The sequence below is a fragment of the Helianthus annuus genome, chromosome 2 (genome assembly GCF_002127325.2).
Source record: "Helianthus annuus cultivar XRQ/B chromosome 2, HanXRQr2.0-SUNRISE, whole genome shotgun sequence".
Classification (NCBI taxonomy): Eukaryota; Viridiplantae; Streptophyta; class Magnoliopsida; order Asterales; family Asteraceae; genus Helianthus; species Helianthus annuus.
In genome coordinates, this window is record NC_035434.2 from 25,989,955 (window position 1) to 26,062,043 (window position 72,089).

The following is a 72,089-nucleotide window of genomic DNA, read 5'->3' on the forward strand; positions in this document are numbered from 1 at the left end:
AAGCATCAGGAATCAACAATAAGAATCTAGTTTCCATACTATCAGGAATCAAGTGTCTAGATTAGGCATCAAGAGTCAAGTATCTAGATTTAAGTATCAAGAGTCAAGTATCTAGCTTAAGTATCAAGTCTCATAGTTTAAGTGTCAAGAATCAAGCATCTAGAATAAAGAGTCAAACATCATAGTATTAACAAGATTCACACCAAAAGTATCAAAACATCAACTCCTTAAAACCACAGAGGCTAAAATTGACAACTTATTAGAAGTTCAAGGACTGTTCTTGCCAAGTGATTAAAGTTTACGGACGCTGGGCGTTACAGTCTCCCCTCCTTTAGGAGATTTCGTCCCCGAAATCTTAGAAGAAGACTGTTTGAAGAGATGCGAGTACTTGGCCTTCATATCTCTTTTCAATTCCCAAGTGAATTCGGCGCCACGCTTTCCTTCCCATCGAACCTTAACAATGGGAATTTTGCTGCGCCTCAGACGCTTTACAGTTTGATCCATGATTTTGACCGGTTTTCCACAAATTGAACAGCTTCATTTATTTGCAAGTCTTCAAGAGGAACTTGCAGTCCTTCGTTGGCTAGGCATTTCTGTAGGTTAGATACGTGGAACACTGGATGCACATTGTTTAGCTCTAGTGGCAAGTCGAGTTTGTATGCTACCTATTCCAATCCTTTCAAGTATTACGAAAGGGCCCACATAGCGAGGAGCAAGCTTTCCCTTCTTCCCAAACGAACTACTCCCTTCCAGGGAGATACCTTGAGTAGAACTCGGTCACCAACAGCAAATTCCAGAGGCTTCCTCCTATTATCAGAATAGCTCTTTTGTCTGCTCCTTGCCTTGATCAAGTTATCACGGATCTGGAGAATCTTATCCGTTGTCTCCTGAACAATCTCAGGGCCAGTGAACTGTTTTTCCCCAACCTCATGCCAGCTGAGAGGAGATCGGCATTTTCGCCCATATAAAGCTTCGAAAGGAGCCATCTGAATACTGGAATGGTAGCTATTGTTGTACGAGAATTCTATCAATGGTAAATGTACATCCCAGTTACCACCAAAGTCGACGACACAAGAACGTATCATGTCCTCTAGGGTTTGAATAGTGCGCTCGGTCTGTCCACCCGTCTGAGGATGAAAGGTCGTGCTAAGATTCAAGCGCGAACCCATAGCGGACTGAAATGTTTGCCAAAGACGCGAAGTAAAACGACCATCACGGTCTGAGATTACGTCAAGAGGTATACAATGATGGCATATAATCTCATCAGTATAGACTCGAGCGAGTTTCTCCACTATGTAATCCTCATGAATAGGAAGAAAATGAGCGGATTTAGTCAAACGATCTATAATCACCCAGATACTATCGTGACCTTTAGAGGTACGGGGTAGTTTGGAATAAAGTCCATAGCAATGCTATCCCATTTCCAGACAGGGATTTTGGGTTGTTCCAAGAGTCTAGAGGGACGCTGATGTTCAGCCTTTACCTTGGAGCAGGTAAGGCACTTAGACACGTATATAGCAATGTCCCTCTTCATGCCAGGCCACCAATAAGTCGTACGTAGATCCTGGTACATCTTATCGGCGCCTGGATGGATAGAGTAGTGGGATTTGTGAGCTTCAGTCATAATGAGCTCACGGAGATTATTGCGATCTGGCACCCAGATGCGATTTAAATAGTACTGCAGTCCGTTTGGTTTTGTTTCAAGCTGGTCAATCCTAGCGCCGTGGACTTCTTCTTCTAGACTTCCTTCATTTGCTGATGAATACTGGGCGTCGCGAATACATGCGTGGAGATCATTAGAGATACGAATAACCTTGAGATGGGTCTTACGACTAAGGGTGTCGGCTACTACGTTCGCCTTGCCAGGATGATAGCGAATTTCGCAGTCGTAATCGTTAAGCAATTCCACCCGACGTCTCTGTCGGATGTTCAGCTCTTTTTGGTCAAAGATATGCTGAAGGCTCCTATGGTCGGTGAAGACCAAACACTTCGTACCATACAGGTAGTGTCGCCAGATCTTTAACGCAAAAATAACTGCACCAAGCACCAGATCGTGAGTAGTGTAGTTTTTATCATGTACCTTGAGCTGACGAGAAGCATAAGCAATAACCTTGTCCCGTTGCATGAGCACACAGTCCAATCCACGGTTCGAGGCTTCACAATATACCACAAAATCGTCGTTGCCATCAGGTAGAGTTAACACAGGAGCATTACACAAAAGATTCTTAAGGGTTTGAAAGGAGTTCTCTTGCTCGGGACCCCAAACAAAAGGTTTATCCTTTTGGGTTAGCGTAGTAAGAGGAACAACGATTTTTGAAAAATCCGCGATGAACCGGCGGTAATAGCCTGCCAATCCTAGGAAAGAACGAATCACAGACACGGGTTTAGGCATACACCAATTCTTCACTGCCTCGATTTTCGAAGGATCAACATAAATACCCTGTCTACTAACAATATGACCAAGAAATTGCACTTCATCAATCCAAAACTCACACTTAGAAAACTTAGCATACAAACGGTCACCACGTAAAAGCTCAAGCATAAGACGTAGATGGCGAGCATGATCAGTTTTAGACTTAGAATAAATAAGAATGTCATCAATAAAGACTATCACAAAACGATCCAAATAGGGTTTGCAAACACGGTTCATAAGGTCCATAAACACTGCAGGTGCGTTAGTCAGGCCAAAAGGCATAACCACGAACTCATAGTGCCCATATCGAGTATGAAACGCAGTCTTAGGAATATCATCTTCGAGGACGCGTAGTTGACGATATCCAGAACGTAGGTCAATCTTTGAGAAACACGATGCGCCTTGTAGTTGATCAAATAGGTCATCAATACGGGGTAACGGATAACGGTTCTTAATAGTCAACTTATTAAGCACACGATAGTCGATACACATACGAAACGAGCCATCCTTCTTCTTGACAAATAAAACAGGAGCACCCCACGGAGAGGTACTTGGACGAATGAAACCTTTATCGAGTAGTTCTTGTAGTTGGCTAGATAATTTTTGCATCTCAGAAGGTGCAAGACGGTAGGGAGCCCTGGCGACAGGAGTCGCACCAGGTACGAGATCAATACGAAAATCAACGGCTCTGGGAGGAGGAAGACCGGGTAGATCCTTAGGAAAGACGTCAGGGAAATCACACACAACTGGAACATCGTTTATGTTTTTCCCCTGGCCCTTTTGTTCCATCACGTGGGCCAAGAAGGCAGGGTTCTGTTTATGTAAACTTCTGCTCGCTTGTGTGCACGACATCAACTTTAGTCCCTTCGAAGGTCGGTCTCTATAGACATGTAAAAGATCACCAGACGGGAGAGGGAGACGAACAAGTTTCTCGTGACAAAGAATCTCGGCATGATTCTTACGCAACCAATCCATACCGATAATAACGTCAAAGCTATCCAAACGCATGGGTATAAGATCAATAGAAAACATTTGCGACCTCAACAGAGAATCACCCGGGTAACTTGGAACGTGTATAGTTTATCAAAGATTCAAATTCCACGGACACAAAGCTCTTATCAGCACCAGTATCAAATAGAATCGAAGCATAAAGGTTATTAACAAGGAACATACCATTGACAACATCATTGTCATTACGAGCCTGATTCGCGTTAAGGTTGAATGCTTGTCCACGAGCGGCTGGCTGCTGGCCCTGGTTCAACTGAGAACACTGGTTACGGAGGTGTGTAGTATCTCCACACTTGTAGCATGCACGAACAGCATTGACTGGCCTTAGGTTCTGCAAAGGAGCTGGAGGTGCAGGTAGAGCTGCCTGAGCTGGGGCTTGCTGAGCTGGCTGGGCTGCGTTAGCTTGACGACAGTAGGGAGTCGAGTGGCCATAGCGATTACATTTGGTGCACAGACGACATGCAGAAGTAGCAGGATGATGGTAGCTGCAAGTTGCATACTTGGGATGAGGCCCAGTGTATTGCTTCTTAGCTTCAGGAGCAGCTGGAGCAGGTTTAGAAGCAGGGTTTGCAGAAGGAGTAATAGCATTACATCCAGAACCCTAGGATTTCCTTTTCTTATTCTTGCTGCTGCCTGGCTGCTGAGTAACTTGATTCGCAGACTTGGAGGGAGCTGGAGTAGCGAACTGTTTATCACGCACACGGTTGTTGTTCAAACTTGCTGCCAAACGATAGACTTCTTCAATAGTTTCCAGTTGAGCTGCTTCGATGGAATCACGTATAGCAAGAGGTAGACCATTGATGTACTTGGTTATCATTCGCTTAGGAGTCGAAAACAAGTGAGGAACGATAAGACTCAGCTGCTTAAAACGGGTAGTATATGCCAGGTTATCATCACCAACCTGCTTCAGGTGCCAAAACTCTTCTTCAAGCTTCAGTTGTTCATGAGGAGGGTAGAACTCGAGCATCATGAGTTCTCGCACCTCGGCCCATGGAAGAGCATAGGCTTCTTCATTTGAACGGATGTTGACCACCATTCCAATGCTCTGCCTTGGAACATCCTAGTTGCACTCCTAGTCTTTAAGTGATCTGGGCACTCGCTGTTAATGAAGGTAACCTCGATGCTGTCGAACCACTCGAGCATAGCAGTCACCCCATCACTGCCCATGAAAGACTTGGGGTTGCAAGAGATGAAATGTTTGCAGTTGAACCTTACAGGTTTCTGCTTTTCAGCCTTGGAGTCCATAGAGGATGGAGGGGTGTTTGATCCTTGGAGCTTAGAGACGATCTTTGGCATGACTCGAGCAATCTGGTCAGCCATAAACGACATCATCTTTTTCTGAGACTTCTCCCTAGATTTCCTGAGAGAGCCAGATAGCTTTCGAGAAGACATCCTAAAGATCCAATAAGAGGATCGTATGAGTCTAGATTCACGAGATCTCACAATATAGATTACACACACGATAGATTAAAGAATCTAGATTGAATTTCCACACAAAACTCACGACCTTCACGTGGCACGTTGTACGAAGTTTGGTCAATAATGCCAAAAACGCTTATATATAGGAAGTACCAGCGGCGTATCCACCACGCTTCGGACACATCGCCTTGCCTTGTACTCGGTGTCATGCTATGTGTCATAATTGTCACACGTAACAACTTACTCATCATCATCATTATCACATATTGCTCAAATAGTTTCACATAGACTACTCAAATAGATCCACATAGTTCATTCACGGTTTACTTGATTAACTCATAGAATAATCCCATAGATTAGCATAGATTACTCATTAGATTAACATAGATTTACTCAGTAGATTAACACCGTAGAGTATCACCGATCATGCTAGAGTACACGTAGGTTCCTCACAGGTTCACATACATAGCTTTAGAGTCAACATAGTTTGCATAGATTCTCCATAGATTCCACGAGCAAAGTTTCCATAGATCACATAGACTTTCCTCGTTGGTCTGCAAACACTAATCTCGTATGGCACTTGGTACGAAAGTTGGTAACATGCCGGAAGCACTTATATATAGGAAGTACCAGTGGCGTATCCACCATGCTTCGGACATGCCACTTATGTCTCGTACTTCCATGTCATCTTAGTGTTTCATCCCCATAGCAACACATCATACCACAATACTCAATCAAGATTACCTCATAGATTACACATAGAATAAGACTTCATAAATTTAGTTCGATCTTGAGATTAAAATTAACGTTTTGGGTTGCGGACGACGTGCAAATTTGTGTAAAAGTATTTCAAAACAAACGAAGACTCAAGTTTAAAACCACATAGATACAACCACTTTCAAGAATTTGAGATAATCATAAAAACAAGGTAGGCTTCTAAAACATAGGATTGTTCCAGGTATAGGAACGGCGACTAGCCAAAGTGATTCGAACCCCTTTCGAATTGAGGTAACGCGTCTTGACTTACTTAGACAAATACGTCATCGATGTTAGGCCTACGATACTTGTCCTTTTTGGTCATTTCGCGTACTCAATTGATCGGAAGTCACGAGACTTTGATGAGACATAAAAATCATCAAGGAGTGGGACTAGTTATCAAGGTCTAAGTTTCACCTCTAACTTGACAACATCGTGCCCTGAATGGTGTGGACACTTATCCGCAGATAAGGCCTGCTGGAATAGTGTGGACATTTCCCATCAAGGTTTGGATGTCACTCCTATCCCATGGGCAAATCTCGTGCTAAATATAAACACTGTGTAACATTGTCTTCATAGTATAAAGTGTTCATTATAGCAGCCTTAGGAAGGCATGTAAGTTAAATAGGAACTTGTGCTGCTAGGAAGCTGGTACGGTAGATTGCATAAGTCTTAAACAAAAAGTAAAATCAAGTTCTGAAAACTATAGACTAGGGCAAGTATTCCTACTTATCCTAATTCCCTATAGTTATGGCTCTGATACAAATCTGTCACACCCCAACCGATGGCGGAAACATCGAGGTGCGAGCACTAAGCGTTCATATTGCTCATGAGATTCCATAACACTATTTATTTCAATAGAAATTAGATCAAATTCATCATGGCATAGTCTAAAAGCAAACATGACCAACACGAGTATCGAATACAGACCAAAACAGATATTGTTCACATTGTTCAACAGGTTCTCAGTTAACTAGGTGACATTTCTAAGCATCTCCTAGCTGAATTCCATGCACTTCCCAGCATCTTATCAGCCTGCAACATGTATTAAAATATCAATACAAAAGTATTGGCGAGTATACAAGTTTGATATTAGAATAATAAATTAAAACAACTCATATCCATAGTAAATGCAACAAAATAGTTTCAGCCGTGCTAGTGTCACAGTCCACGCAGTGATAGCCCAAGTATCCCGATGCTTTAGTGTTTACCCAAGACTCAAGGCAAACTAGAATCCTCCTAACAATACCCCCTGAGAGTAATGGGAGAGGTGCATCTCCTATAGCGCTACTATTATTAAAGCGGAACTACACACTCCGGATTAAACGTCACATAGCACAAAGAATCAAGAATCAAGAATCACAAGTTTCACATAGGATAGAGTATAAGTTTCCAAAGAATCAAGTTTGAGTTTCATAGAATACGTGTTACCCCCAAAAGTTTAAAGTAAAAAGGGGATCAAGTATACTCACAGGGATTGCTTAACAGTACAACTGCTATTGGATCAAAGGGAGCTCTTTTAGGATTAGCCTGATTAGATTACGATAGGGTAAGAGTCGGGCAGAGTATCGAGATTGAATATAGTGTTAAAAACAGTCATCGGGTCGAAGGGCTGTCCGATCGGATGGCCGGTCGATCGGATGACATGACACGTGTGATGTAAAGTGACAATGGCTGCCTGATCGGATGGCTATCCGATCGGGTTGCCACCCGTGCGGTTGTGATTTGCATGAAAGGGACCAGGATGGCTTGTCCGGTTGGATGGTAATCCGATCGGATTACCACTCGAACCGAGTACTGTTGAACTGGTCATTTCAAATCGGATGGCTTTCCGATTGGATGGATGTCCGATCGGGTGACCATTCGATCAAACTTCCAAGTTTTTGTTTGGTTACCAAGGGTTTTGAGAGCTTCAAGACAAGTGTCTCCTGATAGGGTGGCTATCCGATCGGATTGTTGTCCGAATGGGTTGCTGTTCGGTTGGGTGACCCTTGTTCTTGTTTGTCAAAAAGTTTCTAAGTTTGAAAATTTATGGTGACGTCTCGGTCCAGACTGAGGCAATCAGTTACTCATCATTTTATAGACATTCTGATCGGTTGGGAATCACCCCAGTCCGACCCGTTTGTCCGTTGGTGACGGGTTTATGCCGGAATCCATCTCGTGATCTTCTTAATCAGTGAACAATCCATTCCTAAACCAATTCTAGACCACCAATCGAGTCTACAGTCCGTTCTGGCACGTATATCACCGAAGTAAATCAGAAATTGAGGAAAGAAATGAGGAAACTTAAGTTTTATATGAAAAGTATAGGTTTTAGCTTAGATTTTAGTGTAAGAACGTATGAAATACCTTAGATCTGAGCTAGATCTTGCTTAGAATGACATTACATGGTAGTTTATACAACCGCCATGATGACATCACCCTCAAGAACTCAGATATGAGAGATTTCACGGTGAAAAGTGTGATTTCAAGTGAGAATCACGTAGAGAATGATGTGTAGATCATGGAAGTACAAAGATTTAGCTTGAGACGTACCGAATTTGATGAGAAAATGAAGGAATAGCGTGTGCGCGTGTTCTTGGTCGAGCAGAGCTGTCACATCACTGAAAGGTGATGTGACAGGCCTATTTATAGGTGAAGGAGAAGAGGAGGGAAAGTGTGGTTTGGTTCGGATGGCTGTCCGATCGGATGGCTGTCCGATCGGCTGGTCATCCGATAGGGTGACAATCCTATCGGCTGGCAGTCCGACCGGATGGTCATCCTGGCCAACCCAACTTTTCCGTATTCCAGTTGTTGATTGTTTTGTGAGTTAGATTAGGCGTTGCGTTGCGTTGCGTTGCGTATAGTTTATATACGGTATCTATATTACATTACCAACCAAAAGTTTCCAAGTTTCATAGATTCCACCAGTGACAAGGCTCCAGTCTCTCGTTCAATCAAATTTCACGAGTCTAAGGAGTCAAGCACCAAATTAAGTTTTAAAGGTCAAGAGTCATAGTTTCTTAAGCATCAAGAATCAACAATAAGAATCTAGTTTCCATAGTATCAGGAATCAAGTGTCTAGATTAGGTATCAAGTCTCATAGTTTAAGTGTCAAGAATCAAGCATCTAGAATAAAGAGTCAAACATCATAGTATTAACAACATTCACACCAAAAGTATCAAAACATCAATGTCACACCCCAACCAATGGCGGAAACATCGGGATGAGACGAAGTGTGAAGATTGCTCGAAACATCATAACGCTATTTGTGACAATAATTTAATAATCCAAATTTCATTTCCAAACTTCAAGTAGTCATCAATACAAGTTCCCAAATAACAACAAGTTTAATCAAAATAACAAACCAACATAACCAAAATTTGATACAACATATTAAACCTAACGTCTAAAGTGTGTATCTAGGCATCGTGCTACTCTTTCATTTCATCATCATCAACATGTAACATGTTTAAAATACATTTCAATGCAAAAGCAAAGGCGAGTATACAAGTTTGGTACATACATAGCATAAGATAAAAGTGTGAACAATCCCTCATAGCAAGCATGCGATTCCAAGATAAACATTAAATATGGCATGTGTCTAACATATCAAACCAAGAAAACGCAACTTGCTCATGACATAACCAAAGTTTCAGTAGAGGCGGGTCGTTAATCCTATAGCGCTACATATGTCACGGTTTGGCTCGTACGAAGTTAATGATAAGTTCAACACATAAGAATCACCCAAATTTAAAGTATCAAGCCATCACATATACAAGCATGTTATAGGAATGTTCATGTGTTTAGACAAAAGTTTATGTGTAAGTTTCAATAGGTAAACATGTTGCACCCCAAAAGTGGTAAAAGTAAAAAGGGGAAAAATACGAGTATACTCACAGTGTTTACGTATGGAGATTCCTTGAAATAACGCGCGAGGAAAAGATCGGGAAGACCGAACTCACGAGAGTGATTACCCTAAACGTTAAGAATATCGTATAACGATCTAGTTAATAATTCATATGTAAAATAAAATTCCTAATTTTGTCGTTTGCATTAACTACATCGTTAATTATTTAAAGTTATAAATTAGACTTAATATTTTTAGGTTAACATAATTTATTTTGGAATAATATTATTAAGCCACCAAGGTCCAAAGCTTTATAGAATATATTTAACATGTATTTTAAACAAAAGTAAGTAAATGATCTGATTAAAAAGAGGCCATGATTAGCTTTAGTAACGACTAGCTGAATTAGTTTTACTCAAGAAGTTTAATTTCATTATGTCTAATAGTAAATTGATTTTTAGAAATAATAAGATTTTAAAAACTATTTTCGAGTATATACAAAGTAACTAAATAACATAACTGATGAATAGAAAACTTTACAAAAGAAATAAATTATAATTTCTTTGGTGTTCATGGATTTTGAAAACAAAAGAAGGAAAAAAAAAGATAAGGTAACAATAGAAGTTAAAAAAAATGAAAGGATAAACAGGAGTGGGTGGAATACAGGCTGGCTACAAACACTAAACCAATTAAATTGATTCTGGTTTGTTCTTAAAAAAAGAAAAGAGTGCAACCGAAACCATGAAGCTGGGTCGAACCCGCGTACACACGTCCACCCGTTCCACCACACCAGCTATTTTGTAAAGCTTCCTGTTTCTAATTCATTTTTTTATATTTGTAAAAAAAAATTGATATCTTCTTACTCCTTAGCAGAACCCATCGAACAAGATGGACCAACCCAAAACAAGATTTCCAAGCATTATAGTTTTATGTTTATTTTTATCATTTCTGGATATTTTTATATAAGTTAAATTAAACTAAATAAAGTGTGTATAAAATTGTATTAAATTACGGACACAATAGCAAATACTAATAGTGATAAAACTAATAACAAATAGTTACAACACTAATAGTAGTAAAAAGAACATATAATAAATCAAGGGAAAACAAATATACACTAATAATAACAGTAAAGAGTAGGACAAGTTAGTATTAATATTGAAACAAACAAAAAAAATAGAAAGGAGAAGATTAATAATAGACAAGGAAGCATGTATACCGGAATACGTGGGACGTAACTTCGATCTCCGACGAAGGGAACGCGATGTCCGGCGACTTCGGGTCATGCGGTTTCGGTGCTTCTGGTTTCTCCGGCGAAGTTCTCCGACTCCGGCGGTTACGAAACAGGGTGGTGAGAGGTATGCCAATGGTTGTGAGGGTGTGTCGTGCGTGGTCGGAGAAGGAGGTGGCGGCGGAGAGTCACCAGTCACCGCCGGTTAATCGCTCCGGTCGTCATCGGCCAAGAGCATCACGGGAGAGCAGGGGGTGGGTTGCAAGTGAGTATGTGTGTTCTGTTATGGAAGATGATCCCTGGTTGATGTGTGTTTGTCTGTGTTAAAAATTATAATGAAGGAGGGAATTTGAGAGGATGAAGTTTTCTTTAGGTTGAAGATGAAGGAGACGGAGGTGGGGGCGTGTTTTGCATATGTGTTTTTTAAAAAACCAAGGATAAGGTTATGGTAGTAATATATATCTAGGGTTTTAACTTGATGCGCTTGGGCCCAGATCCTACAAGCCCAATCCCAAATGGCCCGTTACATCTCTAGAGTCCGTTAACGCACCCGAACGTCGTAAAAATGTCGTAATATTTAATTTAAAGTTGAAAATACATAAAATGGTGCCGGTAATTGATATTAGTCGCGTCCGTTTGTCGGTTGCGTTAAAAACGCGTAAAGCGCGTCGCTTGTCATTTTCTTATCCGTTTTTCGTTCCGGTTTCGACTATGGTTCTAAAAATAGAAACTGAACACGACTTTTATAAAAGCATGAAATTACGGAAATACGAGGCGTTACAGTCTCCCCTACATTAGAAAATTTCGTCCCGAAATTTATTCAAGATGGAGACCTTGGGAAAGATTGCATTCTTGAAGTGTGTTTAGGTATAAATGAGGAACAAGTAGTGAATGATCAAAGTTTGTATTCAATAAGATATGGGGAAACACCGAATTTCTCATCGCACGTTTTTACGAAAGTTTGGTAATATGATAGGAACACTTATATATAGGAAGTACCAGCGGCGTATCCACCATGTTCGTATCATGTTAAGTCCGTTTCGCGACTCGGTGTCATGTTACGTTCCGTGCTAGAATACACAGTAGTACACTCTATGGTTCTCACGCGACTATTACTATAATCCCGTGTGCACCCGCGATTATAACAATCGTCGCATGATCCGCATATCTTGTACTAGTTGCGTATGAATCATGGTATGCATAAATTTTGAAAATAAGATTGCGAGTGTATAGAAAGGTAGCATATACGCACATTTGTGTTCCAAATAGTATAAGACCAACGCAAGCGAATCCCTCGGGTTTCGCTCGCGTACAGGTGCGAACGTATAAATTTTGAGTATGAATAAAAACATAGGCATAGTATAAGCTTTAATATGGATACGCATGTGAGCATAACACAAACGTATGAATACGAGTACGATTACAAGTATAAACATAATGTGTACGTAAAATGTGAGTACAAATTCTGAGCCTAAACGAATAAACGGGAGCATAAACATAAATCGTATAAACTAGAGTATATATGTGAGTACGGGTATAACATAAATCTTATAGATGTGAGTATGAATTGTGTGAGTATGAATACATATATAAGTATGAGTATAAACATAAGATGCATGAGCATCGATATGAACGTTGTTTCAAATGTAAAACATGAAGGTTTAAGTATGAACAAAATACATGTGCATGAATATAAGTGTAAACAAAGTTGTATAAGTGTATATGAAAACATAAAATGTATGAATATGAATGTAGTATGAACATGAATACAACATAAATGTATAATTGCGAGTGTATGTATAAACGTAACACGTATGAACTTTGAATCACGAGTATAACTTAAATGTTTAAGTGCAAACATGAGTGAAGGCATAAAATGTATAAATATGGATATAGGAATTAATGATTTTGTTTACAGTATAAATCGAAATACACAAGTTTATGCGGGTAAAAGATTTAAAAGTTCTGAGTATGAAAGAAAAAAAAGAACGAGTGACGTGCGTGAGATTGTTGTGAGATATTGATTAAAACGTGTAAAATGACATACATATATAGTTGTTTGCGCAAAACGTGAAGTTAAAATAGATTGAATTGTCATGGATTGTGAAATCTAGTTTGTGAATGTAAGGAGAATATAAAAGAAAACATCTTTTGATTATGCGAGCGGATACTTTGTAAAAGAATGGAAATGCTATTATGGTTTTAAAAGAATTTACATAGTTGAGAACTTGTCGGTTCTTATGAAGTTTCCTTGCCCACGTGTTTTGAATTTAATTGGCGTATCGAGCGAGGTTTTGAAAAGTTCTTGGGGTTAACAAGCTTGCATCGTTTTGAGTAACTTTTATATTAGAAAGTTTTGAAGTTTATAGATTCTTGAGGAAAAGTTGACCCTTAGAAAAAGGAGTTTGGTATACGAGCTTAGTGATTGTTGAAAAATGTTTTGTTGGTTTTGAAAAGGAGTTTTAGTAAATGCTCAAATAATACTGGTAATATTTTATAGGTGTGTGAGAAAAAGTTGATTTGATTCTCAATTAAAAATGGAAAATATCTAGTTTAATGATATGTAGCTTGTTTTATTAGTTATGTTGAATACAAAATTCGTGGGCAATGGATTTGTTAGACCGACTAAGTTGACGAGTAGTATATTGTGAAATTTTGAATATTGAGAAACAAGTGTCTACGGAAAAGTTAAAAATTTCACGTGTGTAAGCTATATGAAAATATAGATTGTAGGATAAGAAATTCATTCATATAAACAATGCATTTTGAAATAATTAGAGATTTGACTAATGATAAACGATTTAGATGTATAAATGATCGTGTTTACATAACATAGTCTATTACAAGAAAGTATCGGTAACGATCACCTAGGTAAGGGAATCACCCCTAACCCATTGGTGAGGTCGTTGTAAGATGAGAAAAAGAAGCGGAGTTAATCGTCAAGGTAAGGAAATCACTCATATCTCGACGATATGTCTCCACTTGTTGTTACAAAAAGAGAAATGTAAATAAAATTACGAGAAATTATGCATGCTAGTAATGCATAATCGTATGAAAAGTAATAGTATGATGTGTGCGCAAAAATGAAATCTCAAAAATGGTTCAAAACTGACAAGAGAGAGTTTCATCATAAAAGATCGAGAATAATAAAGCGTAAGTTTGATAAAAAGAAACTTGGATGGTTCCAAAATGGGACGTTGACTAACCAAAGTGGTCGAAAGGTCCTTTGAAATTGAAAACATGCTTTGGCCTAATAGGTGAAATACTCTCGCCGAGAAGTCGGTTAACGGTATTCACCCTTCCGGTTACTACATGCCCCAATTCAATCGAGAATTCGAGACTTGGCGAGATTTATAAAAATCAAGGAGTGGGACTAGTCGACGAGGTGCGGGTTTCACCCCTAACTTGACGACTTCGTGCCCTAAGTGTGGTTGGTACTCGTCGGGTCAAATTAAATTTTGAGACGTTGACGAGGGTCCACTAGAATTTAAATTTGAAATTTCCATTAAGATGTGGATTTCACTCCTAGCTTAATGGTGAATTTCATGCAAAAATAGAATCAGGCGGGATGAGAGTCGTTTACCAAATTGTGGGTTTCACGCCTATTTTGGTAAACTCGTCTCGTTTGTGTAATACGAGTGTTTTCGTGTTTAACAAAATCGAGTAAAATGCCTTGGAAAATGCGTATGTTAAAGGAAATAACGAACAAGTATAAGCACATAAAAGGCATGTCGAGAATAACACACAAAGAATAGGTCAATAGATCAACTATCGACAAATAATAAGACAAGTATTGTCACATAAGAATAGCATGTCAAGTATTAACACACAAGCGACATATATGTTTAAAACGTCAAAGCGAATAAATAAAAGCAAATAGAGTAGCATGCAAGTAGTTTCAAGCAAGACGTAAGAATAAATCTCTAAAACTATAGACTAGGTTAAAGCATTCCTACTTTTCCTAATTCCCTATAGTTATGGCTCTGATACCAATCTGTCACACCCCAACCAATGGCGGAAACATCGGGATGAGACGAAGTGTGAAGATTGCTCGAAACATCATAACGCTATTTGTGACAATAATTTAATAATCCAAATTTCATTTCCAAACTTCAAGTAGTCATCAATACAAGTTCCCAAATAACAACAAGTTTAATCAAAATAACAAACCAACATAACCAAAATTTGATACAACATATTAAACCTAACGTCTAAAGTGTGTATCTAGGCATCGTGCTACCTCTTTCATTTCATCATCATCAACATGTAACATGTTTAAAATACATTTCAATGCAAAAGCAAAGGCGAGTATACAAGTTTGGTACATACATAGCATAAGATAAAAGTGTGAACAATCCCTCATAGCAAGCATGCGATTCCAAGATAAACATTAAATATGGCATGTGTCTAACATATCAAACCAAGAAAACGCAACTTGCTCATGACATAACCAAAGTTTCAGTAGAGGCGGGTCGTTAATCCTATAGCGCTACATATGTCACGGTTTGGCTCGTACGAAGTTAATGATAAGTTCAACACATAAGAATCACCCAAATTTAAAGTATCAAGCCATCACATATACAAGCATGTTATAGGAATGTTCATGTGTTTAGACAAAAGTTCATGTGTAAGTTTCAATAGGTAAACATGTTGCACCCCAAAAGTGGTAAAAGTAAAAAGGGGAAAAATACGAGTATACTCACAGTGTTTACGTATGGAGATTCCTTGAAATAACGCGCGAGGAAAAGATAGGGAAGACCGAACTCACGAGAGTGATTACCCTAAACGTTAAGAATATCGTATAACGATCTAGTTAATAATTCATATGTAAAATAAAATTCCTAATTTTGTCGTTTGCATTAACTACATCGTTAATTATTTAAAGTTATAAATTAGACTTAATATTTTTAGGTTAACATAATTTATTTTGGAATAATATTATTAAGCCACCAAGGTCCAAAGCTTTATAGAATATATTTAACATGTATTTTAAACAAAAGTAAGTAAATGATCTGATTAAAAAGAGGCCATGATTAGCTTTAGTAACGACTAGCTGAATTAGTTTTACTCAAGAAGTTTAATTTCATTATGTCTAATAGTAAATTGATTTTTAGAAATAATAAGATTTTAAAAACTATTTTCGAGTATATACAAAGTAACTAAATAACATAACTGATGAATAGAAAACTTTACAAAAGAAATAAATTATAATTTCTTTGGTGTTCATGGATTTTGAAAACAAAAGAAGGAAAAAAAAAGATAAGGTAACAATAGAAGTTAAAAAAAATGAAAGGATAAACAGGAGTGGGTGGAATACAGGCTGGCTACAAACACTAAACCAATTAAATTGATTCTGGTTTGTTCTTAAAAAAAGAAAAGAGTGCAACCGAAACCATGAAGCTGGGTCGAACCCGCGTACACACGTCCACCCGTTCCACCACACCAGCTATTTTGTAAAGCTTCCTGTTTCTAATTCATTTTTTTATATTTGTAAAAAAAAATTGATATCTTCTTACTCCTTAGCAGAACCCATCGAACAAGATGGACCAACCCAAAACAAGATTTCCAAGCATTATAGTTTTATGTTTATTTTTATCATTTCTGGATATTTTTATATAAGTTAAATTAAACTAAATAAAGTGTGTATAAAATTGTATTAAATTACGGACACAATAGCAAATACTAATAGTGATAAAACTAATAACAAATAGTTACAACACTAATAGTAGTAAAAAGAACATATAATAAATCAAGGGAAAACAAATATACACTAATAATAACAGTAAAGAGTAGGACAAGTTAGTATTAATATTGAAACAAACAAAAAAAATAGAAAGGAGAAGATTAATAATAGACAAGGAAGCATGTATACCGGAATACGTGGGACGTAACTTCGATCTCCGACGAAGGGAACGCGATGTCCGGCGACTTCGGGTCATGCGGTTTCGGTGCTTCTGGTTTCTCCGGCGAAGTTCTCCGACTCCGGCGGTTACGAAACAGGGTGGTGAGAGGTATGCCAATGGTTGTGAGGGTGTGTCGTGCGTGGTCGGAGAAGGAGGTGGCGGCGGAGAGTCACCAGTCACCGCCGGTTAATCGCTCCGGTCGTCATCGGCCAAGAGCATCACGGGAGAGCAGGGGGTGGGTTGCAAGTGAGTATGTGTGTTCTGTTATGGAAGATGATCCCTGGTTGATGTGTGTTTGTCTGTGTTAAAAATTATAATGAAGGAGGGAATTTGAGAGGATGAAGTTTTCTTTAGGTTGAAGATGAAGGAGACGGAGGTGGGGGCGTGTTTTGCATATGTGTTTTTTAAAAAACCAAGGATAAGGTTATGGTAGTAATATATATCTAGGGTTTTAACTTGATGCGCTTGGGCCCAGATCCTACAAGCCCAATCCCAAATGGCCCGTTACATCTCTAGAGTCCGTTAATGCACCCGAACGTCGTAAAAATGTCGTAATATTTAATTTAAAGTTGAAAATACATAAAATGGTGCCGGTAATTGATATTAGTCGCGTCCGTTTGTCGGTTGCGTTAAAAACGCGTAAAGCGCGTCGCTTGTCATTTTCTTATCCGTTTTTCGTTCCGGTTTCGACTATGGTTCTAAAAATAGAAACTGAACACGACTTTTATAAAAGCATGAAATTACGGAAATACGAGGCGTTACAATCAACTCCTTAAAACCACAGAGGCTAAAATTGACAACTTATTAGAAGTTCAAGGACTGTTCTTGCCAAGTGACTAAAGTTCAGGGACGCTGGGCGTTACAATATAAATTTTCAAGAAATGAAGCAAATGAGTATTCGCTGTAATGAAAGAATTTATTGTGATGCAATGACCATTAAGAGTAGTAGAGATGTGAAAATCTACTCCCTAGATGTAAAAGTCGAAATTTCAATGAAAGAAATTTAAGGACTTTACCTGGGGTTTCGTGTGATAACCGGTTGTTAGGTGACATTACCATGGAATGTCGAATATAGCATATTCGTCGTTAATGAGAAAAGGGGAATACGGAGTCATGCGTCTTCTCCCTGAAGTGTTTCGTGTCGTTGCAGGATCGCGTGCCAAACCGCCGCTTCCTGATCGATAGTTTTCGTGCTGACAGGATTAGCATCATCGTTGAAATGCTCCATAGTGTCTTCTCGGTGACTTCACCTTGAAAGTCGTATGTGTCGTACTTCAACCTCCGTTGATGTATAGCTTAAGTTTCACGTATACCTGTGCACTAGCGTTTCGTTCCGCGTAGAATGTGATGTACTCCGACATCCGTTGACGTAAAATTTGAGTTTCATGTATTCTCGTGCACTGGCGTTTCGTTATGCGTAGGCTGCCTGCTTTGGAAGTTAAAATATCATAGACAATATGGATAGTAGTGTGTGCCCGAGTTAATAATCGCGGTTCCTACGTGATGACCTTGAATGAATTTCAACATAAATTTTCCGAAGGTCCTAAATGCATGTTTCCTAAACTCTCAAAGTTTAGTGTTCTCTGTGTAATTGTTTTGCATACCGTGTATAAAACACAACTTTACTGTATGTTTAAAAACAAAATTTTGACTCACTGTTTTCGGCAACGGTTGGAGACCATACTCGAGTCTTAGGCGTTCTATATGTATTCAAAGTCTTAATGATCTAAGTCCCAGAGAAATGTGAGGTTAGAGCCTAGGTATCTCTACAGAAACATAATTCGTTGTAACCTATGGCTCTGATACCAATCTATCACACCCCGAAAATATCAGAGCTGCCGTGACTAGACTAGTATCTTCATTGCACAGCGGAAGCAAATAAGCTAAGACTTCTAGAAAATGAACGCCCACTAGGTACTCGACTCTCCAATGGATCTCCTATACCAACCGTTCCATAGTTTGAAAAATGCAACCTGAGAAAGTAACATGCGAAAAAGTCAACATAAAGTTGAGCGAGTTCATAGTTTGTTTTGAAAAGATTTAAAATAAATCTTTTTGATAACCAGTTTTAAAGTTGTCGTGTAAATACAGAAAAATCATTTTTCTTGGCCTGATATATATGCACTGTGAGCTCCAAATAAACTTGTAAACATTTGAAATCATTATATGTATGTATGTACATAAATCCCGGTATGAAAGCAACAAGGAAAAACAGATCCATTAACGGTTTGCAAGGCCATTAATATGTGTGACGTGATGCAGGAAAGCTCAAACCTAGCAGACTTTGCACCGGGCTTCCGGCTGTAAGACATAGTCAACCTATGGGCTAAACCCTGGTCCAACATGGGCGGGGCTCGCTACACCCAAATAGATCTATCACTCATGTCCCTCGGTCCTACAACGAGGATTGATGGCCTTAAGCGTTATACCCACCACTCACATGATCTAGGTGTACCCTTCCTTAGTTAACCATACCAAATAATAACGTTTGTAAACAGTTGTAACATGTACTTCACCCCCGAAGATATAAAACTGGAAACAGTTAAAAGAAAACGGGGAACACGAAACTCACTGAGTTGTCTCGTTTTACGTATGCAGATCAACCCAGTCCCATTATTATAACCAGGACGATCCCATCCCTAGTCATGAAAATCATTCACATTTCGATAATACGCATTTGTTTTGTAAAACCGGCATATTTAGTATGAATCATTCGTAAACCATTTGAGTTCAATGAAAATCACAAATCATTTGTGTTAGTTAAAACATGTTGTAACATGGTTTAGAAATATATAGTTTTTGTTCCTTCAAACACCTCGTATGTTCTTGCAAAACGTGCTTGTCTAAAAATATGCAATCTTTGTTCATCGAAAACTTTGTATGTTTCTACAAAACGTGCATGTTTTTCCACTCCGAAAACATTTATAAAAAAATGTAAAACCGTAAAAAGGTGGGGTTATGAAGTCACCTGAATTGCCTTGTGCAAAGCTAGTTATTACGACTTCGTGATGTCGTTTCCAAGACGTGACTTGCTAGCGTGCATTCTACAATATTCCTAACACGGAATATCTTATAAGTTTCTAAACAAATGCGGTAACTAAACTACGTGTCATCGAGCTCTACCGAATCGTTAACCGAACGATTCAACGGTAGGTTGTTTACTTAAATGAAACGAAGAAGTTGTACTTGTTAGCTCGTTTAACATCGTTAAGGACTAACAATTAATAAGTCTATGAAAGACTTGGTTTTTGAGAAATTTCAAATATATAAATATTTATACAAAAATATAAATATCTCAATAGAATAGTGTTAGTCGTTCCGAGAAGTCGTAGTGCATGTAACAAATATTTGTATGAAAATATCATGTAACAAACTCGTACGCGATATATATGATTTATAGTGTTCCGTTTAGGCGTTTTGAAATAAATATTAAAATTATATTTATTTTATAAAAGGATCGTCAAGTTGTTTGAAATTTGAAATAAATAGATAAACTATATCTATTTTATAAAAGAATTCGTGTTGTACGATATTTAAAATAAATATATAAGCTATATTTATTCTAGTAAAAGAGTCGTCGTGTCGTTGTATTCGAAATAAATATAAAACTGTATTTATTTTAATAAAACGAATTCGTATTGTTTGATGTTCGAAATAAACATGTGAATTATATTTATTTTTATAAAAGAATCCGAACTGTTTTATGTTTGAAGCAAATTATATGTACCTTTATAAAAGAATTCATCGGATTTCCAAAGTTTCAAGTAAACATAAATACTATATTTATTTGTTGTAAATAGTTTTCGAATCGTTGTTCATTAGGTGTTTGAAAATAAATATAAGAGTTATAATATTCGTTTTATAAAATGCTTCGCGTTATTGACGTTTTCGTATGTTATAAAGCGTCGTTGAAATAGCAAGTACTTGCATTTGTTTTCATAAAAGTCGTTTGACATCGTTAGTTATTGTTTTACAATAAAAACACATTTTGTTTTCGGGTTTTCTAGAAAAACGGGCAGAGTTTCCTCTGTTTTTGGACGCCCCTGACAACACAATTGTCGGTATTTTATCAAAATTCAATCAAGATTCAAACAATATATCAGATTTGTCAAATATCTCATAATACGTAAACTATAATCATGTCGGTTCGAGCTCGTTTTCACGTAATTATTTAAATTATAAAAATAACATGATTAATTATCGCGCAAAAACTTTACCAAAAAAAATCTTGTGTTGAAAAGCTGAGTTGACCGAGTCAACTGAGTTGACCGGTTGAGTTGACCGAGTCAGCTCAGTGTGTTGACCAGGATTGACCGAGTCGACTCACCGAGTGGACTCGGTTTGACCGAGTAGAATGAGTTGAGTCGGTTAACCGAGTCCACCCGAACCATGAACCGCGAACTGCCGCTTGTTTATGTTGACCGACCGAAACTGTCGTTGACCATCTTTGACTGATTGACCCGGACCCGAACCGAGTTAACTCGGTTTAACCGAGTTGACTCGAATCAAAACCCGAAAATGAACCACCTGAAGTTACACACCCGAGCCTGTTGAGCCATGCCAAGTCTGAGCCGAGACCAAACCTTGCTTAGAACAACTCGAACCAAACATTACCGGCATCAGAACATGAATCTGAACCAGATCTTGTTAGTGCATGTGATATACGTTAAATTATACATATTTTTATACCCCAAAACACTTCCGTTTTAAGCATTTTTGACCGAAAACACGACGGTTAGGTACCAAAATCGATACTTTTATACTTTCAGGTCTTAAACAGAGTATAATGGAAAAATCTGGTGAAAACGGACAAAATCTGATGCATTTCTGATGAAAATGGCAAAAATCTGATGGACTGCCAGGTGTGGCACGACCGTGCCACTGCTACGATCTCGGAAGCACTGCTAGTGCAACCAGGAGTGCCAACTGTTTCTCGGGACGCACTACCGTGCCACTCGCGACACTACCGTGCCATTGCCAAACCAAGCCTTCTGACCAACATCTCCGAGGAGTGGCACTACCGTGCCGATCGGCTGACTCAGGCAACTTGTCCACTAGTCCACTTGGCTGACTCGGGATCGCTGAAACTGACGTCACCCGACAACATCTGACCGCACGGCCGTGCCAAATCCGCACGGCCGTGCCAATCTGGAAATCATCTATATATAGCAGCATTCGCTACTGGTTCAAATGTTGGGTTTTTCTCCATGTTTCTGGGCGATTTCTGGGTTCCGAAGCAGTCCTGATCAGACCACTTTGAAGCTTAAAGACCGAGTGGAAGCATAACCGATCCAACCCGTCAATTCCTTGCTTGTTTATGGTTCGATTCCTTGTTCTTGAACATGTATTCTGATCATTTTGCAAGTTATGAGCTGATGTTAGTTTATGTTTAATGTAGTTTATGTAATAGTAGTTATAAACTTGTTTCTTGAATAAATCTTTATGTTGTAATCTTATTTTTATGAAACTTAGTACTTTTTCTTGTTGAATCTTCATGATTATATAATGAATGTTTCATTGATGTTGAGTTCCTGATTATGTTTGATTATCTTGGATAATGAATCTGTGGTTAGTGGGATGGTAACTATTTCTTGATTAATCACTTATTTGTAGACTTTGTTTACACCATGAAACCAGACCAGGGTATTGGTTTTATACAAGATATATCTTATTTTGATTAGGAATACTTTCTTGCACGTAAGGGTTCTAACGAATGATATGGTGTTGATTGCATGTTCTTAGATGCGGTTTATGATCCTTGTTTAGTAGTTTTGGTCTGAAATTGCTGACATGGTAGATTTGTGTTTAAGACGTGTAAAGGTGAAATTGTTTGTTATATGATCTACATAATTGCTTCTCCTCGTGGCTGTATTGTGACCATCGGTATTGCTTTCTTTGCTAAGTGAGGTTAGGAATCCAGACCCGGTAAATAACCTATCTTTAAAGGTTCGCATGAATAAATATCAATAGCTCGCTAATGAATGATTTTAGGTGGTTAACGTGTGACCATCGCGTTAAATTTCCGAAGAATCATAATGCTAGAAATCCAGACCCGGTAACTAGCTGTCTCGAAATTGGAAAATTGATTAAGTGCTTTTGTGACATATCTAATAGATAACATGTTTAGGTTGTTTGTGAAACAAGATAATAGTATATTTATGTTTTAGTTGTAATTTAGATAATTTAGTTAAACAACCATTCACTTATCTTTTTATCTGGTAATCTAATGACAAAGATTTAGTACATTATAACGCCCGTGTTCCATGGATCGATATCTGGCTCTTACCAATACTTTGCTGCATATATGACGGGATACACTTGTCCTTTGTTGTGTGTGTTTTAGTGTTAAGGTATAAACCATCTTTATAAATATAAAACGCACTTCGTCGCATGTGAACATACTGTAAATAAATATATGTGTGTTCGAACGCACGTCAAGTTTTTGGCGCCGTTGCCGGGGAACACGGCGCAATTAATGAAACAATCCGAGTCATTATTCTACCGGTGTACAAACTGTCAATAACTGTTAATATCTGTAAATTTTTGTATTTATTTATTTTCTTTTACCTAACTGTTTAACTAACTTTTGTTTTCCTTAATTTACTAACTTATAATTTACTAACTTTTGACTAACTTTTCTTTTCTGTTTTACTAACCACTAGCCAACTAACTTTACTAACTCACTAACTTACTAACTTTTTATTTACTGTTCAACTAAAATTTTATTTATTTATTTACTTAATTCAGTTATGTGTTCGGAATCGAACCGTGTACTGGCAAGTATTTAATTCAGTATTTTAAATTTCAGTAATTTCATTTCTGTACTTCATTCATTTATTTATTTCAGTTCAGTATTTCTAATTCAGTATTTTATTTATTAAAGTTCAGTTATTTTACTTATTTATTTATTTCTGTCCGTTTAAATTTCTGATCATTCATTTAATTATTATACTCATTTGTTTATTTGTTTACTTCATAAAAATAAAATATAACTTTCTGATAAAACCATCATATTTTCTGATAAATTCCAATGAATTTATCCGATTTTCTGATGGATTCTGATAAACCCATTAGATGTTCTAAAAACAATAGTTTTCAATTCTAATGAATTTACCAGATATTCTGGTGATTCTGATGGATTTATCATAAGTGAGTAGTTTCGCTCATATGGACTTGTTTATATAAGCGGAACCTCTTCCACTATATATAGGTGCATGTTTAGCTCATTCGGTAACGGTTCCAGAATTTGTAACGAAGTTCTGCCGAATTGCTCTCAGGTTGTAAACACTGTTATATCAATACAAGAGCTATTATAATTAGTCTGAGCGTCCGTTTCGTTGATTCCGCCTTTGAATCGGATAAAAAACTCTTCTGATTGACTGATTTAGGTTCAACAACGATCCTACAAGTGGTATCAGAGCTCAGGAGGAAGAGTTTAGCTCAACTGGAACTGATTTCTGTCTTCTACACCTTCTTTTTCAATCTGAACAAGTTTCCACGGTTAAAATCGGACAAACTTTTCACAGAATGTGTATTAGTGGATATTAACAAAGCCTTGAAAGTTACAGGACAAAATTCGGACTAAAAATGACCAAAATTGGACTTTGAATAGGTTCCGCTTATTTGAACAAAGTGTGATTTCGCTTATTTGACCATATAGTTTCGCTCCAACGAACATGAATATGCGTGGTTTCGCTCATGTGTCAGTGTAGTTCCGCTTATTCGGACATTGAGTAGTTCCGCTTATTCGGACATTGAGTAGTTCAGCTTATTCGGACATTGAGTAGTTCCGCTTATGTGAACACTAGGAGGTTTCGCTTTTGTGGCACTTTGTTTGAAGTTTCGCTCATTTGGACATGACTTGGTTTCGCTTTTGTGTGCTATTTCGCTCGAAAGTGATTTTTTTTTCGCACCAAGATCATTTCACGACAATCGAGTATCGGTTTATTTCAGAATATTTGATATTGTTTAAACTGATTGAGTTTGTTTGATTTTGAGTTCTCAGGTATTTCAAGGATTTCAAGACATGGCTAATGTTGATCCTGATAGATGGTGGAAAGCAGATTATGCAAGATGGGAAATTGGAAAATTAAACGAACCATTCAAAGAAGCTCAGAGAGCCGAAATATGGAATGATGTTTTGGAATGTTACATGGATCCATGGGATAATCCAGTTGTTGATCCATCAAAGGTGAATTTTGAAGCGGTAATAAATTTGCTTCCAAGGCAAGCTACTTTCAACACACGAAGGTTATCGGATAAAACATATTTGTCGGATTTGGAGAAAAAGATAAGAGAAGTTTGTATAGCAAGTCTGCCAAAGGTAGTTGAATTGAGGAAGAGAACAAAAGAAAATGTGAAAAAGATGGTTGAAGATTGGAAAAAGAAAGCTTTAGAAGAAGTCAAAGCTGAAGCAGATAAAACTGAAAAGAGTTTGGAAGTTAATTCTGAGAAAGATGAAGAAATTTCAGAAGATGTTTCAGAAAGAGTTCCTGTTTTTGATCATTCATACTCATCTGATGAAGAGTGTGATGATGATAGCAAAGAACTTGAGAAACTTGAGTTTTATAAACAGTTATATTCGTTTGAAATGGTTAATGAATCTTTTTCAGAACAAATTGACAAGCTCCAGAATAAACTTGCTAGGAATAAGAAGAATCAAAAGGTAGCAAATGTAGAAGAAAGTACATCAGCAAATGAAATTTCAAGTTCTGAACCAGTGTGCTCAAAATGCGAAAAATCAGAAGCAGACAATGTGAAACTCTCGAAGGATGTGGAGAGTTTGACATTGGAAAACAAAACTTTGAAGATTGAAAAGAAAGCTACTGATGAACAGATTTTGAGTTTGCGCCTGAACTGTGAAAAATTGAGATCTGAAAATAATAAACTTTTAAAGAATGTTGAGAGTTTGTCATTAGAAAATAAAAATTCTAAAAAATCAGAAAATGATTTGAAAAACCAGATAAAAATATTAGAAAATGAAAAATCAATTTTTGAAAAATATAATTTGGAAAAGCAAGCTTCAATAAATTCTCATCTTGAGAATATCATTCGACTTGAAAAAGAAGCCGAATGTTATAGAATTAAAATTGCTGATTTTGAAAACAAGTTGAAAAGTTTTGTGACTTCTGCACAATATGTGTGTCCAAAACCAATCAACGTTGTTCCAATAAGTGACAATGTCACAAATTTTGACAAAGTCAAAATTGAAGATTGTGATGAAATATCTGATGATGAAAAAGAAAAGGAAAAGAAAAGAAAAATATTTTTAGATTTACATGAAAAATTTCAAAATACTCTTTTGCAATCTACTGAAATAGGTGAAAGCTCAAAGCAAAAACCTGTTCAGAAGAATGCAAAACAGAAACAAAAAGATAAAAATTTGAAAAATTTGAAAAATTCTAAAAATGAAAATAAAAGTTCATCAGATAAGTCATCCAATCGTTATAAAAAATCACAAAAATTTAAAAATGAAAACTCACAAAATGTTGGTAATAAGTGGTGCAGGTTTGACCACAGTGCTCAAAAGCCAAATCCAGCATTGAGGAGGAGTGATGATTACCACAAAGCCAGACAATGTTATGATATGAGCGTTTGGTGTGAATGTGGTACATGGTATGATAACAGGGTGTGTTACAACTGTGGTTATCAAGGACACATTGCTGTTAACTGCCAACGATGGAATTATGAGACGAGAAGATGCTTTAACTGTCAAATTAGAGATCACATTGCCAGAGATTGCCCAAGGAGATCGATGGGAAGATCGAGGGTTGAATCTCAAAGAATGGCAAAGAAATCAGTCAACGTCAAGCCCAAAGAACAGAAGGTTCAAGAACCTAAAGTTCAGGAAACAAAAGTGAATCTTTCTCAGGGGCAAAAAGACAGACTGCGAAAGAAGAGGAAGAAGGCCAGAGAGTATCTGGAAAGGATTTTGTCCTCGGGTTCACCGGACAGGTTGAATAAGAGTTCTGATGAACCAACTCACTCGATTGCAAAGTCAAACAAGACGAATTCATCGGATGCAAATCTGAGGACAGAAGAGAAAAAGAAGAAAAAGAAAGTTGTTGGCGATGAATCTGGCTCACTAAAGTCAGACAAGCCACACTCAGGCAATGATTCTGGTGTGTCAAAACCAGAAGAGCCATTTGTTGAGGAAAAATCTGAGAATTCAGGTTTAACAATGGATAATGCAAATTTTCCACCATTGTTGAACAAGAATTCAAAATCACCCAAGGACCGTCAGGCTTGGGTGAAACTATTCAAATAGAAAAACCTGACTTGCCGGAGCTTCCACGTTGGTAAGTGTGAAGCAGGTATCGGCATCATTTGTTGAGAAATTTACAGGATGGTAACTATGGTTAATCAAGGACATTAAGTTGTACTTGATTTTCTACCAGTGATTGTGGTATTTGACCTAACATTGTTAAATCTTTCAAAATGATTAAAAGTAAACAAGATGATGATGTGAACCCCTAATCTACGAGTGGTTGGTAAGCAAACCATGTTTCTGGAAAAACCATTTTGACTAAAACAAACTTAAGTGTTTTGAAATCATAATGGGAAAATAGTTTGTTGTAAGGGGAAGTATAGATTGTATACGCCGAAACCCTCACGGCTGAACAAACATGATTACTTTCACCACATTGAAAAACGGTTTTCAAATTGTAAAAATCAATTTGTTGTAAATCATGAGGGTAATTACTACTTTTAGTGTAATTCAGTTCACAAGATGCTGAAAATGGATGGCTAGACAAAGCTATTAGTATCGTGTTGTCAAATTTTTAATGATTTTGCATTTTATGGGGAGAAAAATTGTCATTAGAAAAATACAAAAACATTAGAAAATTTGAAAAATACAAAAACATGATAAAAATTCAAAAGATTGAGTTTTCGCGTAAAAAGAGGAAATGATAGTACATCAGTAGACAGTTACAGTATGCTAAAGAATTGTAATGATTAAACAAGTGTTAAACAGTCTCACTGATGTTATGTCGATAGGTTTTTATACATTTCGTAAACTTTTTCGGGATATAAACCTAAATTCAAACACTTGCTTATTTCGTGGGGAACACTACTTGGATATATAGGTAACCCCTGAAATCACGTTTGAAAGGTCCCATATTCTGAGATACTAGGTCTTTATACTCAGTGATATCTGGGGTATTATTCCGGGACTTCTGCTGAATAGAAGTTCTGACCTAGTCCCCGAATAATACTTTCTCGCATTGCTTGAAATATAGCACCACCCTCAGCATAAAAAACGATGAAACATTGCAAAATGCTAATCGTGTGCTGTTGTAACTAAAAGATCCTCTAAAGGGGACACACCGAAAAGTCGAAGCCGTCATCTCTCTGCGTATACGGAAGTATCGACCTGAGCTCTCACGGCCCTCGCATTTAACCCCTTACAGATATCATTTGTGGTATACTCACCTGTAAGACTGAATATTTGGGATTCTGGATACGGGAGTATATTCAAGAGGTGGGACACATGAATAAGTTTAAGGTCTTAAAACATCTAAATCGTATCCTGAATCAGTTGAAATTTGTATGAAAATTTAAGTGGATCAGTATATCGGCAATCTAAGTGAATTTTTTAATTCTTGAAGTGAAATTAAGCTCAACGGTACTTGTAATTTGTCAAAAACTGATATGATCCTCTGTCGCATTCTCAAACAAAAATATTATTTGTAAATATGTTTGTATATATTTCTTTACTGTTTTAAATTTTTCAGAAAATTCAAAAAGATTTTGATTTCTGCTTTATTTTCGACAACCGATGTCTGAAATGCTGAGTTTCAAAATTTAAGTAAGCTGATTGTGTTTCTGAAAATAAAACAAGTTCATTAATTTGAAACTTGATTTTAAAGATCAAAAATTCGAAAACAGTTTGTTATATCTCCAAGGTCATTAGTTTGGACTTGGATGATTATTTGTGGGGGATTCTGGATGCTAATACTGTTAAAATGTCAGTTCATGATCCTGATTGTTGAATATGCAGTAGCATGATGATAGGGGGAGTGTTTATATGATTTGAATTGTCAGATTACAATATCTGAAAATTTAAGATGATTGTTGCTTATTAAGTGTATGAGTGATTGCAGGTTAAGGTACCAGACTACAATCCCGAGAGCAAAATCTGAGGGGGAGTCTGAAGACAAGCTGGAAGTTAGGAGGAGCTTGTAGCTGAAAAGAGAGGTGTCGATCCCTAAAAGCACGGAAGCTTGACGAGAGAGGGAACCTGCTGATGATGAAGCTGCTGATGATGAAGATGCTGATGATAAAGCTGTTGATGATAAAGTTATGTGATGAGATTCGGATGTAAAAGTCAAAGAGAGAAGCTGATTATAGAGAAAAAGTGATGGATGCTTACAATGTTACAATTTGATCAAGATGGTAGAATGATCAAGACTGAAGAGGTGTCATAACAGAGATTAGTCACTGAAGACTTCGTCAATATCCGAGGAGGAGTCTGTTAGTGCATTACGTCTATTGACTTCATCTTGCATCATGTAATAGAATAGGATAGGTTAGAATAACCGGTGCACGAGGTTCGAGAAACGAAATTAGGTGGATAAGAAAGAGGTTCCGCTTATATGGACATTGTCCATAAAAGCGAAACCATAAGAGAGGTTTCGCTTATATGGACATTGTCCATAAAATCGAAACCATAAGTGAGTAGTTTCGCTCATATGGACATGTCCATATAAGCGAAACCTCTTCCACTATATATAGGTGCATGTTTAGCTCATTCGGTAACGGTTCTAGAATTTGTAACGAAGTTCTGCCGAATTGCTCTCAAGTTGTAAACATTGTTATATCAATACAAGAGCTATTATAATTAGTCTGAGCGTCCGTTTCATTGATTCCGCCTTTGAATCGGATAAACAACTCTTCTGATTGACTCATTTGGGTTCAACAACGATCCTACAAATTTGTTCAATAATAATCTGTATATATTATGTATATTAGATATTAGTATTGTCATTTTTATTTATTTCATACATATATATTATGTTTTTTTTCTGTATAATGCGTTCCTTTTTATGTGCAGGCTAATGTCCACGCCCCCTGCACCCGCTAACGCTGAGCTAGCCAACGAACCAGAAAATAACTTAAGAAGAAGTAGGCGGCTTCGCGAGAGATCACTTGTTGTTGCACAAAGGATTGCGGCCGCAATCGACGAACCAATGATACTTTCTGATAGCGAGAGTTCAGAGGACGACACAGGAAGCATTATGGCAGAAGACGACCAGCCTCTGAATGAGACCGGCCGTCCAGGAGGAGAGGGCTTACTACCGAGCATTGCCCGACCTACTATAGTAGCACCGAGTTTTGAAATTAAATATAGTATTATTAACATGTTGCAAAATTCTGTGCAGGTTGATGGGAAGGATCACGAAGATCCAGGTCGGCACATCGCATCATTTCTCGAAGTGTGCTCGACTTTCAAAATTAGAGATGTTTCTGAAGACGCAATCCGTTTGCGGCTCTTTCCATTTTCTTTGCGAGACAAAGCCCGATCTTGGCTTTTGTCACTTCCAGCAGGTTCCATCACGACTTGGAACGAGATGGCCGATCTTTTTATGCAAAAATATTTCCCGCCGGAAAAGACAGCTAAGCTTAAGAACCGTATCATGACATTCAAACAGGACGAAGGTGTCACACCCCAACCGATGGCGGAATCATCGGGGCGCGGCACTGAGCGAAACAGATTGTCCAGAAGTTTCCACGACAACTATTATATAAATTTAGTTTAAATGACACGTCCCATACCGTGTCCCAAATAAATAACAAGTTATCACAGAAAGCAACAAGACAAGTAATTCCGTTCCGACAAATCAGATTTAATTATTACAGACAAGTGTTCATTGTTTCTAGACTCCCTAGCCTTGATTTCGTCACCATGCACCTAAGCATCCTAGCAACTTAAGCACCTGTCACATACGTTCAAATAAAGTCAATACATATAATGTAAAGGTGAGCATACAAGTTTGATAATTGCATATAGAGTTCGAATATTTTACGCATAACCAGCACGTACACAGATAGCAATGATGCATGTAAATTATCGACATGGACCTATCAATACCAGTGACTGCGGGTCGACTGTCCGAGACAGTTCGCAATACATGATCACCACCGTAAATCATGCAAGTTGATTGTCCTTAACAACCCCCATGTGAACGGGCGCTGAGTCCAAACTATAGTACTACGTTGCTAAGGCAGGTAGACAACTTTCCACGTGTAAACATAATAACAAGCATACATTTATTCATGTAATACATGCAATCGGTTAGCGTTCAAATAGTTTGTATAGTGTGTTCAATGTGATTTTGATAAGTAACGTATGTAACACCCAAAAGTGCTAAAGCAAAAAGGGTTCGAGTATACTCACAATGATTGATTATGGATTGAAGGGAGCGCTGGGAGTAGGGTTAGCCTGAATAGTTCGATAGCACAACAATGAGTAATGTGGAAAGTAAACAAGTGGGAATGGATCGAATAGGCTGGTCGATCGAACGCCAGGTTCGATCGGACGGCCTGTTCGATCGGCTGGTATATCCAATTGGACAGTCCCGTTCGATCGGCCGGTTGGCTCGATCGGCTGGACCATTCGAGTGGATTGTTTCTTCCTCTGGTGTGTTTGTGTTTGAGGATTTGAACTTTTGAAGTTTTCGTTGCAGCATTTGAGAACACTGAAGTGTTCCTACCTTTCAAGTCGATCGATCGAGCGGTTCGCTCGATCGGCTAGCTCATTCGATCGGCTAGCTCACTCGATCGGCTAGGAATTTCAGAAGTGGTCCTCAACTGAATGTCACTCGATCGAACGGTCTGTTCGATCGGCTGGCATTCCCTACTACGAACGAGTTGTGAAAACGATTAAGTGTTGAAGCATAGTATCTCATGATCCGAACAGTAATGTTTACCAATCGAGTGACATGTTCGATCGAACACTACTTCGTCAATACTATACCTCATAAGATTTTGAAAGTGTGGGACCATGTGCTAGCCGATCGGCTGGCCCGGTCGATCGACTGGCATGTCCGATCGGCTGGGCTGTTCGAACAGCCTAGCCGTTCGGCCAGCATTTCTGACCTGGTCGGCCTTTCGTCTAATCACTTGGCTGTTTGTTTATTTGTCATTCTTTCAAGGTATCTTGACAACGTGTTGAACTATGCTAATCTTCGTTCCTACCTGTTCCCTTGGCTCGAACAGGAATCACCCAAATTCGGCCGGTGAACGGTTCGGAATGTCGGTTTGGAGTTGAACCCGAAATCGGTGAACCTTGTTCATAGAACCCAAATCTTGAACCTCGTAACTATTTGAATGATTAGTTAGCCGGTTCAAGCTCCGTTTCTATTGATGGGAGGCATTGAGTGTAAAAGAGTTGAAAGAAAGTTGGAAACCCTTCTTTCAATCCCTCACACCATGAAAATGTTTAGATCTATGATAGACCTTAACTTGTTTATGTGGAAATCGGTTGGATCTAAGCTATTCATGGTTGAATGATGTCAAAGTTTGATGTTCTTCAAGAACATCATGATGACATCACCCAAGAACACTTAGATCTTGGTGATTTCACGGTTAGAATCCAAGTTTTGAAAGATAGAAAGGTGTAGAATCAAGTAATGATAAAAAACGTACAAGATTTAGAGTGAAAACTTACCGGGATTGAGAGAAATCTGAGAAAAGGTGAAGAAGATAGCTGGTTCGGTCAGAGCTTTCCAAAAGTGGAAAGTATGACAATGACAGCCCTATTTATAGGCTTCCAAAAGAGGAAAGTGGCAGCCGATCGGCTGGGAGCTCCGATCGAGTGGGCTGCTCGATCGGCTGGCAAGGTGCTAGCCGATCGGCTGGCTTGTTCGATCAGGATGCTTAGAATCACGTCGAAATACGTACCACATAAGCACGTAAGCACATAACCACATATACACGTAAGCACAGAAGCACATAGAACTTAGAAGCACAGAAGCACAAAAACACAGACACACGTAAATTACCTAGGCATTTAGTCATTGAGGTAGTCAGAAAACAGAAACCTATCCTTCAAAGTTCGCGTGTCGTTCGAATATCGTATCGAATAGCATCGTATAGTATAGCCTAACTTAGTCGTACAGTGCAGTATAGTATGATGTCGTTTTAGAGTTGCGATAACTGGATGTCGAATTGAGATAGAACAGCAATTGCGAGTCGTGTGTGTCGATAGAAAAATCGAATAATATCCCAAAACATAAGCGTAAAACAAGAAAGCACACATAACACATAAAATCAACGAGTCATCAGAGTACACAATTACGGTTCTCAGAATAGAAACACATAAAATCGAGAGATAGATTGTCTGCGGCTACTAGACATCGACTATCCAAGGCAACTCGACTATTCACAGTAGACTTGTCGTCACTTTTGACTCTAGAGGTCGCGTTTCTGCCTCGATTCTTGGGCATTCCACGCGCGTTCCCTAGGTCATACTTGTGAGTTCAGGTCATTGGAGTCCATCGAGGCCTTGGTGAGATAAATAAAATCCAGAACAAACTGCCAAGGTCAGGGTTTCACCCCTTGGCTTAGCAATTTCTTCCTTGTTTTTAATAAAATAAAGGAGGTTATTCGTCAAAATATGGATTTCACTCCTGATTTGGCATAACCTCCTTGGTTTGTTGGTGAAAATAATGAGATAAGCATGAATAAACGAATAAAATCAGCATAAGTCAGGCAGTTCGGTCAGGAGTTTGCGGCTTTCACACCTATTCCCAACTAAACCTACCGACTTTTATTTGAAAACTCGAGTGCAGTATTAGGGAAGGATCGCAGAATTAAGCACATAAACTGGGTCTGATGGTTCCTAACTATAGTCTAGGTCTCTAAGACAGCGACCCGGACTAGGTCGTGTCTGCCTAATTCCCTATAGTTATGGCTTTGATACCAATCTGTCACACCCCAACCGATGGCGGAATCATCGGGGCGCGGCACTGAGCGAAACAGATTGTCCAGAAGTTTCCACGACAACTATTATATAAATTTAGTTTAAATGACACGTCCCATACCATGTCCCAAATAAATAACAAGTTATCACAAAAAGTAACAAGACAAGTAATTCCGTTCCGACAACTCAGATTTAATTATTACAGACAAGTCTTCATTGTTTCTAGACTCCCTAGCCTTGATTTCGTCACCATGCACCTAAGCATCCTAGCAACTTAAGCACCTGTCACATACGTTAAAATAAAGTCAATACATATAATGTAAAGGTGAGCATACAAGTTTGATAATTGCATATAGAGTTCGAATATTTTACGCATAACAAGCACGTACACAGATAGCAATGATGCATGTAAATTATCGACATGGACCTATCAATACCAGTGACTGTGGGTCGACTGTCCGAGACAGTTCGCAATACATGATCACCACCGTAAATCATGCAAGTTGATTGTCCTTAACAACCCCCATGTGAACGGGCGCTGAGTCCAAACTATAGTACTACGTTGCTAAGGCAGGTAGACAGCTTTCCACGTGTAAACATAATAACAAGCATACATTTATTCATGTAATACATGCAATCGGTTAGCGTTCAAATAGTTTGTATAGTGTGTTCGATGTGATTTTGATAAGTAACGTATGTAACACCCAAAAGTGCTAAAGCAAAAAGGGTTCGAGTATACTCACAATGATTGATTATGGATTGAAGGGAGCGCTGGGAGTAGGGTTAGCCTGAATAGTTCGATAGCACAACAATGAGTAATGTGGAAAGTAAACAAGTGGGAATGGATCGAATAGGCTAGTCGATCGAACGGCAGGTTCGATCGGACGGCCTGTTCGATCGGCTGGTATATCCGATTGGACAGTCCCGTTCGATCGGCCGGTTGGCTCGATCGGCTGGACCATTCGAGTGGATTGTTTCTTCCTCTGGTGTGTTTGTGTTTGAGGATTTGAACTTTTGAAGTTTTCGTTGCAGCATTTGAGAACACTGAAGTGTTCCTACCTTTCAAGTCGATCAATCGAGCGGTTCGTTCGATCGGCTAGCTCATTCGATCGGCTAGCTCACTCGATCGGCTAGGAATTTCAGAAGTGGTCCTCAACTGAATGTCACTCGATCGAACAGTCTGTTCGATCGGCTGGCATTCCCTACTACGAACGAGTTGTGAAAACGATTAAGTGTTGAAGCATAGTATCTCATGATCCAAACAGTAATGTTTACCAATCGAGTGACATGTTCGATCGAACACTACTTCGTCAATACTATACCTCATAAGATTTTGAAAGTGTGGGACCATGTGCTAGCCGATCGGCTGGCCCGGTCGATCGGCTGGCATGTCCGATCGGCTGGGCTGTTCGAACAGCCTAGCCGTTCGGCCAACATTTCTGACCTGGTCGGCCTTTCGTCTAATCACTTAGCTGTTTGTTTATTTTTCATTCTTTCAAGGTATCTTGATAACGTGTTGAACTATGCTAACCTTCGTTCCTACCTGTTCCCTTGGCTCGAACAGGAATCACCCAAATCCGGCCGGTGAACGGTTCGGAATGTCGGTTTGGAGTTGAACCCGAAATCGGTGAACCTTGTTCATAGAACCCAAATCTTGAACCTCGTAACTATTTGGATGATTAGTTAGCCGGTTCAAGCTCCGTTTCTATTGATGGGAGGCATTGAGTGTAAAAGAGTTGAAAGAAAGTTGGAAACCCTTCTTTCAATCCCTCACACCATGAAAATGTTTAGATCTATGATGGACCTTAACTTGTTTATGTGGAAATCGGTTGGATCTAAGCTATTCATGGTTGAATGATTTCAAAGTTTGATGTTCTTCAAGAACATCATGATGACATCACCCAAGAACACTTAGATCTTGGTGATTTCACGGTTTGAATCCAAGTTTGAAAGATAGAAAGGTGTAGAATCAAGTAATGATCAAAAACATACAAGATTTAGAGTGAAAACTTACCGGGATTGAGAGAAATCTGAGAAAAGGTGAAGAAGATAGCTGGTTCGGTCATATCTTTCCAAAAGTGGAAAGTATGACAATGACAGCCCTATTTATAGGCTTCCAAAAGAGGAAAGTGGCAGCCGATCGGCTGGGAGCTCCGATTGAGTGGGCTGCTCGATCGGCTGGCAAGGTGCTAGCCGATCGGCTGGCCTGTTCAATCAGGATGCTTCCTATTCGATCCGCCACGTACTTCGAGTATTTTGCGACGATTTTCCACGTTTCGATTTCGATGGGCGATGATACTGATTCGATAGAGTTCCTGGTCAAATTACTTTTAATCCCAACTACTATATCTAACATACAATCTCCTATAAGTCACGTTTTGATGTCGGTTTCGATTGAGTTCGATTGCTTTTCGAGTTGCGATTCGATTTTCGATTGATTTGTTTGAATACCACACCAAACATAAAGTAATCATGCACAAGTAACACATAAGGCACACACACACGTATAACAATTCCACAATTTGCATAATTCGAGTTTCGAGTTCGATTGATTGTTAGATCGGTTTGATTACTGATTAGGTTAACTTTATCGCATTGTTACTTCCTATCATTCACAGTCGTAGATCGGTTCGCTTTAAAACACATTCGATTACTTCGATTCTTGCTGGTTACAACACTTACTCCACATAATACAACTAAACTATAAATCGACTATCTACAGTCAAAGAAAGTCAAAGTTAACTTGGACTTTGACTTTGACTTTGACATTCGAAAACACGGGGTGTTACAGAAGGAGAATCTCTACATGCAGCTTGGGAGAGGTTCAAAGATCTTCTGATCGATGTTCCACATCATGGGTTGTCCAAAAGGCAACTTGTGTTGAACTTCAACCAAGGACTCAACTACGACTCACAAGAACGTTTAGATGTATACGCAGGAGGCAATCTTGGAACAAAAACACCCAATGAAGCCTACGCATTCATAGAGAAAGCTACCTTGAAGTCAAGTTCTCGTCACGGTGGAGTGCGAACCAAAGCATCATCTATTCCTGGAGTTCATCAAGTGGATACATATACGGCTCTTGCAGCACAAATTGGAGCTTTGGCAGCAAGATTTGATCAAGCTCAGAACGTTTCGCAAGTACAATCATCATGTGAGCTGTGTGGAGTGTCACACGAGCCAGGTACATGTGAGCAAGGTGTTATGTTTACAGGCCACAAAGAGGTGGACTATTTAGGCAATCAAATTAGGCCCCAAAATAACCCCTATAGCAACACGTACAATCCGGGTTGGAGGAATCATCCAAACTTTGGGTGGAAAGCTAATTCCAATAACCAAAACCCACTCGGATATGCTCAACACACTCCCGCACCACAACAGTCTCAGGGACAATCCTTTCAGCCCCATGGACAATCTTTTCAGCCATCAGGGCAAACTTTTCAACCACGTTACAATAATTTAGGTTCAGGAAGCACTTCCCAGCCTCAAAGCTCTCAAACCAACTCAAAACTAGAAGAGATGATGGCACAACTGTTAAACAACTCCAACAATGCCAATCAAATGTCTGAGAAGCGATACAAACCATAGAGAATCAAGTCGGCCATAGAGAATCAAGTCGGCCAATTGGCCAAAATGTCTGAGATGGAACGTTTCATGGCTCAGGAAGGGGAATTGCGGAGCCAGAAGGCTTCAATACAAACCATAGAGAATCAAGTCGGCCAATTGGCCAAAATGTTGTCTGAAAGACCACAAGGTAGTCTTCCAGGCAACACAGAACCAAACCCTAGAGGGCACGTTAATGCAGTAATGACGAGGAGTGGTCAAACCACGGGACCTGACAAATCGGACTCACCACCGATCACTGATACGGTCCAAACTGACGCTTCAGACGAGGTGCACACTAGGCGAGTCCCAGCAAGTACAGCACAATTTCAGGAGCCAGTTAAAGATTTCCTTCCTCCTGTCCCGTATCCAAGCAGACTGTAGAAGCAAAAGAACGATGAACAACATGGTAAGTTTTTAGAGATGTTTAAACAATTACACATAAACATACCATTTGTTGAGGCGTTGGCTCAAATGCCTAAATACGCAAGGTTCTTAAAAGACATCCTCACAAACAAGCAAAAGCTCGAAAGCTTGTCTTGTGTGTTGATGAATGAAAACTGTTCAGCCCTTCTCCAAAACCGTCTACCTGAAAAGATGGGAGACCTGGGCAGTTTTACTCTTCCCTGTCTCATTGGCAACATGTCTGACAGTCACGCTTTAGCCGATTTAGGAGCTAGCATAAACCTTATGCCGTATAAGGTCTTTGCTAAATTAGATCTGGGTGAACCTTCACCCACTAGAATGAGCATTCGACTTGCAGATCGTTCGATCAAATATCCGCGTGGGTTCGTTGAAAACATGCTTGTTAAAATCGATAAATTTGTTTTTCCCGTGGATTTTGTTATTTTAGATATGGACGAAGATTCAAAAGTGCCATTAATACTTGGACGCCCGTTCCTCAATACCGCGAGGACAATCGTTGATGTGGCAGCTGGCCAAATCACGCTCCGAGTAAATGATGAGCACGTGACTTTTGATATTAAAAGATCAATGCAGCATCCGCAAAGTCACGATGACATGCTTTACTATGTCGACATTGTCGATACTTGTGTAAGCTCTCATTTCAAAGGCACGATAGAAGAAATTGATATGGACACACCTCTTTTGTGTGAGAACCAAGACGACATTTCACAAGAGCAGCCAGTCTGCCAAATCAATGAAGATGGTTCCCAAAGTTCAGATCAATTTGTGGAGATTGACCGTGAAGATGAAGAAAAGTCCAAACCATCGGTTGAAGACCCACCATCGTTAGAATTAAAAGAACTCCCACCGCATCTTGCATATGCATTTCTAGACGAGGAATGTCACTTACCAGTCATCATTTCAGCATCTTTAGAAAAAGAAGAAAAGAGACAACTTCTCGAAGTTCTAAAGCTCCATAAAAAGGCCATGGCGTGGAAAATCATGGATATCAAAGGCAATAATCCTTCTTTTTGTACGCATAAGATTCTCATGGAAGACAATTACAAGCCGAGTGCACAACATCAAAGGCGTTTGAATCCTAATATGCAAGACGTGGTGAAGAAAGAAGTAATTAAGTTGTTAGATGCAGGGCTGATTTATCCTATATCTGATTCTGTTTGGGTAAGTCTAGTGCAAGTAGTACCCAAGAAAGGTGGTATTACTGTAGTTCCAAACGATAAAAATGAACTTATTCCTACCCGTACCGTCACCGGATGGCGAGTTTGCATCGATTATCGCAAACTCAATGATGCCACCTGTAAGGACCACTTCCCGCTTCCATTCATCGACCAGATGTTGGAACGTCTGTCGGGGAAGTCATTTTTCTGTTTTCTGGATGGGTTCTCTGGATACTTCCAAATTCCTATCGCTCCTGAAGACCAGGAGAAGACTACTTTCACATGTCCTTTCGGCACATTCGCCTACTGGCGTATGCCTTTTGGGCTGTGTAATGCACCAGCCACATTTCAGCGCTGCATGGTAGCTATTTTTCATGACATGATCGAAGACTCCATGGAGGTATTCATGGATGATTTCTCTGTTTTCGGGAGTTCTTTCGATCAATGTCTTAGGAATCTGAAAAGAATGTTAATGAGATGTGAGGAAACTAATCTTGTGCTTAACTGGGAGAAATGCCACTTCATGGTGAAGGAAGGGGTAGTTCTCGGACACAAAATCTCTGAAGCCGAGTTGGAAGTTGATCCAGCAAAAGTGGATATCATTTCTAAACTTCCTCCCCCAACCTCGGTTAGAGCAATTAGAAGTTTCCTGGGTCATGCAGGGTTCTATAGGCGATTCATAAAAGACTTTTCAAAAATCGCAAGACCTATGACCCGTTTGTTAGAAAAAGATGCTCCATTTGTGTTTTCAAACGAATGCATGAAAGCATTCAAGCAGCTTAAGCAAAGGCTTATCGAAGCCCCTATTTTAGTTGCACCTGACTGGGCGTTGCCATTTGAGATAATGTGAGATGCTAGTGATTACGCAATAGGAGCAGTCTTAGGACAACGAAGGGAGAAGCATTTTCATCCTATTTACTATGCCAGCAAGACTCTACACGATGCTCAGGAAAATTACACGACTACAGAGAAAGAGCTTTTGGCAGTAGTTTATGCTTTCGACAAATTCAGGTCATACCTTGTGTTGTCCAAAACAATTGTGTATACGGATCATGCAGCAATCAAATACCTTTTTAGCAAACAGGACACAAAACCGCGTCTTATCAGATGGATCTTGTTACTACAAGAATTCGACATTGAAATCCAAGACAAAAAGGGAGCTTTGAATGTTGCAGCCGACCATCTCTCGAGACTTGAGCATGGAAGTTCTGAAAATTCATTGGAGGAACCAATAAATGACAATTTCCCCCACGAATTCCTTTTGAGTATCGAGATGAATGACGAGTCACCTTGGTTCGCAGACTTTGCAAACTACCTCGCGTGTGGAATCCTTGTCAAAGGATTGTCATATCAGCAAAAGAGGAAGTTCTTTGCAGATTTGAAATATTATATTTGGGACGAACCATACTTGTTTAGAATCGGAGCCGATCAGGTGATCCGAAGATGTGTGTTTGGAGAAGAGGCAGCTAGCATTCTGCGCCACTGTCACGAGGGGCCAACCGGAGGTCATCATGGAGCAAATTACACTGCAAAGAAAGTGTTAGACTCTGGATTTTACTGGCCCACAATTTTTCATGATGCGCATGAATGGGTTAGAGCGTATGATGCTTGCCAGAGGGCAACAAATATCTCCGCACGCAATGAAATGCCTCAGCATCCAATGCAAGTCTGTGAAGTCTTTGATATATGGGGTATTGACTTCATGGGACCATTTCCGGCCTCACGAGGTAACAAATACATCCTAGTTGCTGTAGACTATGTCTCAAAATGGGCCAAAGCTCAAGCTTTGCCCACAAACGATGCTAGGGTAGTCGTGAGGTTCTTAAACAGTTTATTCGCCCGATTTGGTGCTCCAAAAGCACTAATCAGTGACCGAGGAACGCATTTTTTAATGCGCAATTAGAACGAGCCTTGTCCCGTTATGGTGTTCATCACAGATTGGCTACGCCATATCACCCTCAAACCAGCGGGCAAGTTGAGGTCATAAATCGGGGTTTGAAAAGAATCCTTGAGCGGTCCATTAATAACAACCGCAAGGATTGGTCAGACAAGCTAGATGACGCTCTTTGGGCTTTTAGAACAGCATACAAAACAACTATCGGAACCACACCCTTTAGGTTGGTTTAGGGGAAAGCCTGTCATCTACCTGTCGAGCTAGAACACAGGGCATTCTGGGCCTTGAAAACGGCAAATATGGATTTAAAAAGCGGAGGTGAAGCCCGTTTTCTGCAAATCCACGAGCTTGAGGAGCTAAGAAACCATGCCTATGAAAGTTCTAGCAGGTACAAAGAGCGAGTCAAGAGATTTCACGACAATAGGTTGAGAGACCATAAGGATCTCCGAATAGGGGATCTTGTCTTGTTATATAACTCAAGACTACGTTTATTTCCCGGGAAACTCAAATCCCGATGTATGGGTCCATACAAAGTTAAGGAAATATTTCCATACGGGGCCGTAACTATCGAGGATACAAGCGGGGGAAGTTTCAAAGTCAACGGTCATCGTTTAAAACTTTACATCAACGGATTGGTTGACCCAGCGGAGGAAATTCTCGAACTCCACATCCCGCACACTTAAAACAAGTGTGGGGAGAATGAGTCTAGCTATCGACTCGCTGACAAATTTAGCGAGCGTGTTTTCACACGCTAAAGGTAATTTTGTATATATTAGTTTTTAATATTTAGTTCATAATTCGTTCATTTTTCAGTTTTAAACGTAGGTACATACGATCTTAATCCATAATTTTTAGATTTTTGAAGTTGAATAATTGTTATAATATATGAAATAGTGCAAAAATGGAAATTTTTGGTGAAAATTCAGAGTTATAACCTTACTGTGAAAAATTACATAAAAAGGCCCAGGTGTTGCACGGTCATGCCAAATCGGCACGGTAGTGCAACTCTTAATCAAAACTAATCAGTAACTCGGACATAGGACAGTCATCGGATCGCACCACCGTGCGACCATTGCACTACCTTGTTACCCGATAACACAGAGCGACCCAGGCCAGCGATCCGGAATGGCACGACCGTGCCAAATCGGCACGACCGTGCGACCCGAAAACCGAACAGTAAAACCCAGGGTATTTAAACGAATCTGCAATAAAAAATACTTCATTTTTCCGAAACCCTAAGCGCCGCACGGGAGTTCCTGGTCGCCCAAACCCGAAAATCACCTAATTTTTGCCTAGATTTCGCTTCAATCATCCTCCAAGGTATGTTTCCTACTTATTTTGTGGATTAAACTTAGTTTCTGATATAGATCTGACGATTGAACCAAGAAATTTTGGGGTTTTCTTCATAAATGTCAAATAAACCCTAGTTCTTGGGTGATTAGTGTTAAATCGGTAGTTCTGATGCTTGATTCGAAGTTTGTTAACTGATTACTTGTCAAATTTTGAAAAATACATGTCAAAATCAGTAAAATAAACTATTTTCGGGTAAAAGTTGTTGTCGCACGGTCACGGCATGACAGTGCCGGTTAAAAATCAAGCACAAATCACCGATTCTGATCTGCGACGCCGAGTCGCACGACAGTGCCAATTTGGCACGGTGGTGCGACATCGATTACTGGTAACAAGCTGTTTAGCGATCAGGAAATGGCACGGCGGTGCCAAAGTTGCACGACCGTGCGACTGAGGAAACAGAAACAGAAGCTTGAAAACAGCCTGTTCAGGTGGCAGCGATGAAATTTTTATGTTATGCTCTTATTTGATTATATTCCTGTGTGCAGATGAATCACAGATTCCTCCAGTTCAGCGAGAACAAAGCGAGAGAACAGCCGTGTATTGCCAGACTAGAAGCATTATGGAATAGACGGGGACAAATCGGTGAACCAAGAAGGATCAACTGGGATACTCTGACAGCACTGAACCAAGAAGAGAGGCTATTTAATATGATGTCACATCCGATGTCAAAGTTGTTCAACATTGCACGACCCGTTTATCTTGAACTAATATTGGAATTCTTTGCTTCATACACTTATGAAAAGCCAAGAAGCGAGAACCCAGACTTCAAAAACAGAGAGACAATACAGTTCAGGTTGGGGAAAAAGTGGCACAAATGGTCAGTTGCTAAACTTGGAAGAAGATTGGGGATATATTCATCCGAAGACATTGATTCAGAACTTTTCACCAATATCTACAAGTTTGCTAATGATCAATAAAGGGCCAACTTTTGGGCACAAGTGGCAATTGGACCACCCTACGAAGCTAGAAAAGCTAAAGCTTCACGACTACGAGACCCGCTTCTGAGGGTCCTTCATCAGGTCATGAGTCACACCATCTTTGGACGCATGGACAGTGCAGGAAACTGTCCAACTCCAGATCTTCTTTTCATATATTCCTTAGTGACTGGGGTACATGTCAACCTCGCAGCTAGAATGGCTGAATTCTTTATACACAGCGCGGGGAGAACCACAAGCAGTGAAATCCATGGTGGTGAATATGTGACTCGGTTGGCATACAACTTGGGTATTATGACAGATGATGTAGTCAACGGACTCCACATGGTTCACGCAGGAGGAGATGTGGATATGAGATCTCTACGAGCAATGGGGTTGGTAGTAGATACAGATAATGGCCCGCGACTGAGGGGTCTAAATGGGGAAATATGGGATCCACTACCGTTACCACCACAGAATGAAGACGTCAACATGGCAGAGATCGAGCCACCACCACATGATCAGCCACAACATGAGGAGCATGAGCACCAGCATCAGTATCAGCACCAACAAAACAGGCCTCCAGGTATACCTTCCTACCCTGAGTTGTACCAGCAGTTCCAACATATGCAGGTTTCTCAAGATGCTATCAGGGCAACTCAAGACGCTATGAGAGCCGACCAGTTAGCTATACGGGCATCTCAGCAGACCATGAGGGAGGAAGTGTATGCAGGATTTTCCTACATCTTTGGAGGGCTAGAAAGTGTGTATCCAGGCCATTTCGGCAACCCTCCACAGTTTCCATTTGGAGACACAGGTACCTATGGGGCGGGTTCATCTGAAACACGCCACCATGATGGTAACGATGATGAGGAGTAGGAGGAGGTAGGGTGAAACAGTTCAGAAACTTATGTTATGTTATTTTTATTTCAGTACTTTGTTTGGGATATTTTTACTTTATGCATGTTTTAAGTACTTTAGTTTGTTTGCTTTGTTTAATAACTGATCTGGTTGAATTATCTAACATTTTGAACAATGGTAATGTTGGCTATTCTGGCGAGTGACATAATTGGCAGATTTGTAAAGAAATGCGCACAGAGTTGAGACGACTTCAAACAAAAAGTCTACTCAAACAAGTCAACTCCAACTCTGAGGGAGTACATCTTTCCCTTTTCACATTATTAGTTTAGCTCTTCATAATTGCTTAACTAATCTATATTTCACATTGGGGACAATGTGAAGTTCAAGTGTGGGGAGGGGTTTAAAATATTTGTTTGTCCTTAATTGTTTTCGTTTCTGTAAATATTTTCGAAAAATAAAACAAAAATGGTCAATTTGTGTTCTTTAGGAAGCATCGAATTTGATAAAAATCGACAAGTCAAATTTATGTTAGAAAAAGATAACTAGAAAGCAGTCATAAAACAAAAACGAAAGACTTGCATGTTTATCTTTATATTTATACCCATTCCTTCCGTTTACGTGAGCATATTTTAAAGCCTTTAAAAGCTTTTTTTAACAAATGCTTCTTTGTTTTTTCGGAAAAATGAGTGAGCCGGATGTCTTATGTAATTTAGAACTTGTCATCGGAATACTTTTCAAAATCATGAATATGTGAAATTACATAGAAATGATAGAGGCATTTAGGACACCCCTTTGTTAGCCTTTTGCTTTGTTTATATACCGCACCCAACACTATCCATTAGTTCGCCATGTTGAGCCTGTTTTCCGTATTTTTCTTACCCAAATGTTAAACCTACTTACCCAAAAATAACATTTTCTTATTCACCTTTATTTTTGTTAAAAATTTTGGCCATAAGATAGAAGTTTTGTTGAAAAAAAAAAAACCTTTTTGTCAAAACTCTCTAAAGAAATTAAGTAAAGACCATCAAGGAAGAAAAATAGAGAAAAAGAAGAAACTCTGAAGACCTACACAAGTAGCTTAGCAACGTATTCAGAGTAATAGAAAATAAAGCACCAAGTTTTTGGCCAAGTTTTAACCTTTCTTGCTACATTTAAATATCCATTCCATACCCTTAACCATGGCCTATCATTACAACCCATCAAAGACCTCTTGATTTATGCTTTTCACATATTAATTGGTAGAGATTAGATCTTTTGACAAGCTTATGATATTGCATGATTCATTAACTAGGCATCGAGTGTTTAACATACACATCATATGTATGATTCAGAAAAATAACCGAGTGTGTGTGAACATTGTGAGAAATATAAGGATTCGCATTCTAAAGTCATTCGAAAGTCGAATTATTGCTTTATAAATTATCTTTTCGTACATTTAACAAAGCTTGTTTGTTTTAAATCTTTGATGATGACTTTTTGAAAACCAATTTGACCACCAAACAAATTAGTAACTTTTTAAATATTCAAATTTGATTCCGTATTTTATTTTAAGTTTGCTTGAGGACAAGCAAAGTTCAAGTGTAGGGATGTTTGATATACGTTAAATTATACATATTTTTATACCCCAAAACACTTCAGTTTTAAGCATTTTTTACCGAAAACACGACGGTTATGTACCAAAATCGGTACTTTTATACTTTCAGGTCTTAAACAGAGTATAATGGAAAAATCTGGTGAAACGGACAAAATCTGATGCATTTCTGATGAAAATGGCAAAAATCTGATGGACTGCCAGGTGTGGCACGACCGTGCCACCGGCGGCACTACCGTGCCACTGCTACGATCTCGGAAGCACTGCTAGTGCAACCAGGAGTGCCAACTGTTTCTCGGGACGCACTACCGTGCCACTCGTGGCACTACCGTGCCATTGCCAAACCAAGCCTTCTGACCAACATCTCCGAGGAGTGGCACTACCGTGCCAAATCGGCATTACCGTGCCGATCGGCTGACTCAGGCAACTTGTCCACTAGTCCACTTGGCTGACTCGGGATCGCTGAAACTGACGTCACCCGACAACATCTGACCGCACGGCCGTGCCAAATCCGCACGGCCGTGCCAATCTGGAAATCATCTATAAATAGCAGCATTCGCTACTTGTTCAAATGTTGGGTTTTTCTCCATGTTTCTGGGCGATTTCTGGATTCCGAAGCAGTCCTGATCAGACCACTTTGAAGCTTAAAGACCGAGTGGAAGCATAACCGATCCAACCCGTCAATTCCTTGCTTGTTTATGGTTCGATTCCTTGTTCTTGAACATGTATTCTGATCATTTTGCAAGTTATGAGCTGATGTTAGTTTATGTTTAATGTAGTTTATGTAATAGTAGTTATAAACTTGTTTCTTGAATAAATCTTTATGTTGTAATCTTATTTGTATGAAACTTAGTACTTTTTCTTGTTGAATCTTCATGATTATATAATGAATGTTTCATTGATGTTGAGTTCCTGATTATGTTTGATTATCTTGGATAATGAATCTGTGGTTAGTGGGATGGTAACTATTTCTTGATTAATCACTTATTTGTAGACTTTGTTTACACCATGAAACCAGACCAGGGTATTGGTTTTATACAAGATATATCTTATTTTGATTAGGAATACTTTCTTGCACGTAAGGGTTCTAACGAATTATATGGTGTTGATTGCATGTTCTTAGATGCGGTTTATGATCCTTGTTTAGTAGTTTTGGTCTGAAATTGCTGACATGGTAGATTTGTGTTTAAGACGTGTAAAGGTGAAATTGTTTGTTATATGATCTACATAATTGCTTATCCTCGTGGCTGTATTGTGACCATCGGTATTGCTTTCTTTGATAAGTGAGGTTAGGAATCCAGACCCGGTAAATAACCTATCTTTAAAGGTTCGCATGAATAAATATCAATAGCTCGCTAATGAATGAGTTTATGTGGTTAACGTGTGACCATCGCGTTAACTTTCCGAAGAATCATAATGCTAGAAATCCAGACCCGGTAACTAGCTGTCTCGAAATTGGAAAATTGATTAAGTGCTTTTGTGACATATCTGATAGATAACATGTTTAGGTTGTTTGTGAAACAAGATAATAGTATATTTATGTTTTAGTTGTAATTTAGATAATTTAGTTAAACAACCATTCACTTATCTTTTTATCTGGTAATCTAATGACAAAGATTTAGTACATTATAACGCCCGTGTTCCATGGATCGATATCTGGCTCTTACCAATACTTTGCTGCATATATGACGGGATACACTTGTCCTTTGTTGTGTGTGTTTTAATGTTAAGGTATAAACCATTTTTATAAATATAAAACGCACTTCGTCGCATGTGAACATACTGTAAATAAATATATGTGTGTTCGAACGCACGTCAGCATGCATCTGTCGACTTCATCTTGTATCGAGTCTTGTACTAGATAGGTTAGATCAGGGCACGTTGTACGAGAAATTAGTGTTTGGATGAGTTGTATAGGCTGATTCCGCTTGAATTGAGAGATTCCGCTTGAATGTGTTTCAAGCGAAATCAACACAATCAGATTTCGCTTGAACTGGTTTCTGTCTCCTTCAAGCGAAATCACTAGGCTATATATAGGTGTCCAAGCGAAATAAGATGTAACATTCCTGAAAATCATACCGAAGTGCTGCCGGTTTGATTCTTGCGTGTAATAGCTGTTAGATCAATCAAATCAGTGTTTAAAGTGAAGAACAAGCTGTTTCTAAGTCTGTTTCTTGTTTTCCGCACCTGAAACAGATCAAAACTCCTCTAAACGACTCGTTTGGTCAACTACACGATCCTACAATTGGTATCAGAGCACAGGAGGAGGAGTTCTGCAGATTACAGCTGAATTTCATCGATATTTCTTACTTCTACACCTTCTTTCTTCAACAGAACAAGATTTAACGGTCAAAATCTGATCAATTTTTCACAGATTGTGTAAAAATATATGTTAACAAACCCTTGAAAGTTTTAGACCAAAATTCAGCTTAAAAAGTGGTAAAATGGACCTTAGACCAGATTCCGCTTGAATGAACAATTGTGATACCGCTCGAGTTTACTTATTCCGCTTGAAGATTTTCAAGCGAAACCTGTTATTTCGCTTGAGATTGTCTGGTTACGTTCCAAATCAGAGATTCCGCTTCAAAAGTTTGTGTTTATTTCGCTTCAAACTGCTAAGTTTGTTATTCCGCTTGAAGACAGTTGGTTTGGTATTTCGCTTGAAAAGATAGCTTGGTATTCCGCTTGAAGTGTTTGTTTGGGACTTCGCTTGAAAGTTGCTGTTTTTGAAAAACGTGCTACCGAATCATGGAAAACGAGTTCTACAACGCGTTTACTACTCCGACTACTCCGGCTTCTATTGCTCAGAACATGAACTTAGAAAACGAAACCGGAACTTTAGAAAAACCTCCGAAACTTATGAGCATTGAAGAGTATTACGGATGGAAAGATAGATTCGAAAACTGGGTTCAGGCAAATCATTTGAGATCATGGTAATGTATTCTGAAGAAGTATGTTTTACCACGTACTGATATGCAGGTTATCAAAGAACTCTCGGAATTCTCTGACACAGAACGAGAGATGTACAAAGCTGAAAAATGATGATCAGTCTACTTTAACAAGCCATCAAAGAAGACATCTTTATATTGCTTCGGCACGACAAAACTTCAAAATCGATATGGGATGCTCTTCGAGTCACGTTCGAGGGTAGTGAGAATATGATTAAATGCAAGAAGGCATTGCTTAAGAAAGAGTTTGATCTATTCAGCAGTCTACCGGGAGAAGATACAAAGAAGTTAATAGAACGGTACTGCCACTTAGTGCGATCCATGTCGATGTTGAGAATTACCAAAGATCACGAAGAATGGGTAGACAAGTTAGCTGACGCTTTACCACAGAAAGAGTGGGGTACTTACTTGATGATCTTGAAGAACACAGGGGTTTATGATGGACTGACAATTTCTCAGTTTATTGAGAAGATTGAGGGTCAAGATCTGGAACAACAAAAGATTGCAAGGATGAACAGTCCAAGTGGTCAACAAGATGTGAAAATGTACTACAAAGGTAGTGTTCCTGAGGTTGAGAGAAGTCCAAAGATTCAAACTGCTTTTAGTGCTGGAGATTCATCTGAAAAAGTTGATCAAAGTTCAAACAAAAGTAGTGGTTTCTCTTCATATCCAAGTGTTAATCCAAAAGATACTATATCAAGCTTTCAGCATCAAAGTACAAAAAGTGGAAAGGGTTATGTGATACAATGCAACATTGCTTTGAATCTTCCTGATGGTTAAAGTTTTTCTGAAGAGGTTGCGAAAGATCATATGGCTTTACTTGGTTCCGTGCTACTATCTTATGAAGGTCTGGTTGCAGGGTGGATCGGAAAACCTATGCTCACAAAGGAGGATTACGATCAGATAGACGCCGAAGAAATGGAACTAATGGACATCAAATGGTGTCTAGCTAGTGTCCTAAGAAGAGCTGAAAAATTCAAGCTGATTACTGGAAGAAATGACTTTCTTGATGCACATGTTTCAGCTTTGGGTTCTGATAAATCTAAAGTTACTTGTTTTCGATGCAGGGAGAAAGGTCATTTCAAGAGAGAATGCAAGAACAGAGAATCAAGTGAAGTTCAGAATCCATTCGGAACAGATGACTATTACCGGAAAGCCATTTATCAACAGGTTGGTCAACAACAACACCAAGAACCACAGGTGGCTCATGGTAGAAAAATGATCGAGGATTCAAAGAGAGCATGTCTGGTGAATCAAGAAAATTTTAACTGGAACAAATACATTTCATCCGACAGCAAAGCATGCTTGATAAATCAGGATGATGAAAGATTACCTGATGGTTTCAGTTGGGATATGTTTGTTGACGAAAAAGGAGAGTTTAAAGCATTCATTGCTAAGATTGTGAAAGAACCAGATATGTTTACCACATGGATGAAATCTATTGGTGAGATTGTGAAGAATCAAGAAGAAAAATCTGTTTCATCAGAAGAAAGTTCACAAAGTTCAGATGAAAGTTCAGAAAAAGAGGTTGTTTTTGATAAAACACCATCTGATTCAAGTTCTACTGATGATAATTCTGAAAAGTCAATTGAGTTCGTTCAATCACCAACTGACGACAGCAGTGATGATGAAGAAGAACGACATATTAATGTTGCAAAATCTCATTTCTCACCTGAAAGTTTTTATTTCTATTTTGCAGATCGCTTGGAGAAGCTGAAAGAGAAACAAGCTGCAAAAGAACAAAAGAAAATGAAGCCTGAAAGTGATGTTCAGAATGAAGAAGTAAAAAGTGTTGCTGAGGAGATTGCTGAACCAGAAAAGACACATGAAGCAGAAAAGTTGGTTGAAGTTGAGAAAATCATCGAAGTAGAAAAGATTGTAGAGGTTATTAAGCCTTTCTTGAAGTGTTTGGAACCTTGCAAGGAATGTGCAGCAAAAGACGAGAAGTTGGCTGAGTATGAGAAGATGAAAGAGCAGTTGTTGTTCAATCTCAACTACGTAAAAGAATCTTACGATGTATTGAACCGAACAGTAATTGGTCTTCGAAAGACAAATTCCGAAAGGGAAAAAGCTTTGACAATGATGAATGTTGTGATGATGACAAAGCAGAAAGCTATCAACTTCTACATCGAAGAAAGTAAGTGGAAACAAGAGTTGGAAACCGAGAAGATTGAGAACGAGAGAAGCAGAAGATTATTACAGAGTTATTCTAGTTCTGATTATCTTATTGATCGAATTTATCCAACTGTTGCAGGTTTCGAAGCTTTCCAAGATGACAAGCCTAAGAAGCAGGATACTAGAAAGAAACCGACTGTTAGCTATAACAAATGAGGAGCAAGTTGAAAAAGCTGTCAATATAAAGTTAAAAACCGACACAACTGATGATTTACTAGAAAACATTGACGTCACTTTTACATCGTCTGACACTGATCATGAGTCTGAGATAATAAAAAAGGTGGTCGATTAGGTGTTGGATACTGATGAGGAGTCTGAGTCAAAATCTGAGTCTGGAGGTTCAAGTTCGTCAGTCAACAGTAAAAAATCGTCGGTTAAACGGGCTTACAGTAAAGAGTTTTTATTATCAAAGTCGAATTTGAATGATGAAACATTCGAAGTTGCATACACTTTGAATGATTCTGACAAATTATATTCTGACAAAGAGTTTCCAATAAGAAGTGTTAGATTTGAAATGATTAAAAAAGTTTTCAAAATGACAGAAACTAATATTTCTGAAATAAAAGATTTAAATTTTACTGGAAAACCTAAAAAAATACACTTCAAGAGTTCAACAACGTTTAAACAAGAAAAAGGGTTACAATTCTGGTTCTGGTTTTCAAAAGAAGTCAAACCATAATGGTAATTTCAAAAAGAAAGGTCTTGGTTTTATTCCACCAGAAAATTATAAAAATGAGAAAAATTCTAAAACAAAAACAGGATTTGTTTCAGGTGGAAGTGCAGAAGAAGAACAAAAGAAACCTTTCTGGAAACAATCAAACCAGGAGTTTCTTGCTGAGAAGAAAAGGAAAGGAACTGGAGTGTTTCATCCAAGAGAGACTCGAACCTGTTTTAAATGCAATGAAGCTGGTCATATTGCATGGAATTGTCCGAAAAATACTAAAACAAAATAGGGAGTTTCTGAAAAACTGAAAGAAAAAGTTGTTTACATTGAACCACCAATTGAGAAATTTAAATTTTTTGAAAATTCCACTTATGAAGTTGGTGAATGTTCTAAAAAGAATTTTTACAAAAAGAAAGCCAAGGACAACCAAGTGTGGGTTGTTAAGAAGTCTGAAGAGAAAGTAGGCAATGAATCTGGTTCCACAAAGCCAGAGGAGCCACAGGTTGAGGTGAAAGAAATACCTTCAATGAATCATGATGAGTTTCCATCACTGAAGATTGAAAAAGTGAAACAAAAAGTTGGTAAGGTTGAAATCTCAGATCAATTTTATTATGAGAAAACAGAGTTTGATGTCGAGAAAACATTCAATGGGAATGTTAAGAAAATTTTTGGGAAAATGGTCGAGGGAATGGCCAAAGGGGTCAAAGATTTTTATGCAATAAAGAAAGCAACTTATAACCCAACTGAACAAGAGCTAAAAGAGCTAAAAACACCCAAGGTTGGTCAGACTTGGGTGGAAATTCTTTTCCCTTGAAAAATCTGACTATGCCGGAGATCCCAAGTTTGTAAACGTGGATCAGGAATCGGCATCATTCTTGTTAATGTTGATTTTTTAACTGAATTTTAATGATTGATAGATTTTTACAGGTAAAGGACTATGCCGGAGCTTCCAGGTTGGTAAGTGTGAAGCAGGAATCGGCATCTTTGATTGGAAAAATGATTTTGTGTAGAGGTGATATTCCTACAAGTGGTAAATCAGGGACATTTAGTTGTACCTGTATTTCCTACAACTGGTAGATAGTTTTATTCTTACAAGTGGTACAAAGGATTCATCAAGGTCATTGAGTTGAACTTGATGAAATCTTAATACAAGTGATTGATGAATAGTGTGATAAAATGACCCCTAACTTACAAATGGTTTAAAAAAAACTTATTTTCCGGAAAAATCATTTTGATTAAAACAAACTTAAGTGTTTTGAAATCTAAATGAAAAAATAGTTTGTTGAAAGGGGAAGTTCTGATTGTTTATGCCTAGAGGATGGAGAATTGAAGCGATTCGATATCGGTTGTCATTTTTCTGTATAGTTTGGTTTGTTTCTACAAAGTGGGTCAAGAACTTAGTTTTGTTTTCAAATTGAGTTAAATGTGTTTGCATTTTAGGGGGAGTAAAAATTTCAGAAAATCCAAAAACATTAGAAAATTTGAAAATTACAAAAAATGATAAAATTCAAAAATGAGTTTTTGTTGTGAAAAAGAGGAAATGATAGTACATCATTGGACTGTCACAACATGCTAAAGAAATGGAAAATTAAAATGTGAATAACAATCTCACTGCGGATATGTCAGTAGGTTTTTGCACATTTAGTAAATTGTGACGAGATATAAACCTAAATCTCAAACTTGCTTATTTTATGGGTAACAAAACTTGGATATATGGGTAACCCCGAAATCTTGTTTGAAAGATCCCCCTTCTTGAGATACTAGGTCTTTATGCTCAGTGATATCTGGGGTATTATCCCGGGACTTCTGCTGAATGGAAATTCTGACCTAGTCCTCGTATAATACTTTCCGCAAATGCTTGAAAAATAGCACCGCCCTCAGCATAAAAAATGATGAAACATTGAAAAATGCTAATCATGTGCTGTTGAAGAAAAGATCCTCTAAAGGGGACACACCAAAAGTCGAGCCGTCATCTCTCTGCTGAACGGAAGTTCTGACCTGAGCTCTCACGGTTTCGCACCTAACCCTTTACAGATATCATTTGTGGTATACTCACCTGTAAGACTGAATATTGGGATCTGGATACGGGAGTATATTCAAGTAGTGAGACACTCGAATAAGTTTAACAGCTTAAGACATTAATATCATATCTCAAATCAGTTGAAAATTGTGTAAAAATTTAAGTGGATCAATATACTGACAATCTAGGTGAATTGTTTAGAACTCAAAATGAAATGAAGCTTAACGGTGTTGGTGATATGTCTCATAAACTGATATGATCCTCTTACACAAACTCACAAAAATATTGTCTGTAAATATTTTTTTACTGCATTTCTTTACATTCAAAAATCCAAAAAGATTTTTAGTGTGTTTTAGCATAAACTTTTGAAAAACACAAAAAGATTTTCGACAACTGATGTTGGAGAGCGGATTTTCAAAGTTCCAAGTGCTAAACATGATGACAGTTTTATGTGAGGGAATCTGTGTTTTGAACATCAAATGTGTTTTATTCAAATTCACAAGTGGTTCATCAAAGATGATAGTTAAATTTGAGGGGGAAATTGAATACTTAAATTTGAAATGTTTAAAAGTGTGAAATTTACTTTGAGGTAGAGATTGTGCAGGTGTAAGTTTGAGCCAGGTGATGATCCTGAGCCAGATGAGAGCCAGATCATTATCATGGAATGGACATAGAAGAGCTAGGTTAATCGATTCTGACAAGCTTGTGTTTAAAGAGCCAGGTTCCGATACCTGAAGCTGATCATGAAGCCAGGCAACGATCTTGAATATGTGAAAGCCAGATTACGATCCTGAAGCAGATGATGCTGATGAACTTAAGGAATGCCAGCACATTGTTAAGGGGAGTCTGAAGATATTCGAGAGAAGATAGAAAGAGTAAAGCCCAGAGACTGATAAAGACTGAAGTTGCAAAGACTCGACATGTGAGACTCGTCAACATCTGAGGGGGAGTCTGTTAGTGCATGCATCTGTTGACTTCGTCTTGTATCGAGTCTTGTACTAGATATGTTAGATCAGGGCACGTTGTACGAGAAATTAGTGTTTGGATGAGTTGTATAGGCTGATTCCGCTTGAATTGAGCGATTCCGCTTGAATGTGTTTCAAGCGAAATCAACACAATCAGATTTCGCTTGAACTGGTTTCTGTCTCCTTCAAGCGAAATCACTAGGCTATATATAGGTGTCCAAGTGAAATCAGATGTAACATTCCTGAAAATCATACCGAAGTGCTGCCGGTTTGATTCTTGTGTGTAATAGCTGTTATATCAATCAAATCAGTGTTTAAAGTGAAGAACAAGCTGTTTCTAAGTCTGTTTCTTGTTTTCCACACCTGAAACAGATCAAAACTCCTCTGAACGACTCGTTTGGGTCAACTACACGATCCTACAGATCTGAACCCGAGTTTGAACCAACTCAGAATATGAAGCTCGAACCACTTTTGTCCCGAATCTAAACCGTGGCTAACCCGAGTAGGACCCGAACGATCCGAACCAAAACTCAAATCAAAACCTCATCATCATCATCACCGTGAAACTTAACGGATCATGACAAAGACCGCCAGAATGGAGACAGGGACCGCTGGACCGAGACAAGGACCGTCGGACCGAGTCTTCGACCGCCGGCCCGAGACGTGGACCACCATCTGCGGTGGTGTCACCGCTGGAGTTCATCGGAGGGGGGGGGTTGTCGGAGGTCAAGGAGCGCGGGGGGGGGGGGGGGTGGGGTGTCGCCGTCAAATTTCACCACCGCCGCCACCGGTTTGCCATCGTCAGCCACCAGAGGGCTCATCATCGCCGTGTGCCACCACCGGAGAGTGGTAACCATCTGTTTTCTATCGGAGCCGAGAGAGGCGAGAAGGGGGGTGTGGCTGGGTTGGGTCTTGTTTGTGAGGAGAATGATTTCTCTGTGTTTGATGTGGGTTATGTATGTGTGTGTGTAAAGTGTATAAATAGAGAGAGATGAGAGGAAATTTGAGGGTGTGTGTGTATTGTCTGCACACAAAAAATATGAAGATCAAAGGGGGTGTGGACCCCTTTTATATGTAGGATATGTGTAATGGGCTTTGGGCTTGGGCCCAAGGCCCATAAGCCCAGTCCCCGCGTTTAAGAGGCCCGAAATTCTCTACGAGACCCGATAACACACTCGTGCTCCGTAAAATATGATGACGTATATTTTTATAGCCGAAATCCCGTAAAATGTACGCCAGTAGCCGGTTGTCGTGTTCGTTCGTCAATTATGGTAAAAATCGCATAAAACCGTGTTGTTGCCGTTTTAATTCGTTTTCTGATCCGGTTTCGACTGTAGTTACTAAAATTTTATTACAGAGCTAAATATAGCGTAAAATGTAAGTTCTGAAGGTGACAGGCGTCTCCGTCGCTTTCGTTTCGTTGCCGGTGCGTTTCCTGCCATCGCGTTTTTAGTTAACGTTTGCGTTTGGGACGTACAGAAGCATAACAAATTCACAAGAATTAATTCATAAATATAAAATATTCGTATAAAATCTGTATTTGTCGGCGTTGTCAGTATTTTGTACGGCATCAGTTCGTTGTCGCTTAATATTCAGCAGATTTTTCCGTAAACCACCGTTCACGCCCTGTAAAGCCGGTTAGCCGTTTCTAGGCACTCCAAAGGCGTAATTAAGTTAATTCGCATCTTAAACACTTCTTATTATCGTCCTATTGTTTGTTAATCGCGTAATTAGGAGTCCTAAACTACCGGTTGTCACACACGCCACGTGTCCGGATAAGAACCAGGCCGTCGCGCCCCGCGACAGACCAAATGGTCTTCGACGCGGCCCGCGAGTGACTGCCAAATCTTGTTTTTTTGTTGATTTTTACAAGTATAGAGGTATAACGGGTCTGGTTTTCACGTACGGGGTATATTTAGGGACATTTAAGAGTGTGCTAAATATTTTTAGGAGGGTTGTTATATTGTCAGATCTACAATCAAACTCTGATGATGTTTCTTCGTGTGATCAAATTTACCTTTAAGTTCTATGTATTTGCCTTTTAAAACTATACATTCAAAGCACTTAGGGGCTGTTTGGTAGCCTCTGAATGGTCATTAAGAGCCTACCTCTTAATGGAACAATTAAGAATTTTACTAATGAGAAGATAGAAGAATGTGACATGTGATGATTTACCATTCATAGGTTACCTCTTAACCATTCAGACTTGAGGTTAGCTCTTATTCATTCAAATGTTTTAAACCATTAAGAGGTAACATCTGAATGGTGATTAAGAGGCTACCAAACAGCCCCTTAGACAAGATAGGTTTATCGAAACTTACCTGACTAGATTGGCAATCCAAACGAGCCATGAATGTTGCACGAATAGTGGAAGATCCGACTGATGAGAGATGCTTGGAAAAATCATCAGATGACCCTTCAGTTTCATGCTCCAAAGCTGATTCGTCGCTATCCGTAGATTCAGTTTCAGTAATCACATCATCTACCTCAGCACCAACATCTTCAGATCGATCTTCACTTAAAGTCGATCCTGCTTCATCTGAACTGCTGCTATCCCATGAACTGTCATCATTTCTGGAAGATTCTCCATCACTATCATTCTTTGCAATTTCGGCATAGTATGCAGTGCCTTCTCCACCACTGTTTCCCAAATGAACAGACCAATCACAACCTTCATCTGTCTGAACAATCAAAGATCGGTTGGAATTGTTTGCGGGAACAATTGTTTTTTTGTTGTTAGCAACTTGATTTCTGTTAAAAAGATATTGACTCCCTTGCTGTGGAGGCTTCGTGCATTCTCTTTTAAAATGCCAATTTTCTCTGCACTTGAAACATGTAACCTTCCTTTTGTCAAAACCGTATGGAGTATCCTTGTTGCTCTCCAGATTAGTTCTTCCCGTTTTCTCCATAAAATCTTTTGCTCTTCTCACTGCACTTGCAAATGCCCATTTGATATCAATCAACTCCATCTCCTCCTTATCAGTTTATGCGTAGTCATCACTGGTTAGATTGATGTTCCCAACTTGTCCAGCTACCAATCCGCAGTAAGAACTCACCAAAGTGTTTAGAAGCTCCATGTGTTCTTTGGCAACTTCCACACTTACCTTAGATAGATTTGATGTATCGAGTCTGACGGTGTTAGGGTTTGAAGGTTGAAAGTTGTTACCAAAGAAAGCTTATTGTGGAACTTGTGATGTCACAACTTTTGGTTGAGGAAGAAAGGCTTTTGGATCAAATGCTTGTTGTGGAACTTGTGGTGTAGCAACTTGTGGTTGAGGAAGAAAGGCTTTTGGATCAAATGCTTGTCCATAGACTTGAGCACTTGAACCAACAGACTGATCTGGTTGAACTTGCGGCAGAAAAGGATTTGCATTTGATACAAATGCTGCCTTGCCAGAAGCTTCGGTTCCTGACTTGTACTTACACCTGTGTTAATACCTCCAAAATACATCTCTAGGTTTTGTGGAAATGGAATTCATTTTGCTTTACGAATTTCTTCTTCATTTTTGTTTTCAGGTTTCTAAACAAATTCATAAATGCCGATTACATCCAAAACACCGGTATGCTTCAGCAACTCAATGAATTGACTCCACTTAGGTGGTAAAGCATCAGCAAAACGCATGACAATCTCCTGTGGTGATGCGTTAACCTTGTATGAGTACATCTCACTAAGCAAATGATAGAACCGAGTAGTCATGTTTCTTAGTGTTTCATTCTCCATGAACAAAAACCCTTCAAACTCTTTCTTTAAAAGATCATGTCGGATCTTTCTCGTTGCTGCATTTCCTTCCCCTCTTGATTCCAAAGTGTCCCACAAATTCTTCGTAGTGGTACAATACATAAATTGATGATAAATATCCTTGTGAAGTGCTTGTGTAAGAATAGCAAAAGCCTTCTTCTCTAGATCATAAGCCTTCTTATCATTCTCATCCAATCCGACTAAAGAGGTTGAATTTGATACTACTTCTTTGAGAGATTCTTTGTACGGAGTAGTAAAACACGTCCACAACTCGGTATTCTGACCATGAACATACGTATGAAAACGACTTTTCCATTATGGATAATCGTTCATGTGATTTAACTTTGGTGGATGATTGTTGCTTCCTGTCTCACTCTCGCTAATGAGAAGAGTTTGAACGCTTTGATTTTGATTCGTAACACACGCCATTGATTAGCGATAATCATGGCCGGTCGTTAAGGTATTAAAGATCATACTCATGAGGTTGCGGAGCTAGTTTGTGATGGATCATGGCTTGTACTTGAACTACTACCCCAGTCCCAAGGATTTGTACCCATTTTAGTTGTGTAATCAAAAGTGTTTGCTTAAAATCATCACAAATTTAATAATTTAACTAGGAAATAAAAACCTTCTGTGAAACAAGTGAACAACCCATGAAGGATGATGTCCACGAAGAACAAAAAAACTTGGTGAAGTACTAGGTCACGAAAAACAATTGTCTCAAGAAAAACCTTGTAAAAAAACTATATGAGGATGAATACAACTTGGGTCATGAAAAACCTTGTAAATACAACTTGGGTCACGAAAAACCTTGTAAATACAACGTGGGTCACAAAAGACCTTGTCTCAAGTGAGTTCTTCGTGAATTCGTGAATGGTAGATAAACAAAGGACCAAGGTTCTTCGTGAATGGTAGTTGTTCGTATAATGTTCCTCGTGAAAGGGTAGGTAAGAACTATCCTTTTACAGAGGAATCTTGTTTCTAAAGTATGAAAGTTCAAAGCTAGTTTTCCAGATATAGTTACAAAACAAACTTTTAAAATGTCACTTCCGGTGACTTTTCCGGCCAAAACACTTCACCGGAAAAGATGGCGAACGAGATTTTTGCTAGAAATTTCAAGAAAACCCGTATTTTAACCTATCTCCATGTGTCTTAACAAGTTTTTGTAAAAATTTACAGCAAACAACAAGCTTTTCTGAAGTTTTAATCCACCTTTCTTTCTAAAACTATAAGTTTCTTGTTCAAGTTCAAGTACAGGAAACACCCAAACTATGCTCAAAACACACCAAAATGGTTGGTTTCAACAAGGAAGAGAGTCAAAGCTCTGATACCACTTGTAGGTCCACTTGGAGGATCAAGATAACCTACTTCCTTGTTGTTTAACACACACACGAGTGTGAAATCCAAGTGTGTATGCAAACCAAAGCAAGAACACTATCAATACAAGAAATATATAACACTCAAAGCTCAAGTATTGATTTCAGCAGAGTAACATTACAAGGTTTACAATATTTGCTCTAACTCTCTGAACCGTGCTCTTTCTCTAGAACCCAGTGAACATGGTTGGTATTTATAGGCCATGACCCAGTAAGGTTCACGAAAAACCTACTGGGCCACAAAGAACCTGCATATCTCTCTATCCTTCGTGACATTTGAACAAAGGATTCTTCGTGACATGTATGTAGAATTCTTCGTGACTTTTATGCAAAGTTCAAATTATATTTGTAAGTGACATCAGCTCGTATTATCTTCGTTCTCGTATTGCGAATGTCATATCGTACGACGGAGGAACGTCATCGACTTTGGTCTTGAACCGAGTTGAGTCGAGCTTAACCGAGCCGAACCAAACCGAGTTGCATCCAACAAATATGCATCAACAAGTACAACGATGAACACATCACAAAACAACATATTCAGGGTACATTACCGTATAGAAGCAACACTTGTTCGTGATCAATCCCTTCACGTATGTACCATCCCTTCCTCTGATTTTGACATTGCACTTGATCGTTGTTGATAAACCAAGGGACAGGTCAGGGTTTCAGGGGAATGAATGAGGGTCGATTAGGGTTCTTTAGGGTTTTAAATGGGGGAAAACTGATGGGTAGGTTAAAAGACATTAATGCCCTCACGTAGGCCCTACGTGACAACAATTAACTGTGAAAATTAACTGGGTTTGGGGTAAAGAATCTAACATGTTAGGGTTTGTAAACATTAGGTAGGATTAATGTAATTATTGAAGACAAATGAGATAATTGCAATGACATACATACATAAAGGACAATTTTTGTAATTTACTCTTATGAAATATATATTAAATATTGATAAAAAAAATAGATGCACGTTTTGTAAATTGCATACCATATATTAAAGAATAAAGATGAAGATTATATTATAAAACGAACAAAAAGAAACATAATTATTTTTTTAAATGATAACAAATTCTCATACGGATGTAGGGATTGACTAGAAATAAATTTTAGTTACTGGAGAGTCGTTTCGTAGTTTACTAGGCGACTATATATTTGCTTTCTTCATTCTTTAGAGCATACGTACTGGGCGGTATAACCCCCCATAGCGCCGGCATAGCACCGGAACACCGAAACGAGGGGCGCTATGCCCCAAAAAATTTGGGAGAGCGCGATATTCATAGCGGCGTAGTGGAGGGAGGGTTTGAAAGTTGGACCATGTGAAAGCACCGGATCGATGACGAACATCAAACATTGCACTTGATTCAAGACATGAAGAACAAAATATGAAGAACACGATAGAAAGATGTAGAAGATGAACTCTTTATTATGAATCAGTCATCACAGATTACACAAACCAAAGGAGTATACATCATCTACAAGCTGGTTTAGATCACAAAGATCTAAACCCTAGCTTTCTCTCACTAACACATAGTCTCTCTCTCTAGAATTCACACACAGGAGGAACAAGTTGGAGAGTAGCACAAAGCTTTCTCTGAATTCGTTGCCCTAATCTACACAATACACACATATATATAGGCTAGGGACTAAACCTCGGACCAACCAATTCTCCACCAAAACTCAGACAAAACTAGTCTATACAAACTCTGACTAAACAAAAACTCTTTCTAAACATAAACTCTTTCCAATCATAAACTCTTTCCAACCATAAACTCTTTCCAAGCATAAACTCTTTCCAATCATAAACTCTTTCCAATCATAAACTCTTTCCAATCATAAACTCTTTCCAATCATAAACTCTTTCCAAGCATAAACTCTTTCCAAACATAAACTCTTTCCAAACCTTGGACTAAGTTTGGGCACTTGTACAATAAAGACCCTAACAATTGGAAGCCATGCACTTTTCACCCAAAGTGCATTAACAACTCCCCCTTGATCAATGCAGGTCTTCATGTGGTCTTGAATTCTTCGTTATGGATGACTTAAACTTGGACTTCTGCTTTGGTTGACCAGAACTGATAAGCGACAGTTACCCGGCAGGAACTGCACTTACAGTCTCCCCCTTAACTGTTGCATCAGTTCTGTGTGGCATCGATAATCTTCAATCACGGATACTGCACTTAGAGACTCCCCTTTAACTGAAGATATCATGTCAGCTTTCAACTTTGGCTGAGACTTGATCTTTCTGGTAGAGCACAGTGATCTTCAACCCTTCTAATTAAAGACTTGCTGACGATCACTTAAAGCCGCTTTGAGAAACCCGAAGAATCCAACATCAAACACTGTAGATCCTCCCCCTCAAACTACTCCCGAATCAAATTAACGCGAACCGACCTACAACCACATGTAGGAATATCGCTCGATACATTAATCTTCAAACCTAACCGGTAGCAGAAAGAAACATTGGATTTCCAATGCCCAATCTTGAACACTTCAAACTTCACAAAGACATGAAGCTCAGTTTGATAAGTTAATAACAAACTGAACTTTGTAAAAGTACATCCACCATCTTGATCAGAGTCTTCAACCGAGTGTCTGAAATCATTTCATCTCGAATCTTCAAGATCCAATCCCGTATCTTCACAAATCCACCAATTACCCGTTGACTTTCGTCTCTCATCTCCCCCTCAATGTAAGAACCCCTATTTCGAGAATCCGATCAGTCACCAACTTGGAAGAGGTACCAAGAAGACTAATCTTCTCTACTCTAACCGGCATACGATAAAGGCTTGACCTTCAACTAGTTGCCAAATGAACAATTTGCTTCATCATGTCAACACTTGATTGAACCTCGAACAAACTTGACAAAACTCAATCATACACTAGCTCTAACTTGTTTCATGTTAAAAACACTTCCCCATCGGTAAGATTAACACTAAGTTATTCTCAAAAACAGTGAACATGAACTTGTTTCGATTGTAGCACTACGAGCTTTTGGTTTACAAGGAAAACAGGACGTTCAAAATTTTTACTCCCCCTTTTTCTTTGTAAACAATACAAAAATCCAAGCAAGTCGTATTCTCTTCACCTCCTCACTTGATCCGGACAACATAAGTACCATAAAACTTTTCGATAATCCGAAACCGACTTCAAGTTTCCAAACTACACATAATTCTGACTCTTAGTTGGTTATTCGGTACCCCAGGTAACCCGAAATAACTAGAAAAACTCGGAACATGCACAACTCGAAACTTCCGAACAACACAAACTTCTGAATTTAGCTATAAATCCGGTACCCCAGGTAACCCGGAATTCTAGAAAATTCGGAACTCGTAAAATCCGAAAGCTCTTGAAACCTCGGATCAGATCATCTGAGCAGTATTTAGAGTACAAAGGAATTCGAAACCAGCAGGGAGATAAAGGAAACTCTAATAGGGACTGTTTAAAACGAGAATACACTGTAGAGCCCACCAAAACGAGAAAATATGTGGCTGCCATGCGAGGCCCAAAAGCAATAATCATCCAATCATTTGATGGGGCCCAGCTCTCAAGCCCATGTACTTTCAAACTTTGCAAACCCTAGCCGATAAGAGTATTGTTTCAGCCGCCATCACCGGAAGTTATCCACTGGCCGGAAACAACGATCTCCGACCATCACCATAATCATCGGGCGAGCATATTTGAAGAACACAGTTAACCGGAGCCACCACTATGAGCAATTACGACTACATACAATACCGTTTAACCACTCACACCGACCATCTTAATAACTTCAACGTCTTCAATCTCTTCGTACCACAAATCAATGAGCCAAACAATGTCCGTTATAAAGCTCCTTCAAACAAACCGATTTTAACGAATTCACAGCCGCTCCAACACCAATCGGTTTGGCTGAGCCGTCGTTAACATCTCGTAAATGCTTAACCGAAAGCTCCTAAAGTGAATAACTGTATTCAAGCAGCGCATTGATCCCTTTCGCTCCAACCATACAATAACTAAAACCACCAACAACAAGATGTCTTACTGTGTAAAACTCGGACTGAACATACACTCAGATTGAGGTTTCACAGGCTAAAACCTAGGACAGAAAGGGATGTGTAAAGAAGCTTGTAAAAACTCGGAATACAGAGAATGAGAAAAACTCGGAACATGGGTGTTTCATGATTAAACTCGGACTCTTGAATGATTTAAACTCAATGATTAAACTCGGAGAAACAAGAATAAACTCTGAACTGATTGATACTCGGAACTGACAAACAAAATCGGAGTTGATTGATACTTGGAACTGACAAACAAACTCGGAGCTGACTGAGCCAAATATACTCGGAACCGAGACACACAAACTCAGAGCTGATTGATACTCGGAACTTATTAAACTCGGAGCTGGCTGCAGCTTACAAAAACAAAATTTGACAAAAACTCGGAGACAAAATGTGAGACTGAATGAAACCCTCGGACCAAATAAAGCATAAACGAAACTCGGAGACAAAAGTTTGGGTTAAATTCGGGACAAACTCTTTATAAACTCAGACAGAGACAGAACTTAAAGGAAACTCGGAGTGACAAAGCAAACTCGGGACAGTTTGCTGAAACAAAACAAACTCGGGACGGATGAGATGGAGTATTGAGACTCAGAAACTGTTGACTGTTTTAAAAACTCTATCAGTTGAAACTCGGACAGATTCATATTGAAACTCGGACCCCTCTATCACAGGTCAAAACTCGGACTGATTACTGTTTTAAAAACTATCAGTTAAAAGCTAAGACAGCATAGTTTTGTCAAACTCGGACCCCTTTATCTATATTCCAAAACTCCCAAAACTCAGAACTGGAGTTTGAACAAAACTCGGAGTTAAGAGCAGAGTTTGTACAAAAACTCAGAGTAGACGGTCTAAACAAAACACGGACCTTATCACACAAGAAGAACTCGGATGGTAGAGTGTAAAAACTCGGAGTACAAAACTCGGATATTGAAACAAAAACTTCAATACTCGGTGACATGCTTTTAGATTAAAACTCGGAATAACAATTCATGTTAAACATCGGACTGTGTTGACTAAGAAGCTGTAAAACTCGGACAGGCCACACATCAACAAAACTCGGACAAGTATAAAGAAACTTGGACAAGTATAGAAACTCGGACCATTCAAGTAAAACTCGGATCACACAGAACTGATGTCTGAGTTTTGTATTGTTTCAAAAATTCGGACCAGCACCTTATTAACAAAAATAAACCTCTGACTTTTGAATAGAGGTTAAACCTCAGACTATTGGAAACTCAGAACACTTAAAACCAAAACTCAGACAATTTATTTAGCTGAAACATAAACTCAGACAAACTGAAGCTCAGAAGAATCAACTCTCCGGACTTTCTCCCTAGTGTGACTTCACACTAGTTCACCAAAACCCCGGAAGCAACAAACACAGAGTTTTAAAAACTCAGACAAGTTTAACACTAAGAAAAACTCGGACAGAGCAAATTTTGGATCAAACCTCACATCTGCAACAACTTGGAGAACAAAACAACCACGAACAGCTTCATTTTCTTCAAACCTTTCTTCAAAATCTTCAAGTCTTCAAGATGTTTGGCGGAAACAAACATCAAATCAAGAGCAATGGTGATTCAGACGGCGGTTAGACCATTCTGAATCGGTAACCATGCTCTGATACCACTGTGAAAGCACCGGATCGATGACGAACATCAAACATTGCACTTGATTCAAGACATGAAGAACAAAATATGAAGAACACGATAGAAAGATGTAGAAGATGAACTCTTTATTATGAATCAGTCATCACAGATTACACAAACCAAAGGAGTATACATCATCTACAAGCTGGTTTAGATCACAAAGATCTAAACCCTAGCTTTCTCTCACTAACACATAGTCTCTCTCTCTAGAATTCACACACAGGAGGAACAAGTTGGAGAGTAGCACAAAGCTTTCTCTGAATTCGTTGCCCTAATCTACACAATACACACATATATATAGGCTAGGGACTAAACCTCGGACCAACCAATTCTCCACCAAAACTCAGACAAAACTAGTCTATACAAACTCTGACTAAACAAAAACTCTTTCTAAACATAAACTCTTTCCAATCATAAACTCTTTCCAATCATAAACTCTTTCCAAGCATAAACTCTTTCCAATCATAAACTCTTTCCAATCATAAACTCTTTCCAATCATAAACTCTTTCCAATCATAAACTCTTTCCAAGCATAAACTCTTTCCAAACATAAACTCTTTCCAAACCTTGGACTAAGTTTGGGCACTTGTACAATAAAGACCCTAACAATTGGAAGCCATGCACTTTTCACCCAAAGTGCATTAACAACTCCCCCTTGATCAATGCAGGTCTTCATGTGGTCTTGAATTCTTCGTTATGGTTGACTTTAACTTGGACTTCTGCTTTGGTTGACCAGAACTGATAAGCGACAGTTACCCGGCAGGAACTGCACTTACAGACCAATCAAAAAAAGGGTATTGTTTTTATAATTAATTACTAATATTGAAAATTATTAAATAGGTAATGATGGGTAGGGGCTTTATGACTACGGGCTCTAGTGATATAACGTTCCATAAAGCCCCCGTGTGACGTGGCACGACAAGGGGCTTTATGACTAGACATGGCCTTATAAATGCTAACCGCATCCCTGCACAAGCTTCCTAGCTAACACAAACCGTGGAAATTGCTTCATCTCCTCAGGTATATGTTCTACTTGTATTATCCAAATTGCAATGCAATTTTCTTGTTACCCATGACTATGTTAACATCGTTACTTTTACTTAATCCAACTTACGTGTTTCTCCTAGTTGATAATCACTATCTGCATTATGGGAGGTTGTTCAGTTGCGGATGATCGGAAGCTTGCTTCTGCTTTAACTCTCGTTTTGGTTGGAAAAACTCGGAATGGTAAAAGTGCAACTGGAAATAGCATTTTGGGGACCAAGATTTTTTAATCAAAGCGAAGTTCATCAGGAGTAACGGCTATATCGGAGTTGAAGACCACTCGATTGGAAAATGGTGGTATGCTTAACGTCATCGATACACCAGGTTGTTGTAATAACCAATTGCATCAAACCGAAAATATATGAAAACACGCATATTTGAAGTAACATACTTTGACTCTTTTTTTATTAATGAAGTTGATGCATAACTGTATACCTACATAACCCTCTATTTATACTAAACTTATATTAGTCCAAACCCAAGTTAAACTCAGTTTAAATAACCAAATAAACGTAACCCCCATACACCAAAACATTTAAGCAACATAATCTCTTTTAATCTTCTACTTTATTTAAAATTTTATTCTGACAAAATTTATGTTTTTGTTGGAACGCTTACACTTGGCAGGGATGTTTGATTTATCTGCAAATCCTGAAGTTATTCGGAAGGAAATTGTCAGTTGCCTTCATATGGTCAAGGATGGTATTCATGCTGTTCTAGTTATTTTCTCTATTTGCAGTCGGTTTTCAGAGGACGACCAAGATGTAATTTGTAGTTTGGTTACTTTGTTTGGGAGAAAAATTTACAATTATATTGTAATTGTTTTTACGGGTGGAGATGAACTTGAAGAAGAAGAAAAGAGTTTGGATGATTTTTTATGTAATTGTCCAGAATCATTGAAGGTACAGTTGGTTAACTTGTATGTTTTAGATTTACTGTTGCATGATTTATTTAAAGAATTTACATAAGTACACGTGTTTTAGAGATCTATATAAGGGAATTATCTTTGCATAAAGCTACATGCTTTTGAAATTTAGAATCTTCTTTAATAAGTTTTGTGGTCAAGTGTTTTCATTTTGGTTCCACATTTTTGCCTTTATATGTTTCTTAAAATCATCTTTTTAGTTTGTATTTGTAATTCATCTACATTATATTTCAAGGTTCTGCAATCAATATTGTATTGTCATATGGAGATTGCACTTTTACATACATTAACAAAATGTTTTGTTCCTAATTTTTTATATTAGCTGATGTACAGTATCCACTTTATACAACTCTTGGTCTTTTCTTGTGTATGGGTGCAGGCATTTTCAATTAGATTCATTTGATAAGTTTCATGTTTGAACTTTGTTTCAGAAAATTCTCGACCTCTGTGGAAATCGTTGTGTTCTTTTTGATAACAGGACGAAAAACAAAGTGAAAATAACCAGCCAGTTTCAAAAGCTTCTTTCTTCTTATGTGAACATGTTGTTGGAAGCAAATGACAGGAAGCCTTATACAAGTGAAATATTTGTCGAGCGGAAGGTGAAACTTATTACTGTTTGTTACCATATCATGTTAACATTTTTGTACTTCAATAATGATGAAAAGATGTTTTAATTGTAACACCGAAAATATGTTTATCACGCGAGTTCACTGAAAAGGAGAATTTGCCGCTGACTGAAACACAATTTAAACGCATAATTGAAGTGGTTGTTCATATCAGGAAAAAAAACAGGTAAAAGTGATGCATTATTGTATAATTCCTTTTTTGAATATAATAAAATGAGAAAAATGCCCGGATAGTCCCTGTGGTTTCGCCTTTTTTCACCTATAGTCCCCAACTTTCTAAAATTACCTGAATAGTCCCCAAGTTTTCAATTTTTGTTCCCGGATAGTCCCTGGCTCTAACTTCAGTTTATTTTCTCTGTTAAAAGGGTGTGAAATGTCAAAAATACCCTTTCCTTAAAAAGGCCAAACCACAGGGACTATCCGGGCATCTTCTTCATTTTTATTTATAAAACCCCACCACCACCCTTCATCTTCAACCTCCACCCACCAACACCCTCCTCCACCCTCCAATTCACTGATTCTTTCTTCAATAGCTTTCAATGAATGTGGGAATTCACTGAAACCCGGAATATCCAAAACATTTGACAAGTAACACAAAAATTAAATTTCTAGGGTTCCAAATCGCTCCACCTTCCTTCAACACCCAATTCCCCCCAATTTTCTCACAATTCATCAAAAATTATCAGAAAAAATCTCATTTTTCTTGTGGAAATTTCGTCTCTGTTCATCGGCATGGACTGATTCCCTTAGCCGGCCTCTGATTTCCGCTACAAATCGATCAAGGTAACGTGATTTCCATCAATTAGATCAGGAATATATCGGAATATATGTAATTACAATGAGGAAGTTGTTTATCTCATTTTTCTTGTGTGTAGTTATTACGGTGTTTCGGTTTCATGAGGAAGTTGTGACAGTTCCAACCTAAGTTTGTATTTAGAAAAGTCTGTGTTAAGTTGTTTATCTCGATCGGTGATATCGTTTACTTTTAGACGCTTGATTGGTAGGGGGTAGGGATTCGGTCGGTGAAGAGAAAGCTTGACGAAAGAGATGATGAGGATGTATTGGTCATACCTGGGCTTTCGAATTCTGATGTGGCTCGTGTCGACATTGAATATGAATGTATGGCTTTACAGGAAATGGTCAAAAGTCAACAGGAAACAATTCAGGATTTGTCGGTTGAGTTAGATGAAGAGAGAAATGCGGCCTCATCGGCTGCAATGAAGCCATGTCTATGATCTTAAGGTTACAGGGTGAGAAGGCCGAAGTCCAGATGGAGGCCCGACAGTTTAAACGGTTTTTAGAGGAAAAGATGGCCCATGATCAGGAAGAAGTTATGGCATTGGAGGATTTGTTATACCAAAGAGAACAGACCATAGAAGCTTTGACTTGTGAAGTACATGCGTATAAACACCGAATGTTGAGTTATGGGCTCACGGAAGACGAAGCAGGTGGAGATATTTATAGCTAGACACATTTTGAGCTCCCTACATATAAACACCACTTGACGGTGAAATGATCGACATCGAGAAGCACACATTTGGTGAATCCCCACATTCATTGAAAGCTATTAAAGAAAGAATCAGTGAATTGGAGGGTGGAGGAAGGTGATGGTGGGTGGAGGTTGAAGATGAAGTGTGGTGGTAGGGTTTTATAAATAAAAATGAAGAAGATGCCTGGATAGTCCCTGTGGTTTGGCCTTTTTAAGGAAAGGGTATTTTTGACATTTCACACCCTCTTAACAGAGAAAACAAACTGAAGTTAGACCCAGGGACTATCCGGGAACAAAAATTGAAAACTTGGGGACTATTCAGGTAATTTTAGAAAGTTGGGGACTATAGGTGAAAAAAGGCGAAACCACAGGGACTATCCGGGCATTTTTCTCTAATAAAATAATGTATTTTAATTGTTAAAGTCTCAAAAAGGATTTTTAAAAGACTAATAATGGTGATAAAATTTGATAAAATGCCACTGGTGATTGTGTGCTTGTGGTTACTCTTTGTTAACGAGCTAAGTTTATTTGTTTTTAGTTATTCTTGAATTAGATTTGCTTGCTATACATAGTTTCTTCTTATATGCTGTTAATTAATATCAATATTGTGATATTTGAAGTAGTTGATTCTCCCTTATGAAATCAATTTTTTTGACACAATTAGTTGTTTACAGTTTGAAGCAAAGTTAATCGAGATTCAAAAACAACTGGAAGAAGAGCGGGTGGCTCGTCAGAAGGCCGAATCAAATGCTCGTAAGTTATACAAAAGAAATACAAGGAGAAGATAAAAGAGTTGGAAAATGAGCTAGCGAAGGCCCAGCCTGTTATGTTCCAATCCTTGGGTCCATGACCACCCATGTTCCATGCAATCAACCCATGTTTCCTTTCTGCATGTTTTATTTAGTTTCTTTTATTTTCCCTATTATTATGTTAGTGGGGTTAGTTACTAGATTAGTGGTGTTAGTGGGTCGGTAGTTACATTTGATTGTAAGGCTATATAAGCCGAGCTTAGTTTAATTAAAAGGTATGAATGAAAAATATTAGAGAGTTATCTCAAGTCTTGTTTCCTACTATTTTCTTTTGAGCTTAATCCACTCAACGGATTATCTATCTATCCGAAACCGATTGGTTCGTATCATTTGGTATCAGAGCCGCCGTGATTCCCCTTCGGACCTATGGCTGCTCAAAATCTAACATATGAAGAGTTGTTGGATCAAATCCAGTTAAGTCTTCAAAGGATGATTGATATTCTTAAAACACCACCGGCAACTTCCGCTCACGAACCACCATCACCCGCTTCCGCAATAACAACACCACCAGTTACCGCTCTCGTGCCACCACCGGTTTCCGTCGCAATACCACATGCCTCACCACCAAAAATGGCAGCAATCATCTCCACCTCCACCATTGCTAACATACAATCCACACCAGAACACCAACCCGAACCCGCTGCCAAAATCGTCACCTTACAACCCAACCCAACACATAGCACCGAGTCCTTAACCCGTGTTACACCACCATTAAAACGGACGACACCATCATTGATCCCATCACCATCCCAAGTGATGACAGGAAGAGCCACAGTCAAGGCCACTACTCCAATCACCATAGCAACCATGTTGAAGACGGGTGTGATTTCAACAAAGACTAAAAAGAAAACGACACCGTCCGCGAGGCACGAGTGGCATCCACCATGGCACTCCATTCCAACATCTCCAAATGCCATGGGACACGTCAAGTGGCAGCCGCCATGGCGCAACATAAAGTTCCATCCGGCTTCATCCTTGAGGACAAGGATGTTTCGAGGGGGTGAGATTGTTATGTTCCAATCCTTGGGTCCATGACCACCCATGTTCCATGCAATCAACCCATGTTTCCTTTCTGCATGTTTTATTTAGTTTCTTTTATTTTCCCTATTATTATGTTAGTGGGGTTAGTTACTAGATTAGTGGTGTTAGTGGGTCGGTAGTTACATTTGATTGTAAGGCTATATAAGCCGAGCTTAGTTTAATTAAAAGGTATGAATGAAAAATATTAGAGAGTTATCTCAAGTCTTGTTTCCTACTATTTTCTTTTGAGCTTAATCCACTCAACGGATTATCTATCTATCCGAAACCGATTGGTTCGTATCACAGCCCGCCCAGGAAGCTTCGAAAGGCTGGTGTGCTATTATGTGATCTACCTAATTGAACATTATCTTTGACAGTATTAAGTAGTTTTTGTATTTTGAAAGTCACTTGTCATATTAAGAACGCTTTGGAATTGCGTAGTAATTAAGTACCAGTGTAGATAAAGTCTTATGTTGCTTATCATGTCGTATTTGGCACACAATGGCGGGTAAATCTTATTTTAATAAGACAACACTGTAAAAGATTTTAACTTATACCAGGCAAACTTTCTTAGACCTTGTGTAGTGGAAGACTAAAATAATACCCTAATTTTTGGGCGTTTTGCGTCATGTGACAGTACAGTCAGCTCTGAGACATTATGGGGTGTTTTGGGTGTAGTGGTCTAATACCCAATAATGCCCATCAATGATTATCCAATTATTATTTTTTTTTGTTTTTTTTAATTTCAAACTTATGATATTTGATTTGGAACGATCTGATTGGCCTAACTTATCTTGACCCGGCATTTTATTTGGAACACCCCAACCAATTTTTCAAGAAAAACGCCTATGTGGGCAGTTGAAGAGCGTGTTTGGGCGTTTTTAGGGGAAAAACGCCAAAAAAACCCCACTACAGGTGGTTTAAGCAGCTTAGAAAAGCACTTTAAATAATTTGTTTCTTTGACTTAAATTCAAAACTAATTAAAGCTATTGAACGTGTTAATTTTGTTAATCTAGTAAATAACCAATAAGTTGGTAAAATTGAACTTTATGAAGCCAGCTTAACCCCCAATAATTGAACTCTATTGTACCATTAGCTTACGAAACTGAATGTTTAAACGATATAGCATGACACCATGTCAAAAAGAAATCATTGCTATAACGTGGGTAACGCGTCATGACTATCATCGACTTAAACTTGTGTATTACATGGAACTCATGATTAAGTTCCCATCATACGCAACAATTGTAAAACGGAGCTTAGACCGTGGGGTATGGTGAGGCGGGGGTTTGGGCATGGGTTGACACGTGGCTTGGGAAGG

At 38.7% G+C, this 72,089-nt stretch overlaps 1 protein-coding gene and 1 long non-coding RNA gene across 2 annotated transcripts; one reads left to right on the forward strand and one right to left on the reverse strand.

Moving 5' to 3' along the window:
• Window positions 1-15,357: 15,357 nt before the first annotated feature.
• Window positions 15,358-17,008, reverse strand: LOC118484020. Its single transcript, XR_004872556.1, has 2 exons — window positions 16,529-17,008; window positions 15,358-15,437 (listed from the first exon to the last, which is right to left on the reverse strand). It is a non-coding gene; the product is annotated as an uncharacterized LOC118484020 (long non-coding RNA).
• Window positions 17,009-66,003: 48,995 nt separating this feature from the next.
• Window positions 66,004-68,685, forward strand: LOC110887766 (immune-associated nucleotide-binding protein 9). Its single transcript, XM_022135341.1, has 4 exons — window positions 66,004-66,082; window positions 66,527-66,801; window positions 67,256-67,423; window positions 68,455-68,685. The coding sequence occupies exons 1-4, from the start codon at window positions 66,004-66,006 to the stop codon at window positions 68,683-68,685; spliced, it is 753 nt and encodes a 250-aa protein (XP_021991033.1).
• The last annotated feature ends 3,404 nt before the right edge of the window (window positions 68,686-72,089 follow it).

Excerpts from the sequence above, each read along its gene's own strand:
- LOC110887766 (XM_022135341.1), top strand. The coding sequence starts at position 66,004 with ATGGGAGGTTGTTCAGTTGCGGATGATCGGAAGCTTGCTTCTGCTTTA. Across the intron at positions 66,083-66,526 it reads GGTTGGAAAAACTCGGAATG|GGATGTTTGATTTATCTGCA; the intron begins GTAAAAGTGCAA and ends TACACTTGGCAG. Across the intron at positions 66,802-67,255 it reads ATTGTCCAGAATCATTGAAG|AAAATTCTCGACCTCTGTGG; the intron begins GTACAGTTGGTT and ends ACTTTGTTTCAG.